Source organism: Podarcis gaigeae (assembly GCF_964106915.1).
Source record: "Podarcis gaigeae genome assembly, chromosome: 14".
Classification (NCBI taxonomy): domain Eukaryota; kingdom Metazoa; phylum Chordata; class Lepidosauria; order Squamata; family Lacertidae; genus Podarcis; species Podarcis gaigeae.
The window spans coordinates 14,245,883-14,312,016 of record NC_139690.1 but is presented as its reverse complement, the minus strand read 5'-3'; the positions used below and the strand labels follow the sequence as shown (position 1 = coordinate 14,312,016).

Genomic DNA, 66,134 nt, shown 5'->3' with positions numbered 1-66,134 from the left:
CTCATTTCAGCAGGGCTCATTCACAAATCCGTTACCCACATGGAAATTTCAACTATGGAGGTATTGTAAATGGCGATAGGAACCAAAGTGTTTCTTTTGGGTCCCAAGGGGGGAAACAGTCTAGAGAGAATCAGAGCATGAAGGTAGAACCCTAAGCAACAGCTGATATGTATGGGCTTATAAATTTAATAATAATAATAATAATAATAATAATAATAATAATAATAATCTAGGCTACAGTGTTTATCCTTTCCCTAGTTCGCAGCAGCAAATGTCATGAACTGATAGCAATAATAATTGAATGAAGAGAGATTAAGAGCATTTCTACTGAACAAAATTTGGATCAGGTGGGCATGGTTTGGGGAAAATGGCTTCACGGGTCAAATTTGGATCCCAAATGGGCCAAGTTTGGCTCGTGGGCTAGAAGTACCCTACCCTTGTGCTACCTGATGCATTTAGCCAGAGATGACAGAATATGAGTCCTTCCTCATGCAGATGATGTGCTCCACTACTGAACAATGACCCCTTTTCAGAAAGGCTCAAATTCAGTGAGTTTAGATCTTCATGGAAATGGATGGTCCAAAGTTTACCGTATTTTTTGCACCATAACACTCACTTTTTTCCTCCTAGAAAGTAAGGGGAAATGTCTGTGCGTGTTATGGAGGGAATGCCTACCGGTGGCATGCCTACGGATTTTCCTCCTCTAAAAACTACTTGCGTGTTATGGTCGGGTGTGTGTTATAGAGTGAAAAATACGGTAATTGGGTGGCGCTGTGGTCTAAATCACTGAGCCTAGGGCTTGCCGATCAGAAGGTTGGTGGTTCAAATCCCCGCAACGGGGTGAGCTCCCGTTGCTCGGTCCCAACTCCTGCCAACCTAGCAGTTCGAAAGCATGTCAAAGTGCAAGTAGATAAATAGGTACCACTCTGGCTGGAAGGTAAATGGCGTTTCCGTGCGCTGCTCTGGTTTCTGGTTTCTGTGCACTGCTCTGGCTTAGTCATGCTGGCCACATGGCCCAGAAAAACTCTGTGGACAAACGCCGGTTCCCTTGGCCAGTAAAGTGAGATGAGCACTGCAACCCCAGAGTCGTTCGCGACTTGACTTGACTGTCACAGGTCCTTTACCTTTACAGAAAGGGGACCCATTTAAATTATTATTATTTGTTTTTTTAATTCTTTTTATTTGGTTTTTCAAATTAGAATTTTACAATCACATATACAACATACAAACAAGGTTCCAAAGAATCTTCTGGACTTCCCTCCTCCCTTTTGTGGATCCTATTGCTAATCATTTCCTTCTGCATCTTTTTATAATAATCCAAATATTTTACATCTCCATTATATCCAAATTCACCATTAAACTACAAATGTTATTCCAATCCTACTAATGGTTTTAACTGTTTGCAATGGTTTTTAAGATAAATTATATATTTCCCCCATTCTTTATTAAAATTTTGTATTCTTCCTGATCTCTGATTCTTCCAGTCATTTTGGCATTTCGGCATAATCCATCTTAATCTGCCATTCTTCTCTAGACAGGACTTTATCATCTTTGCATCTCTGGGCCAATAACATCAGGGCAGCCATGGTCGCATGCATAAATAGCAGTGGCGTAGCGTGGGTTGTCAGCACCCGGGGCAAGGCAAGTAATTTGCGCCCCCTAACCCGTGGATTTGCGCCCCCTAACCCTAACCCGATGCTACGCCCGGTGCGGCTGGGCCCCCCTGCACCCCCCACGCTACGCCACTGATAAATAGTCTTTTATGCTTCATTGGGATTTCAGCACCTAAAGTTCCTAAAAGAAATGCTTCAGTTTTTTTAAAGAAAATTTTATTTTAAACATCCCCCCCCCCAAATTTTAGACCCATTTAAATTAAGGAACCTAATTTAGTTAGTCATGTCCATTAACACCCATGGGTCTATTTTGAGTAGGACTGGCATCTTAAAAAGCAGAGACATCACCGTGCCAACAAAGGTCCGTATAGTTAAAGCTATGGTTTTCCCACTAGTGATGTATGGAAGTGAGAGCTGGACCATAAAGAAGGTTGGTCACCAAAGAATTGATGCTTTTGAATTATGGTGCTGGAGGAGACTCTTGAGAGTCCTGTGGACTGCAAGAAGATCAAACCTATCTATTCTTAAGGAAATCAGCCCTGAGTGCTCATTGGAAGGACAGATCCAGAAGCTGAGGCTCCAATACTTTGGCCACCTCATGAGAAGAGAAGACTCCCTGGAAAAGACCCTGATGTTGGGAAAGATTGAGGGCACAAGGAGAAGGGGATGACAGAGGACGAGATGGTTGGACAGTGTTCTTGAAGCTACCAGCATGAGTTTGACCAAACTGAGGGAGGCAGTAGAAGACAGGAGGGCCTGGTGTGCTCTTGTCCATGGGGTCACGAAGAGTCGAACATGACTAAACGACTAAACAACAAAATCGCTGAATACCACCCAGAACAGGCATAGGCAAACTTGGCCCTCCAGATGTTTTGGGACTACAACTCCCACCACCCCTAGCTAACAGGACCAGTGGTCAGGGATGATAGGGGTTGTAGTCACAAAACATCTGGGGGGCCGAGTTTGCCTATGCCTGACCCAGAATTTCCAAAGCAGGAAGGTCTCCTCACCCCCCGCCCCCAGTTTAAAAAGGCTTCTTCTGCTTTCCCCATTTGGACATTATTGTTTCAAAATTAACTACCAGTGTATTTTCTCCATAGCGAAGAAGAAGAATCTATTATGCATGACTATATCTATAGCCCATCCAATTGTTAATGGAGTTGGGCAGACTTGATTTCTGTTTTTCAAAAGGCCTCTTGATGGAAAAGTACAAATGCAGCAATTAATGGTTCGCATTAGTGCCCTCCCAAGGAGACATATCAGAAGTCCTTTGAAGTTTGCCAAGGAAGCAAGCCTCAACACTTCTAAAAATGGACCCCATCTAATGTCTGGAGACAGTGTAAGATTTATCTGCAAAACTCTGGGCACGGAGCGATTGTGGCTGCAACCCAGTTTTATCCTAGCTAATTGCACCGTCATATCTGCACAAAGAAACAGAGATAGCACAGAGGCAAAAAAAGCTGGTGTTTGGAGTTCTGACAGTCTGCACAACTACCTTCTGCACAACTAAGCCTCCGGGGTGTTAGATCAAGGCTTGAGTCCACCTCCAACAGGAAACGTGTGACTTCCTGAGTGCAACTCTTTGCTGCTTCGAGAGCTACAGTGATGCTGTATGTGCACATGCAAATAGAGAGCAGATTTCACAGACGGGTGCAACCATCCAGCAAACTAGGAAAAATAACAAATGCAGCTTTCCAAGAGTGGGACCTCCCTTCACGATGTGAGCTCTGCTTTGCAACTTGTGTTTTTTATTCATTTATTAATGCTTACCCCCACTTTTCAGCCAAGATTGCCTTCTGCAGCAGTTTAAAGCAATTAAAACCATAAAGATACAGTATTAGACCCTAGGGGACCACATGAGCATGTGTGTGTCTCTTTTGTTCTCTTTTTACCTTTAAATATCTAAAGAGGTAGGGACGCGGGTGGCGCTGTGGGTTAAAGCCTCAGCGCCTAGGGCTTGCCGATCGAAAGGTCGGTGGTTCGAATCCCCGCTGCGGGGTGCGCTCCCGTTGCTCGGTCCCAGCGCCTGCCAACCTAGCAGTTCGAAAGCACCCCCGGGTGCAAGTAGATAAATAGGGACCGCTTACTGGCGGGAAGGTAAACGGCGTTTCCGTGTGCGGCTCTGGCTCGCCAGAGCAGCGATGTCACGCTGGCCACGTGACCCGGAAGTGTCTTCGGACAGCGCTGGCCCCTGGCCTCTTGAGTGAGATGGGCACACAACCCCAGAGTCTGTCAAGACTGGCCCGTACGGGCAGGGGTACCTTTACCTTTACCTTTATCTAAAGAGGTGGGGTTGTGGTTAGACCAGTGGTTCTCAACCCTTTTTTTGGCCATGCCCCACCTAAGTATCTCTAAAATCCCGATGCCCCCTCCCAGTGACATATAATTCTTATTATTCAAAAACGGAGCTCCTATTCATGTGGAGAAAGCCTAAAAGGCCACTCTCTGTTAATAACTCATTCTCGAATTGCCCCCCTTAAAAATCAAATTGCCTCCTGTGGGGCGTGTGCCCCATGTTGGGAACCACGGGGTTAGACTGAATGGGCTTTGGGATCTTTTGCAATCCTATGATTTTATAGCTGTGAAATGGAATTGTGTTGGATAAAGGGGACTTCCAAAACGGTCAAACCAGTTAGTTTGTGAAGGAAGTAACCTCCCTGGGTTTGTGACACATCTGCTTTGTAATGTAAGCTAGGCAAAGTGTTGCCGAAGAAACTGATGATCTTTCTGCAAGGTGAGTGGAAAGGAACATGCCTTCACTTCCCTACCTTCTCTAGGTGGAGGTGATGTCAGAAGACAATAGACCTCACCTGGAGCAAGCCTCATCTTGAACAGGACTGGGAAGAGAAATAGAGGCTATTCTTGCTTTCTTGCTATGGCTTTGCTGCCCCCCCAAAACCCTAAAGGGGGAGCAAAATCTGTTAATGTTTGCACCCTTCCACCTTATGTTCAGCCTGCATAAATGTAAAAATATACCTTATATCATGGAAAGTGCCACCAGTCTCCAGGGACCTCCATGCTAAAGAAACCAAACCCAAGGTATGCATTTGCACCCCGAAACCTCCTAAATAGATAGATCTCCCCACACACTGTCAATTACAAAAAGTTTGTGAGGTTATTTCCGCCCCTGCAGCACGTAGGCAAACGAAACTCTCATGAGTCATTAGGCTAACAGTGTGACAAGGGCACAGTTCCTTTAAGCATGCAGAGGAGGAAATGAAGTCTTGCTGAATTATAGTTGCTTTTAAAGCACATAGACTGCTGTCTTGAACACCTGCCCCATAAAATTGGTGCTGTGCATTCATGTAATTACGTACAAGTGTTCCTGGGAATATTGGCCAAAGGACATTTTGCCCCATGGCCATAGCTGTCAACTTACATTTGAAAATAAGGGACCGGCAGCCTCAAAAATAAGGGATCAATAGCCAAAATAAGGGATTTTAGTCAACCAGCTGAAATATGAAGTTAAAAGGGACCTGATAATTTTGGAGAGCAGCGCCGGTTTTTAGCCCTTCGTTTCCAGAGGGTGCTGCTCAGGACACCAGCTGATGAAACACTGCAATTAAATAACTACAAGCAGCAACCACTTTTCGCGCAAAACGAAGTCCAAGCTACGAAGATGCTGCTGCAGTTCTGTATCTTTTCTCTCGTGCTCCATCTGTAGCTCTCAGTTCCATCAGGCCGGGTGGGAGGAAGGGGGGGGGGGTAAATAGCGCCCGTAGTAAACCCGCAGATCAGACTATGCTAGTCTATCACTACAAATCTATGGGAGAAGCGCTTGCGGTTCTTCCTCCACTTTCCTCCTTTATGGTTAGCCCTTGGAACACCTGCCACCTACCTCTGCCTCCTCCTCCTCTCTCTGAACTGCTTTCTCTATGGTTGCCCTCGCTCTCCTCTCAAGGCTCCTCAGTCCCGGCAGGGAGGGGCCCCTGGGGGCCGAGGCTGGTGAGAGGAGGCCAGAGGGGGGGGTGGTCCGGGCAGCCAAGCAACACAGTTGGAGCCTCCCTCCTCCCTGGCTGACAGGGAGGGAGGGAGAGGAACTGCTTCCTTTGAAACCTGGGAAATTTAAGGGACATCATCAATAAGAGACAGCAGTGGGACACGGCGGAGTTTCCCGCCAAATAAGGGACGGTTGACAGCTATGCCCATGGCTGCGACCAAATAGGGGATGATAAGGTGCTGTCTTTCCTGCCTCCCACATTGATCCTGTTTAATAATCTCGGGAGTGAGACAAACCACAAGCAATATGCTGATCCAAACCATGACTTAGCTCATGGCAACATGGAGGGCTGGAGGGGGGAAGAAGTGCAGCAACTGCTACCTCTTCTCCAGAAACCAGTTTGCTTGTGCATTCGCAGCGAGCCATTGCTTGGCTTAGTGTGACATGCAAAACAGGCCATTGTCTCATATCCATTTATGCCTGTGCAACTTCTGTGACGTTTAGCCAGGTCACCTTTATTTCAGTACAAGGAAGCACCTCCATTTCAGTACAAGGAAGCTTTTCAATCAAATTCTATGCATGGCAACATGAAATTAAGTCTGCATTCAATAGGACTCACGCCCAGGTTGCAGCAACCAGGTTGCAACCTGATATTATTTCCCCCAAAAAGCCTGGAAACAAACCTTTAGACCTTGCAGTGAACGGCTCTTGAATTGCAGTAAGAATACTAAATTTAGCAACAATAAATCCCTTCCCAAACTACTTCTTCAGAAAGTGGTTCACTTTGAGAAACCAATTGATTTCGGACCGAAAGGTCAACCAAGGATAATGGATAGTGTCAAGTCACATAGTTGTGATGCTGAGCTAGCTTTTAACGTTTTTCCTTTTTAAGAAAATGAAGAGTTGGTTCACCTAGCATGCTAGCAATTTAGCAATACCATAAGTCTGTCCACCTGTGAACATAAAATGTAACATATGAGACAAGATCCCATGTATATGTCTTTGCATGTGATATACCAGTGAAGGGCCATTAGAATATTGTTCTCTATATGATCCCAAAAACTGTTTGAGGCATTTTCTTCTCTCTCAAATGTTATCCCCAAACCCCTTCCTTAAAGGGGGGAGGGAGGTTTTTACACCAGCCAGAAGAACAAGGTGTTTTTTTCTTCTTCTTGATTAAATGTTACAGTGAAAATGGGTCTCTCTCTCTCTCTGGAATGTCTGGCTTAGGTGGGTAGAGATAAAAGCAAGGCTGAATGGGTGTTATTGTAACCCCAGACGGGAAGTGGGGAACTGAAAAGGAGGAGGGTAACACAAGAAACAAAGCTACCGTATTTTTTGCTCCATAACACACACTTTTTTCCTCCTAGAAAGGGGAAATGTTTGTGCGTGTTATGGAGCGAATGCCTACGGATGGCGGGGGGATCTGCTGCAGTCGTGAGCAGAGGATCCATGGTTCCCCTTCCTTCCCTCCTCCGTGGCTCACTTTGCTCACTTTGAAACAGCAAAGCGGGAGAAGAGCCACTGAATGGGGAGAAGAGAGGGACAGAGAGCCTGGTTACAAAGCACAGATCCACATGGATCCTCAGGATTTTTGCACTGGGTCACCCCAAATTCACCATCAGATCACATAGCATGTCCATGGCTACAGCTTGCACCAAAAAAATCACACACCCACTGTTGCCTGGGGCCGCAAAAACGTGGTTACAAAGCATGGATCCACATGGATCCTCAGGATTTTTGCATTGGGCTACCCCAAACTCACCGTCAGATCACATGTCTGTGGCCACAGCATGAACCACAAAAATCATACATCCACTGTTTCGTTTAGAATATTTTTTTTCTTGTTTTCCTCCTCTAAAAACTATGTGCGTGTTATGGTCGGGTGCGTGTTATAGAGCGAAAAATACGGTATATCTTATTGCTATTTGTGTAAATCACATGTTTTACATGTGAACACGTGTCTATGCATTCTAAGGGGTATAAAAAGGGGGCGCACCCTGACTGGGGTGTGCAGATTGCAAACTCATTGCTCTGTACCTTTGTTCTGCATATGCATTTCAAATAATTCCTGTTAAATCCTACAAGGTTGGTTGCCACTTTGTGTGAATCTGTGCTCCGAGGACCTAATAGCATATATGGAAAATGTCCAACACCAGGGTATCAACTTGAATAAAATATTGGGGGTGGGTAGAGGTAAGCCCCACCCCACATAACTGATCACATGATCAGCACACACCCTATTTGAATGGCAATGCCCATTAACGGGGGTGGGGCTGGCCCCCTCTAATATTTTATGGTGGGGGCTGAAGACCCCTCGCCCCCTAGGACTTGGCTCCTATGGCACACACTCAATTCCTGCTTTAGGTCTAGTTAGAGATAGGTAGCCGTGTTGGTCTGCCATAGTCAAAACAAAAAAAAATCCTTCCAGTAGCACCTTAAAGACCAACTAAGTTAGTTCTTGGTATGAGCTTTCGTGTGCATGCACACTTCTTCAGATACACAGATACACTGTGTATCTGAAGAAGTGTGCATGCACACGAAAGCTCATACCAAGAACTAAGTTGGTCTTTAAGGTGCTACTGGAAGGATTTTTTTTTGTTTTGCTTTAGGTCTAACTTACATTGCAAGTATAAATTATACGCTGAGTTCCAATCAGATATGAAACCTTGTCCTCCTAGTTGAGGGAGACTCACAAGGTCATCTGGCTTCGATTATTTCCTCCTTAAAACAGTGGTACCTTCAGACGAGGGTCTATTGCAGAAGATCAGACACTTTACAATAGATCTGAGAACACTGATTTGAAGGACTACACACGAGAAAAAGAATTTATATTTATTGAGAACAAAAGTGGTGCTGTGTGTAAAGAAGACATACTGGGCAGCTACGAGAACGGTTTACATCTAGTGAAGATTTTTAGTGAAGAAAAAACGAATGTGGCAGCAGCAGGAAGAGATGGACATATAAGTTTGTAACAGGAATGGGAAACCTAATTACTTTTAAAAATTGTATAAAATGTTAAATAATTTAGAATGATTTGTTAAAATTTGGAAACTAATAAAAACTAAATATATAAGAAAGATTGGACACTGCAGAGCAGTGGCAAACTTTAGGCTCTCAGATTTCAGCCGCACCCCGTGCGACGCTAAAATTCGCCTCCTGCCTCTCGCACTCTCAACAGCACTGTTCTGGCGCCCCTTGCAGCGTGCTGGTGCCCAGTGTGGTGGAACTGGTCGCAATCCTCTAAGACCATCTCTGTCTATGGGCTCCTGCCTGACAGCTTCAGGTCCACAACCCTGAATTTGGTCCATCTCCTGCCTCTGCAGCTTCTGGATTCAGGGGTCATGACACAGCTCCTACCATCCATGACTGATGGAAATTGTAGTACAGCAACATATGGAGGGCACCACGTGGTCCATCACTGTCTTAACATGTTCTAAGGACAGAACTGACCACATTGATGCATTCAGGTAAGTTTAGACTTTTTGTACAGGGCTCAGCTGCATCATACGTTTAAAGCATTATCGTACCACTTTAAAGAGTCACAGCTCCCCCAAAATAATCCTAGGAACTGTGGCTTGTTAAGACGGCTGAGAGTTGTAAGGAGACCCCTTTCTCCCTCACAGAAATATGATTTCCCCCTGGTTCTTGATGTACTTCTTCACTCATCCCTTCCTCCTTGGTGCTAAAAATGTATTGCTGCTTCTCATCTATTTACCTGTACTGAAGCACCATTAGATGAACACACAGAGGCTGGAATCAGGGAACATATTAAGTTGTGGGTGAACATATCAGATGACACAGCGATTCTTCAAACAGCTCTTGTTTATTCACAGGCCCAGAACAGAACTGGGCTGAAGGGTTCAGCCAACCTGCTTATATAGAGCTCAACTACAAAAGCAACAGTAACCACTTTCTGTAACTATCCAATCACTGAACGTCACTTTCAATTCCTTATTTGCATATGTGGACCTGAGTGAAAACTATCTACAGTACCTCGCCTGCTGGCACTGGGTGAGAACTTCAGTACACAACAGAACAGGTGCAATCCCTCTGGACTCTCCAATTTAGTCTTGCAAGAAGTGTGCTTTGAACTGTTCAGGTGATCTATTTTCACTTTAAATAAGCACAGAAGAAGAGCCCTATTGGACCAAGCCAATGGCCTGTGTAGACTAGCTTTGGACCCTCGTACCTACGGGACCACCTCTCCTGGTATGTCCCACAGAGGAACTTACGGTCTTCAAACAAAAACATATTGGAGGTCCCAGGCCACAGAGAGGTTAGGCTGGCCTCAAGCAGAGCCACGGCTTTCTCGGCTGTTGCTCTGATCTGATGGAACGCTCTGTCACAAGAGACTAGGGCCCTGTGGGACTTGACATCTTTCCGCAGGTGCTGCAAGACAGAGCTGTTCCACCAGGCCTTTGGTCAGGGCACAGCCTGACCCCCTCCTTTGGCAATCCTCACAGAACTCTAGCCCAATGGTTGTCATTAATCTGATTTGAATTAATTTTAGAATGAAATGATTTTAGAATGTTTTATCATTTTACTGTTGTTAGCCGCCTGAGCCCGGCTTTGGCTGGGGAGGGCGGGATATAAATAAAATTTATTATTATTATTATTATTATTATTATTATTATTATTATTATTATTATTACTATTATTATCCAGGCACTTCATGGGCTATAATGAAACAGGCAAGCAGGGCCATAGTGCAACAGCTATTTCCCTCCGGCGGTTTCCAGCAATTGAGATTCAAAAGCATACAGTCTCTGGCAGTGGAGGAGGAACATTGCCATTATGGCTAGTAGCCATTCATGGCCTTATCGTGCACCGTGCAGAACTATATGCTGTATTCTGATGGAATATGCTCCGTCAATCCAGCTGCAAGCTGATTGTTACGACCTAATTCCCACGAAGGCGTTATCTTGTGCTGAGCAGCCACCAGGGGACTTTGGGCTAACTGTCCCACTCAAACTGTTTGACTTGCAAACTGACTTTCCAGAAATCAGAATATGAGCCTGGGCTTGTAAACAAACTCATTCAGGATGGTGTGCTATCTACAGCTGTGCAGGGCCTCAATTCTGTTGAGTCATGCTTGCTTGCTTTTTTAAAAAATAAAACGAACCCTAATGTTAATGCTGCAGCTGTAGACGATAAACAGATAACATGTCACCAGCAATGTTTTTCCCCCCTTCCAAATAAAACATTGCAGTGGGGCAGAGGAAGTACCTAAATAGAAGCCTGGAGGGGAAGGGAGCAGCGCTGTCCGTTTGCAATTTTTAGTACAGAAAGTATTGATGTGATTTGTAGAGATCTTTCCTCTTCTACTTAGTTCAAGAGTGTTCTGGAAGGCTTCGTTCTATGTGTAAGAAACAGGCAGGTTTCTGACATTTGGGTTCTTTCGTTCTGGGAATCTGAGTGCAGCTGGTTTAAATTGGTTCTGTTATCCTGAGTCCTTTTTTCCTGGGGGGCGCAGGGATACGCTTACCCCTAAACATTTTGTGAATCTAAGTTTGGCCTCATTGAGGGGCAGTATTTCAATACGAGTAGGAAAATGAGAGTACCACAAACACTTTTTAAAGAAAAAAAGCACTGGTTATCCTTTCTGTCAAGGTCATGCTGATTATAATAGTCAGGTCAGGAGGAGGCTGGGTTTCACTCACTTTCCCTTTCTATCTCTTTGTTCTGGTGTGGTGGTGTCCTGTTCTGTATGCTATACTGTTAAGGTTTAGTCTTATTATACGTTTTCGTTAAGTTTAAGTTAAGTCTGCTGCAACTGGATTTCTTATGGACTATGCCAGTCCTGAATGTATTGGATTTGTGACCATTATGCTCATCCTTCAGTAGCGGGTTAAGCTCTGCTGGATGAAGTACAATTGCCTCTGGTCTATTTTTTAATAATAATAATAATAAAATTTAAACCCTACCCATCTGACTGGGTTTCCCCAGCTACTCTGGGTGGTTCCCAACAGAGTATTAAAAACACAATACAATATCAAACATTAAAAACATCCCTAAACAGGGTTGCCTTCAGATGTCTTCTAAAAGTCAGATAGTTGTTTATTTCCTTGACATCCGATGGGAGGGTGTTCCACAGGGCAGGTGCCACTACCAAGAAGGCCCTCTTCCTGGTTCCCTGTAACCTCTCTTTTCACAGTGAGGGAACCGCCAGAAGGCCCTTGGAGCTGCACCTCAGTGTGCGTGCTGAACGATGGGGGTGGAGACACTGCTTCAGGTATACAGGACCAAGGCCGTTTCGGGCTTTAAAGCACCAACACTTTGAATTGTGCTCGGAAATGTACTGGGAGCCAATGTAGGTCTTTCAGCACTGGTGTTATATGGTCTCGGCAGGAACTTTGCAACATGTTTAAGTTTCTTCCTCCACACACATGACAATAACCTCAGCCAACCAGTCCACGGTTACCTGCCTTCTTACTGCTTGCCAGTCCGGGGAGGGTAGTACTGCATATCGGCTCCTTCCTCCTCAGTATCTGTTGCTCAGCTTGCTGCCCTTCCAGTTCCAATGGGAACCAGTCAACACCGCAAGCCAGAGTTATCTCCACTTCCGAATCAGAACTATTATTTAGTGCCTGCTTTGGCGCTGTGGGTTAAACCACAGAGCCTAGGACTTGCCGATCAGAAGGTCAGCAGTTCGATTCCCTGCGAAGGGGTGAGCTCCCATTTCTTGGTCTCTGCTCCTGCCAACCTAGCAGTTCGAAAGCACGTCAAAGTGCAAGTAGATAAAAAGGTAAACAGCGGGGAGGTAAACAGCATTTCTGTGCACTGCTCTGGTTCGCCAGAAGCAGCTTAGTCATGCTGGCCACATGACCCGGAAACTGTACGCCGGCTCCCTCGGCCAGTAAAGCAAGATGAGTGCCGCAACCCCAGAGTCGGCCACGACTGGACCTAGGTTGGCAGGAGCAGGGACAGAGCAACGGGAGCTCACCCCGTTGCAGGGAATCGAACCGCTGACGTTCTGATCAGCAAGTCCTAGGCTCTGTGGTTTAACCCACAGCACCACCCGCGGCCCATTTAATGCCCATTTAAGATGCAATAAAAAGTGGGAGGGTCACACAACATGGAAAGTGGGTGGTGATTGGTCACATTATTCTAAAAATCATGTACATGCATGTGCAGCTTCACAGCTCTGCAGACAGTTAAGGCATTACCATTACTATGCATTAACTGCCTGCAGGCAGCCATCTCACCATTAACTTTCATAGGCACTTATTTCCACTTATGGTGGGAATGTCAATCAGCGGCAGAATTTTAAAAGAAGCCGTTCCTAGAAATTACCATATTTTCCCATGTATAAGACACGCCTATGTATAAGACAACCCCTATTTTTTTTAACCCCAAATTAAGAAAACAATATTTTAAACATCAAACATGGCGGTGGGTGGGGGCAGGAGATCGATTTTTGACTAATTATTTAAGCCAAAAAACATTGTCTTATACACGGGAAAAATAAGGTAATTTAATAACAGAACAAGAAATTATACCAATCATTTCATTAGCGTTAAAGCCTGTATTTAATGTTACCTACCTACCTACCAGGATGGTTATCACAAGAAAACAGAAATATCCACAGGGATGAAAAAAAATATTATGGTATATAATTGTTTTAACTAAAAAATTTTAGGTGTACCATGGTTTGCTGCTCTTGGGGCATACTGTATGTAACACAATGCTGTACTGTATCTCCTTTGTTTATAATGTCATTCTGTGCTAAATGCCTGTATGAGGTGCAGTAAAAAGTGGGAAGGTCACAAAACACGGTGAGTGGTCACATTATTTTAAAATTCATGCACAGTGGTACCTCGGGTTAAGTACTTAATTCGTTTCAGAGGTCCGTTCTTAACCTGAAACTGTACTTAACCTGAAGCACCACTTTAGCTGATGGGGCCTCCCGCTGCTGCCACGCTGCCGGAGCACGATTTCTGTTCTCATCCGGAAGCAAAGTTCTTAACCCGAAGCACTATTTCTGGGTTAGAGGAGTCTGTAACCTGAAGCGTCTGTAACCCAAGGTACCACTGTCATAGCTGTCAAGCGTACCTTATTTGGTGGGACAGTCCCTTATCCCAGCGCCATGTCCTGCTGCTGTCCCTTATTGATGATGTCCCTTAAATAAGCTACTGAAGGTAAGGGGGCCTTTCTATGTCCAGCTGTCCTTTGTCAACAACAAATTGTTGTTTTTTTGTGTTGAAGATATGCTATATGGTAATTTATGGACCTAATAGGTATCTAAAGCCATTTGCACGCAACAAAATATGTATTTTATCAAAGTAATTGTTGATCCCTTATTTTGGCTGCTGATCCCTTATTTTCGAGGCTGCTGGTCCCCTATTTTCAAATCTGTAAGTTGACAGCTATGACCACTGTACAGCTTCCCACCTGTGCCAACAGTTAATGCACATTAATGGAAAGGGCAAACTCTCTGCTGACTTTCATAGGTGGAGGAATAATGAAGGTCGCAAGAAATGCCTGGGAGAGGAGAAATTTCACCCTGCTTGCAAGAACTCTGTTAGCCCAAGGGACTTTGTTCATGTGCATGTGTGACATTTGCCTCCCATTGTTTTTCCTAGAGATACAGTCTTCCCCTTCCCATGCAGGTTAATGAAGGGATCGCTTTCTTCCAATGAAAATTCATCGAAGGAGTTAGAAGAGACTGGATCCAGAGAAATGGCTGTCCCAAAACTCCTGCGGTAAAGAGGTCCTTGCTCAGGGGTCAGCAAACTTTTTCAGCAGGGGGCCGGTCCACTGTCCCTCAGACCTTGTGGGGGGCCGGACTATATTTTGAAAAAAATATATGAATGAATTCGTATGCCTCACAAATAACCCAGATATGCATTTGAAATAAAAGGACACATTCTACTCATGTAAAAACACGCTGAAATCCAGACCGTCTGCAGGCAGGATTTAGAAGGCGATTGGGCTGGATCCGGGCCCCGGGCCTTAGTTTGCCTACCCATGTCCTTGCTGGAGGAGAGATTTTTCTCCAGCAATTTCTGGAGTCCCACCACAAGAGCATTCCTAGCATTGCTGCTCTGATCAAATGGGGGCGTTCCCTCTGTTTGCTTTGAAGCAAAACCAACTTGTTAGGAGATAAGGAGCATAGATCTCCCGCACATAACCTGTCTGCTTTGTACTGAGTTGAATAGGATTCAGATTGCAGCAGTCTGATTGGTCCTAGAACAATAGGATTCAGAATGCAGCAGTCTGATTGGTCCTAGAACAATAGGATTCAGAATGCAGCAGCCTGATTGGTCCTAGAACAATAGGATTCAGAATGCAGCAGCTTGATTGGTCCTAGAACAATAGGGTCCAGAATGCAGCAGTCTCATTGGTCCACAGGAGCCACCCAATCCAGCTCCAGGTGGAAGTGAATCCGCAACCTGATTGGCCTACAGGAGAATCCCAGAATTAGCCAATCACGTGGGGCCCATTGTGTAAATAATGTATATAAAGCAGACATTTTGGGGGAACTTCCATTCCTCCTCACCACTATGAGCTGAATAAAGAGCATGAAATCCACTCTCGACTCTGAGTATATTTCACTGTCGTTTGTCTCCCAGACGTGTGACTATCCCACTAACATGCTATGAACTGGATTTAAAATAAGTGAACACAAACAGAACAGAGAAGAATGAGAAATATACCGGGGAGAGTACCACCGAAAAAGAATAACATAAAATAAAAATCAGATTTGAAACTATACCATGAAGCGTCTTGTCTCTGTTGGTTAAGGGATTGGATAAAATTAAAAAACAATAAGTTATTAGACTTGGAAGGCTTTGATAACAGATTTGGATGGCACGCCTATTTATGGTTGGAGAAGAAGAAAAGTCATAAAGGCTTTGAGAATCATATTTTCAGGAGCTCCTTATTAGAAATTTGGGACAGGTATAAAAACATATTGGAACCTAAAGTCCCACACTGGTTGTCTCCATTAGAGGTAATGAGTGTAAAGAAAATCAATATGAGAGGAAATTGGACTACTTATGGAGACTTGGTAACTAAAGGGGGGGGGGGAATGGACAATGAAGCCATATGAGCAAGTAAAAGGCTATGTGTTTGATTGGTTGCACTATTTTCAGCTAAACGAAATGCTTAAAAAGGATTTAAAAGAGAGGGGATATACAGAAAAAGAATCGAAATTTCATTCAGAGATAATAAATAATGACATTAAGATAATGTCAAAAATGTATAAAATTTTACTGGAATGGCAGACGAAGGACGAGGAGGTTAAATCGGTTATGATACACTGGGCCAGGGATTTTGGTTATAATATACAATTGACTGATTGGGGAAAAGTATGGAATGAAAATATGAAATTTACTGCATGTTCGGCGATAAAGGAAAATATCATGAAAATGGTATATAGATGGTACAGTACACCGGTTAAGTTAGCAAAAATGTATAAGACATGTAATAAGTGTTGGAAATGTAAAGAAAAAGAAGGATCATTCTTTCATATGTGGTGGGAATGTAAGAAGGTTAAGGGTTTCTGGGAAATGATATACAATGAACTGAAAAAGATGTTTAAATATACATTTGTAAAGAAACCAGAAGCCTTTTTGCTAGGAATAACAGGAAGAGAGATTAACAGAAGGGACTATAAACTTTTTCAATATGCAGTAACAGCGGCAAGAATCCTAATGGCCCAAAAATGGAAACAAGAGGATTTACCGACACTGGAAGAGTGGAGAATGAAACTTATGGATTACGCAGAATTGGACAAAATGACTGGGAAAATTAGATATCAAAAAGGCCACAAATTCATCGAGGACTGGGGAAAGTTTACGGATTATCTGGAAAACAGATGTGATGTACAGACAACGTTAGTCGGTTTCAAAGAGGCTTTGTGACTGTTAAAGATGTATTGTAAAAAAAACAGAAGTGATAAGTTACTATTAACTGGCAATGCAAGTTATGAAAAATGCGTAATGAATAGAAAATATGGATGAATGGTGGAGGAGCTGGTGGAAGTTCAAAAAATTAGAAATATGAGAACAAGATTGTGTTGTTTAATTTGTAAAAGAAAATTTAATAAAAAATTATATAAACAAAATAAAATAAAATAAAAATCAGGTGTCAATAATTACACCATTCAAAATGCTGGGTATTATTGGTGCAATCAAAATATTATTATTTATTAAATTTGTACACTGCCCTTCATCCAAAGATCGCAGGATGTTTCATAACATAAAAATTAAAAATGAGAACACAAAATGCATAATAAAACAAAAACAAAACAACCTCACTCCTACATTTAAAAAGCCATAGACTGTTAAACAGCCCAATGCCTGGTTGAAGAGAAATGTTTTCGCCTGGCGCCTAATGTAAGGAAGGTGGGAGAGAGCATTTCACAAATGGGGAGCCAACACAGAAAAGGCCTGTTATCGTGTTGCCAGTTTCCAAACCTCTCATGAAGGAGTTCCTCTTGAAGGGCTTCAGATGATGATCGCAGGGAATGATTTTTTTGGGGGGCACAGGGGTACGCATACCCCAAACATTTTGAGAATCTTTGTACTTTCGTCCATTTACTGTATTTATTTTCCCCGATTTGAACAATAAAATTGTGATTTTCTAGAGTCGAAATGAGAGTACCTCTAAACATTTTTTTAAGGAAAAAAAAGCACTGATTGCAAGGTCCTGGTTGGTTCAAATGCAGAGAGGCAGTCTTTGAGTACAGCAGTTCCAAATATGAAGTCAAAATATGAAGAAAACATTTGTGTTGGAACTTGTGCTTTTATTCCTTAAAAATTTTTTTAGGGGTACTCTCATTTTGACCCAAGAAAATCACCATTTTATAGTTCAAATCAGGGAAAATAAATACAGTAAATGGACAAAAGTACAATGATTCACTAAATGTTTAGTATGCGTACCCCCAGAAAAAAGCACTGGTTGGAACACATTTCTGGGTAAGTGTGCTTAGCTTCCTAGCTCTGGGCTGTGTTTGCATGCCAATGGAAACAGTGTAAGAGCTACCAGACCAAATCCTGAACTATCCTGAGCATATTATGGTATGTTTGCTCGAGGTGAAAGCTGTGTATACCCCCTATAAACCGAAAAGGAAATTCTGTTTACTAACTTCAAATATCGATTCCAGGTTTATTGAAAATATATATTACAGCATTATTTCGGTGAAAAATAAGACAACTCTTTTCAAAGTTCACAAGGGGATAGCATATAGGTCGCCAGACACCGTGCTTCAAAGCAAACGTGGCTGTCGCAAGTGTGAGCCAACCTCTATTTTGGGACTGTGTGGCTGTATGCACAGTAACTTACTAAGGCCAACAGTAAAAGTCCTTAATCCAGAGTCCAAAAAATTGGAGGGAGACCCTAAAAATGTAGCAGAAGCATTTCCGCACACTGGTTTCGATAATCTAGTTTGTGCAGAAATGATTCCACTAGATTCATAGAGTGTCGTTTGGAGGGGGTGACACCTCATCGCTTCGTCATTTCTCGAACCGTCTCCAGTTCTTCTATGGGCTTCCATTGCTGATTGATTGTTAGATGCTACCAGGCATTTTAAGACAAAAATGGGAAAAAAGAGCAAAGTGTTAAAACAAGCCCAACCCAAACTCAAAGCTTATCACGTAGCAATTTCTCCCCCAATACTGGTTATGTCGTACATTCATGATTTTCATTACACGGGCAGCTAACCGTAGAAGCAAGCCATCACCCTTCTTGTCGTATTATTCAGATAAGCAGTTTGCATAGTACTCCTTTAAAAATCTGGATGTTAATTTATTTTACCTGTTTCTATTTTATCTTGTTGCTAAGTCACTTTGAGACTAGTTTTATTAAGGGACAAATAAATGCACTTAATCATCATCGTATAAACTATATATTTAGTAGATGCAAAGCGTTTTTTCAGCCATTGCCATTATAAGAGAGCAAGGGAGGTGTTCATGGTGAGTTCCGGCACTTGTTTTTTTCTAGAAAAACAGCACTGGAATGTAAATCTTTGTCATAATTATGAGCATGATTTATCACACTTTTAAACTGCCCTTCATCCAGAACGATCACATTGCAGTTCACAAACATTAAACGCGGCATTGGGTCCAGATCGTTATTATTTAGCCCAAAGCCACCAATTGTACAAAATAAAAGAATAAATTGCTCAGAGCATGATAAAAACAAAAGAGTTTATTTGGCTGAAGGGTGATTTCCACCTAGGTCATACTCACAAGTAGATTCACTGACATAAATGAATCTGTTCTGAGGAGCATTAATGTTAGAGAGCATTCTTACAGTGCAATTCTATCCTTGTCTATGCAGAAATATGTCTTCTTGCATTTTAATGAGGTTTATTCTCATGTAAGAAGGATTAGAATTGCAGCTTTATTAAAATAAAAGAATGAGAAAGAGCAAAGTACATGCTATACTGTGCTTATTTTTTCCTGAATTGTGTCCTCTATTTTAAAGGAAGAAGGAGCAGGCACCCTGGTCATTTTCTTAATGGAGAAGTGACTCAAAATTTTTGGAAGCTGATAGAATACTAAATTATATTACAAAAAAAAATACCATGTTGCCAGAGCAGTTTAAATTTATGAGAAATTTTTAATAAAAGCAACAAAAAAACAATTCCAATCAATTTTAATGTTCTTCTTTTGTTTTTGGCAGGTGCAAGATTCCTTTGCTCAAACACGGCTTATGGGAAAATTATTATGAGGCTAGTAATTTTACCAATTAGTTTACGCTTTCCATAACCAAAATTTCCACTCGAAATAAGTTGCAGAATTTTGAAACGCAGGTGCAAATAGTGCCTAAATTAATACTTTAACTCAGTGCTCCTCTATATACTACCATTCTGTTGACACATTAGCAATTCTTTAAAAAAAATCAACCACACACCCGGCTAATAGTTCGGTATAAAACCCCACCATTTACTTAGGGACTAAATACCCTATAATAATTCATTTCTTGGTCAAGTATTTTCATTACCTTTTGGGGTTTGGTAGGATCCACATATTGCCACGGTTCTGGGTCAGACTTGCTTAAACTAAAAATGAAATGTCATGATCAGAAATGACATCCTGTAATTAATTGTATTTTCAAAGGTTTCTTTAAATAAAAAATTAGAGGATTTCTACGAAACAGGATCTTATAGCCCCGTTTAAAACACATCTACTTGGAAATAAAACTCCCGAATTCAAAGTTCAGCTAAGCTGAAGGAAGAATGAGCTTACATCAAATCGGGTTTTCTCAGCGCGTTCCAGCCGGCGAAGGTGGCTCCGAATCCAGCAAAACTCACAAACCCGATCAGAGGAATAAGCTGGAAGACAGAAGCAAGTCAGGGGTGTTTCCCCACCCCCCCAAAAAAAATTTAGTAAGGTCTGGGCGATGCATAAGCAAATCCTTAAAAGTTAAGCTCCGTCTCTGCTCTCCAAAGATGCGCTTGGAAAAGATGGCGAGGGAGGAGGGGCAGATGCTTAGCCAAAAGCCTCTTTTCCCAGCGCCTCCTCGCAAGGAGAAGGACTTCTCCGTCCATCCCAAAGATGCTCCCGCTTCTCCTTGGCCAGACTCCATCCGTCTGGCACCACCATCCCTGCATCTGCTGCTCTCAAACTTACTTCCTTCTTCTTCATCAGCAGCTGGAAGAATCCCTTGTTCGCCATGGTGAGAAGCAGGCGCACACCTGGGAGAAAAAGCAAGGTCCATCAGCATCAGCCAGCATCCTGGGTACCACTCAGGGCGAGAGGGTCCCGCATCCCTTGGCACTCCCCCTTCCCAATTTAATACGTCCGATCAGGTGCAACAAATACAAACCAGCAATGATAACCTGGCTGGCTGGATCCGCACTGAAGTTCAGCAGGACGTAGCTTCCCCTTTATATAGTCCGCTAACGCCCAAAGGGCTGGATGTGGCCCAAGTCACGTAGTCCGGACGAGACACCCAGCGCAGGAACCGCACCAGGATCCTGCCAATGGGGTGCGCGTTGCGCAGGGGTGGGGCGCCCCCTGCTGGATTCGCGCAGCTGCGCCACTTCAGGAGGGAGGCTGATTTTCACCCCGGTAATCGGAGGGAGATGAAGTGCCCCTTGTTGCAGGAAGCGATGGGGCCCCTCCGTTAAATTAATAGGCACGTTGGTTTTGGTTTTGTTGATATTGTGATTTGACATTTGTGAACCGGCCTGAGATCTAGGGATGTAAAATAATCATAATAATAAATGTGCATTACTTCCGCCCCTAAGTCTTGCAACACTGGCACCACTCACATTATAAGGGATGCGGGTGGCGCTGTGGTCTAAACCACTGAGCCTCTTGGGCTTGCTGATCAGAAGGTTGGTGGTTCGAATCCCCGCAACGGGGTGAGCTCCTGTTGCTCTGTCCCAGCTCCTGCCAACCTAGCAGTTCGAAAGCACGTCAAAGTGCAAGTAGATAAAGAGGTACCACTCCGGCAGGAAGGTAAAAGGTGTTTCTGCGCACTCTGGTTTCCATCACAGTGTCCTGTTGCGCCAGAAGTGGTTTAGCCCTGCTGGCCACATGACCTGAAAAGCTGTTTGTGGACAAACAACGGCTCCCTCGGCCTGAAAGCGAGATGAGCGCCACAACCCCATAGTCACAAGCATAATTCCCAGGTTTCTTTGGAGGAAGCCCTGTGCTTTGAAATGCACGATGTGTATGACGCCCAAGTCTCAAAAGCAATTATCTTCCCCCTGGCAAGGTTTATAAGCCAGTTTTTTAAAAATTGACTAATAGTCTGGAAAGAGCTATGCTGAAACTTACTGGAAGAAATGGCAAAACTTGCCAGATAACAAACTTTTAATAAAAGAATGGAAATGGTTTATTGAACATTTACAGATCAATTATAAACAGATAAGAACATTGGCAGGATTATTAATAACCTGCCGTTTCTTAAGCGTATATATTAAATAAAGTAGATGAAAAACTGAGCAAATTAAGTTAATTTGGATATGCAGAAGATATTAAAAATAAATTTAAGGAACTGCAAAAAGAGGGGGAAGGAGGTCAAGTTTTGAAATGTTAAAGTAATTGTAAAATTAGTGAAAGCTATAAACCTGAAAAGCATAAATAAAATTTTTTAAAGTATGGAAAGAGTTTTGCCTAGTTGGAGAAATTGCCTGGAGATCATTAGATTGCTTGGAGATATTTTATTTTAACATCTTCATTGAAAGCTCAAAAACATAGTTATATGTGCACTAAACATTGTGAGACGTAAATAAAAGAGAGAAAAAGAAAAAGAGAAATAGAACCCGTGTAGAAGGGAAAATATAAAGGGGGGGACCCAGAGACCCCCTTGTTATAGCAGTTGTAACAGTTTCCCACTGAGCACACAAACAGGATTTGAATGACAGTTATCTCGCCTCCTGCAGTTTTCAGCAATTGTTGTTCAGCGGCTTCCTTCCTCCGAGTATGTAGGCAGAGCACAGCCACCAGGGAAAGATAGCCTTGCCCTCTATGAATCTGTGCTGTGCAAAAGGGCCCATTGTCTCATGATACCCATTTTGGGCTGTGTGCCTGCATGCCGGAGTTTCCCCTACTTCAGAGGTATAACTTTATTATTCAGTGCTTGTTTTGCTTGTGCTTCAGACATTCCTCATAAAGCGTGACACAATCGAAGGATGAATCCTTATTTATTTATTTTAGGTCTCTTAGTGCAGGCACGTCCAACAGGTAGATCGTGATCTACCAGAAGATCACTGGAGGGTTGTGGTTAAATCACCGGTAGATCACTGGCTCCCCCCAAAGAAGCTCAACAACTTTGACCTGAACCCCCCAAAATGGGGTAGATCACTGCCAGGTTTTAACCCTGTGAGTAGATCTCAGTCTCTTGGGAGTTGGCCACCCCTGTCTTAGTGACAGTCATTCTGTCCTGGCGCTTAGGTAATGGCTCTGCCAGATTTCCCCAATCTACACTGATGTCCTTTTCTGTTGCAAGGCTGTACTCTACTGGCATTTTCAACAAACACAATAGCTGCTCTTGGGGCATACTGTACAGAATACAGAATACGCAGATGGTGCTGTGGTCTAAACCACTGAGCCTTTCGGGCTTGCTGATCGGAATGTTGGTGGTTTGAAACCCCACAACAGAGTGAGCTCCCGTTGCTCTGTCCCAGCTCCTGCCAACCTAGCAGTTCAAAAGCACACCAGTGCAAGTAGATAAATAGGTACAGCTGCGCTGGGAAGCTAAACGGCATTTTTGTGTGCTCCGTTTTCCGACACGGTGTTCCGTTGCACCAGAAGCGGTTTAGTCATGCTGGCCACATGACCCAGAAAGCTGTCTATGGACAAACGCTGGCTCCCTCAGCCTGAAGAGCGAGATGAGTGCCCTAACCCCATAGTCGCCTTTGACTGGACTTAACCATCCAGGGGTCCATTACTTTTTACTTACAGAATACAATGCTGTATCTCCTTTGTTTATAATGCCATTCTGTACGAAATGCCCCTGCAAGGTGCAGTAAAAGGTGGGTGGGGTCACACAAAATGGAAAGTGGGTGGTGCGTGAGAGGTTACGTTATTTTCTAAGATCATGTATGTCATGGGTAGGCAAACTAAGGCCCAGGGGCTGGATGCGGCCCAATCGCCTTCTGGAATCATAGAATCATAGAGTTGGAAGAGACCACAAGGGCCTTCGAGTCCAACCCCCTGCCAAGCAGGAAACACCATCAGAGCACTCCTGACATATGGTTGTCAAGCCTCTGCTTAAAGACCTCCAAAGAAGGAGACTCCACCACACTCCTTGGCAGCAAATTCCACTGTCAAACAGCTCTTACTGTCAGGAAGTTCTTCCTAATGTTTAGGTGGAATCTTCTTTCTTGTAGTTTGGAACCATTGCTCCGTGTCCGCTTCTCTGGAGCAGCAGAAAACAGCCTTCTAAATCCGGCCTGTGGACGGTCCAGGAATCAGTGTGTTTTTACATGAGTAGAATGTGTCCTTTTATTTAAAATACATCTCTGGGTTATTTGTGGGGCATAGGAATTCGTTCATTTTCCCCCTCCAAAATATAGTCCAGCCCCCCACAAGGTCTGAGGGACAGTGGACCGGCCCCCTGCTGAAAAAGTTTCCTGACCCCTGTATAATTTGAATGTGAAGCTCCACACCTGTACACAGCTAATGTACATTAATGGAGAGAGCACATTTTCACAGGTGGAGAGAGAATGAAGGCACCCAGAAATGGCCAGGCGGGGAAAATCTCACCTTGACAGAAAGGACGAGAAAAGACCCCATCCCCAGACTCGTGTTGTTAAGTTGTGGATGAACATATCAGACGACACAGCGATTCTTCAAACAGCTCTTGTTTATTCACAGGCCAGAACAGAACTGAACTGAAGGGTTCAGCCAGCCTGTTTATATAGAGCTCCAGTACAACGTAACTGTAATAACTTTCTGTAACTATGCAATCACTGAACGTCACTTTCAATCCCTTATTTGCATATGTGGACCTGAGTGAAAACTATCTACAGTATCCCCCTGCTGGCCCAGGGTGAGAACTTCAGTACATAACACTTGTGGTCAAGCAGTTGTTGCTGGGGGGGGGGGGGAGGAGATTCCTCCCTTCTCCGATCAAATGTTGATGCCCTGTATATTTTATCTGAAGTAAATATCAACTTGTCAGGAGAATAGATCTCCCACACATAACATGTCGTTCGGTTCTCAAGCCTGTGCCTATCCCGCTAAAATGCTCCGAACTGCATAAAAAAATACATGAGAATAAAAAAAGAGTGCAGAAAAATGAGCAATATATTGGGGAAACTACCACCTAGAAAGAAGGCAGCAAACCCCCCCCCCAAAAAAAAACCAATCCAGGTGCCAAGAATTCTTGGATTCAAAATGTACAAATGCTGAATTTGCAGAATATTTTCTGTATGTTTGGATTACTGGTAGGTTTTTTTCTCAGCACTGACTTGATGTTGCTGTTGAGTATGAGCTCTGAGCCACAAGGACATTTTCGTTTCTAATCTCAGTTCAGCTATGTGCTCAATAAATAGGCTTAGGATCCAATTAAACCAAATACCAGTAGCGGTGGCAAGGCAATTTTGGTCAAAGCAGTAATCAAGATTGGGCAGTGTGGCTGTAGTTAGGATGTTGGACAAGGACCTGTCAGGCCAGGGTGTGAATCCCCATGCAGAGCTCATCCAGACTTCAGCTTTCCCCATCAAATTTAATCCATTCTTTACGCTGAATTGGAGCAAATGTCAACTGCATTTTCCACGGATTGATGTTCGCTCCGATTCAGCACTAAAGAGCAGGTTTTCCTGTGGAATGTGGTGGGGCAAACAGAAAACCATGGGAGAAGCAGCAAATCGCTTGGACTTATTTATTATTATTATTATTATTTGAATTTATATACCACCCTATACCCAGAGGTCTCAGGCCGGTTCACAGAATAAAATCAAAATATAAAACAAACCAATAACACCCCCCCCAAAACATTTAAAAAGGGCATAGGATGTCAAATCAAATCAACCAAATGCAGCGGTGTAGCGTGGGATGTCAGCACCCGGGCCAAGACAAGTAATTTGCGCCCAACCCGGGGCAAGGCAAGTAATTTGCACCCCTAACTCCTAACCTGCCACCGCTGCCAGCTTCTTCTTGCTGCTGCCTGGGCTGGGGTATTTACGGTAAGGTAGCCACGGCAGCGGACGCAGGTGGCGCTGTGGGTTAAAGCCTCAGCGCCTAGGACTTGCCGATCGAAAGGTCGGCGGTTCGAATCCCTGCGGCGGGGTGCGCTCCCGCTGCTCGGTCCCAGCGCCTGCCAACCTAGCAGTTCGAAAGCACCTCCGGGTGCAAGTAGATAAATAGGGACCGCTTACCGGCGGGAAGGTAAACGGCGTTTCCGTGTGCGGCTCTGGCTCGCCAGAGCAGCGATGTCACGCTGGCCACGTGACCCGGAAGTGTCTCCGGACAGCGCTGGCCCCTGGCCTCTTGAGTGAGATGGGCGCACAACCCCAGAGTCTGGCAAGACTGGCCCATACGGGCAGGGGTACCTTTACCTTTACCTTAGCCACGGCAGCGGCAGCGGGTCCGTGTCAGGTGATCTGAGGCGAGTTGCCGCTGGTGCTGCCGCCCAAACGACACCACTTTCCCAGAAGAGGAGGAGGGCAGAGAGGCGAGGAAAATGCAACATGGTCCAGCAGCTGCAGCGGCGGCGGGGCTGTGAGGAGGGGCTGCCTGGCACGCCCTCTGCGGCTCTGACGCGCGGGGACCGCGGTGAGCGCTGAGAGCCTTCAGCCCAGACGCGCGCACAGCTCGTCGGTTCCGCGAGACATAGGGCTCTGCTACAGCCTGCGCCCGAGGCTCTTCGGCGACTCCGGAGGCGGCGAGCGCGCCCCCCCCCAGATGTTGTGCCCGGTGCGGCCGGCCCCCCCTGCACCCCCCACGCTACGCCACTGACCAAATGCCTGGTTAAAAACGAACGTTTTTGCCTGGCGGTTCTAAATGTGCTTCTGATGCATTTTGATTATTGTCTGAAACTAGCTTTTTAAAAATTACTTTGTATGATGCTTTAAACACTGGGAGCTGCCTTGAATCCCAATTTGGGGAGAAGAAGGGATATAAAATTATAGAGTTGGAAGGGACTTCAGGGGTCATATAGCCCAACCTCTTGCTATGAAGAAATCTCAATACGTGGTTCCCCATCCAATCTGAAACCATACCAGACCCTGCCTAGCTTTGCTAAATAAATGAACTGCACTTAGGACTTACAAGAAAGGGAGCAGCAACTGAACTAATCCTTTTCTGCCTATGCATCACATTTCTTTGGGTTGCTTTAATAGCTTCTGCAAGGAGGACTGGGCCAGTTTTTCTTATTAATCAGAAGCAGGTGCTTAAGGACTCCTGAAAGGCTGATTTTCCAGCTGGTTATGTGGTTTGCTTTCAAGGCATGGAACAAGTGGAATTGGGCATGAGCCATCAGCCGGACATCATCTTGGGTTGGTTGTGGTGTCTCAGTGTTGTTGTGTGGATAAAATGTGGAGAGGGAGAATTCTGTGCACCACTAAGCAACTAAGAGGAAAAGCAGGCTATGAAAGCAACGCCTTTCCTCCGCTCTTGCAGTCCTGACAAAAATTGTCCCCATCTCTCGTGGCTGTTATTAAACTCCTCAAGGAAACGTTCCGTGGGTTGAAATAGAAAGCTGCTTCCAGGGACTAGAAACAGTTTTGGGGTAAATCAATTTTTGTGCATTTTGTGATTGTGCATTTTCTTCTCTCACGTGGAAAAAAACTGGGAGAATGAAATTTGTTCTTTTTAAGTATTTTCCAAAAAGGAAAGTGTATCAACACAAAGGCAGGTAGAAAGAAACCCAGATATGTCTCCAAAGAAAAGATTAAAGAGGCTCAATCAGCTGAAGTTAAAGAACTAATTTAAGAGCCCCTGCTCCACAGAATAATAATAATAATAATAATAATAATAATAATAATAATAATAATAATAGATTGCAACCATGGTAGGATTGATCTTTGCCCCTGTTAACCAAAAAAGAAATTCTGTTTGCTGACCTAACTTTAAACTGAAACTCCAAGTTTATTGAAAAGGTAAATTACAGTGTTCTTTCAGAGAAAAATAAGCCAACTCTTTTTAAAGTTCACAAATGGATAGAATACAGTTCACTGAGCTCCATGCTTCAAAGCAATGACATCTCATCCCTTTGTTAGTTTTCTTACTTTCTCCAGCTCTTCGATGGGCTTCCATTGCTGGTTTAATGTTATATGCTACCAGGCATTTCAAGACAAAGAGACAAAAGAGCAACACATTAAAAAATGTAAACACCCCCCCCCCAATTATCCAGTAGCAATTTCCCCCCAAATATTGGGTAATTTGTACATTCATGATGTTCATTACACAGGAAGCTATATATGGAGTAAGCCATTGCTCTTCATACTGTATTGATGGTTGAGCAATTTAGGAATTTTGTAATGTATAGTTCATTTTTTAAAAAAATAAATGAATTTGGCTTTTAATACAGTACATTTTTCCTGTTTGCATTTTACCTTCTTATTACGTCACATGGAGACGTTTTTATATAGATATAATGACCAACAAATGCAGTAATTAAAACATTATAAACTAGATCTTTACTACGTAAACCATTCAAATAATATTGGCCATGAGATAGCCAAAGTCAAGCCCTTCTTCACTTTATCACACAAAAACCATCCTTCGTCAAGAGAGATCGCACTGTAGTTTACAAACATGAAAGGTGGCATTGTGTTCAAATCTCTATTATTTAGCAAAAGTTCACCAGTTGTACAGCCACACTATTAACACATCAGCCTACATGAAAAATCGCTAATATTTCTGAATGAAAACCCACAATATACTTAGGAACTATAACAATTCGTTTCTTGGTCAAGCATTTTCATTACCTTCTGGGGCTTGGTAAAATCCACATCTTGCCATGGTTCTTGGTTGCCAGACTTATTAAAACTAAAAATGAAATGTATTGATGAACAGATATACTGAAAAGGCATCTTGTACTTAACTCTATTATTACAGGGTGTCCCCCCCCCTTTAATCACTTTTACAAAACTGGTCCTTATAGCCCAATTTAAAATACACCTACCTGGAAATAAGCTCCCAACCCCACATTAAAAAAATCCTGTAGAGACTCTCCTCCCTGAAAGAGAGGGGAGTGGTTGTGGGCGGGAGCCCGAACACCGCTCCTACCAGGGGGTGTTGCCCCCTGCCTCCAGCTCACCTGGCTGGCGCTCACGCCCCCCCCCCGTGGCCGTCCAACCAGGTGCCATGGGGGGGCGTGTCCAGCAGCCTTGATGCTGCAGTGCCAGCCTCTCTCCGGCCTCATTTCTCTTCGTCGTTTGTGGCCTTTTCTAGCCCATTAACCTTATATCACGTGTCCTTGTGTCTTCATTTCACTTCGCGGGGTTCGGGTCCTCGAACCACAACTGATTTAAGATGAACGAAGGGCTGTGTTGCTTACACTACATCAGGTTTTCTCAGAGAGTGCCAGCTGGAATAGATTGCGAAGCATCCAGCAGATCCCACAAATCCAATCAGAGGAATCAGCTGGAAGACAGAAGGAAGAGAGGGATTTCTCTTAGCAACATCAAGGTGACGTATGGGTCTTACTTAAATTAAGAGCCATCCCTCCTCTAAAGATGAGTTTGAAAGGATGACAAGTGAGGAGAAAATGACTCTCAGAAAATCTCTCTCCCCAGTGCTTCCGTTCTCTTTGCTTGGCTCAATGAAGAACCTTATACAGTGGTACCTTGGTTCCCAAACTTAATCTGTTCCGGACGTCCGTTCCAAAACCAAAGCATTCCAAAACCAAGGCGCGCTTTCCCATAGAAAGTAATGCAAAATGGGTTAATCCGGCCCATACTTTTAAAAACAACCCCCAAAACAGCAATTTAACATGAATTTTACTATCTAATGGGACCATTGATCCATAAAATGAAAGCAATAATCAATGTACTGTACTATAAAATAAATAAGACAGTATTGTAGATGATAAAAATTAAAATTATTATTTTTTCTTACCTGCACTGATGATAGTCATTGTTTGGTTGGGGGACTTTTATCCATTTCCACAGTCACACAATCAATCAATTAATCAATAGTTGAACTCGGTTCCACACAGTCACAAAAACAAATGAACCAAAAAAGCCTCAAAGACAAAAACGCAAAATAAATATGGTGCAGACGCTCCAGAAAAAATAGTCGACAGCCGGATGTGACATTCAGCTTCTGAAAAATGTTCGCAAACCAGAACACTTACTTTTCGGTTTTCGCATTTTGGGAACCGAGGTGCCACTGTATGCATATATGCTTATATGCAGAGGAACGGATGATAACCCAGACTCAGGCATCAGTCCTGCACCTGCTCTAAAACTTACCTCCTTCTTCTTCATCAGCAGTTCGAAGAATCCCATATTCGCCATGGTAACAAGCAGGGGCAGACCTGGAGGGGGAAACCAAATTCCAGAGATACCTTCAGTAAGCATCTTTGGGTACCACCAAGGGAAGAGGGATGCACCGCTTGACCCTTTAGCTTTTTTATATACACTTCTCTATTTAATAAGTCAGTTCTAGTGCTTCCCCCACAAGGACAAACTGGCTGTTTGGATCCACTCCGAAATTCAGCAGGAGGCAGTTTCTGCTTTATATAGCCTGCTTAGGGATGACAAACCTAGACAGCATCATAAAAAGCAGAGACATCACCTTGCCGACAAAGGTCCGTATAGTTAAAGCTAAGGTTTTCCCAGTAGTGATGTATGGAAGTGAGAGCTGGACCATCAAGAAGGCTGATCACAGAAGAATTGATGCTTTTGAATTATGGTGCTGGAGGAGACTCTTGAGAGTCCCATGGACTGCAAGAAAATCAAACCTATCAATTCTGAAGGAAATCAGCCCTGGGTGCTCACTGGAAGGACAGATCCTGAAGCTGAGGCTCCAATACTTTGGCCACCTCATGAGAAGAGAAGACTCCCTGGAAAAGACCCTGATGTTGGGAAAGATGGAGGGCACAAGGAGAAGGGGACGACAGAGGACGAGATGGTTGGACAGTGTTCTTGAAGCTACCAGCATGAGTTTCACCAAACTGCGGGAGGCAGTGGAAGACAGGAGTGCCTGGTGTGCTCTGGTCCAGGGGGCCACGAAGAGTCGGACACGACTAAACGACTAAACAACAACAACACCCGACAGCTGGGTGTGTCCCAAGTCGCATAGCCTGGAGGAGACACGCAGTAGAGCAGGGGTAGGCAACCTCAGATTCAGGGGTCGGATGCGGCCCAAATCGCCTTCTCAATCCGGCCCACGGACGGTCTGGGAATCAGTGTGTTTTTACATGAGTAGAATGTGTGCTTTTATTTAAAATGCATCTCTGGGTTATTTGTGGGGCATAGGAATTCGTTCATTTTTAATTTTTTTCAAAATATAGTTGGGCCCATCACATGGTCTGAGAGACGGTGGACTGGCCCACAGCTGAAAAAGGTTGCTGACCCCTGCAGTAGAGGAACTCCACCCCGAACCTGACAATATATATATTTATACTCCGAACCTGCCAGTATATATATTTATACCCTACCCATCTGACTGGGTTGCCCCCAGCCACTCTGGGCGGCTTCCAAAATATATAAAAGCATAATAAAACATTGAACATTAAAAAGCTTCCCTATACACTTTCCCTGATCTCCTTGGCTCAGGGGTCACATAATTGCATACCCTCCAACATCTCTCCCATGAAAATAAGGACGTCCTAAGGAAAAACGGGACATTTGGGGATCAAATCAGAAACTGACATGGCTTCTGTAAATCCGGGACTGTCCTTGGAAAATAGGGACACTTGGAGGGTCTGGACGGGCCCAGATCCAGCAGTGCTCTTCTTATGTCCAAGGCAATTAATCCAAAACAATATCAGGCCTTTTCTGCAGCGGCTCCCCGTCTGTGGAATCCTCTCCCCAGGGAAGTTCACCTGACACTTTCATTATACACCTTTTAATTTTTATTTTATATATTGCGGTTTTTATGTTGATCTTTTCTGTGAACCGTCCTGAGACCTCTGGGTATAGGGTGATATAATAATAATAATAATAATAATAATAATAATAATAATAATAATAATATCATCATCATCAACGGGTCTAAAATCCTCTCTTCACACAATGAAGGAGAAAATACACACCCTTAAATCTCAACACCCCCCCCTTTCTTCAACAAAGGTTTCTTGGCATAAAAACAGACCCCCCAAAAGATCTGGGAGGGCAGAGCAACTACACAGCCAGACTCCCAACCTAGTGCCATCCCAGCGACACCTGTAGTTCCCAACCTTTTTTTTGGCTGTGCCCCACCTAAGCATCTCTAAAATCCTGACCCCCCCCCCCCCGCTATCTAAATCTTATTATTCAAAAAGTGAACTCCTATTCACCTGGAGGAAGCCTAAAAGGCCCTTCACTTGGTCTAACTCGTTCTCGAATTGCCCCCCTTAAAAATCAAATCTCCCCCCCCCCCCGGATGGTAGGCCCAAAGCAGCCTGGAAATAACCGACGCCTGGTGTCTCTTTGCTTCTTTAGCTCCACTTGGATTATGGCATGCCAGGCTTTTGAACCCAGATGTGTGGCGGGCCGTTGAATAGGACTAGGCCAGGAGCCCCTAAACACACGGCTGTTGTTGGCGCTTAACAGATGCTGCCATGTTTTATTCCCGTCTCCATCCTCCCATTTTGCAGCCGCCATCTACACTCTGTGCCCCCAGCGGATTAGGCCTGCCAGGCTCAATTTCAGGCTCAATTCTGCCCCCCGTTCTCTTCACTTCTCTCACCGGAACCGGTGGTTTATTTTTAAGACCCTTGACAGCTAGGAGTGGTGGAAAGCGATGGAGTGGAATGGTCCGTCTCTTTTCTGCCTGCAATGCAAAGAGCAATACACCAAGGTGGGCAAGGCTGCTTGTCCCAAGGTGATGTTGCAAGCGAGAATTGCAGAGGCAGCGTTCCATAGGCTGAAAGGAAGCCAACCCGTTGCTGCAGGGGGAGGATAATATTTTAAGAGATGGGGGCTGCAGAGTATGGGGTGACCGTTTTCGAGTGGCTTTGAAAGATCACAAAGTGTTCTGGGGCTTAATTTACAAGTTGAAAAAAATGTTTGGAATAACTTTTTTAAAAAGACCAGTGGCATTTCTGTTAAGCATTGTTGGCAAGGACATCCCGAAGGCCTTTAGGGAGGTATTCTTATTTGCAACGGCCGCAGCTCGGACTTTGGTGACGAAGGGGTGGAAGGAACAAGAAGCCCCGACAAGAATGGACTGGCATTACAAGCTACAAGAGTTTGAAATGGCGCAGCTAACAAATACCTTGAGAGGCAATTCAAAACAAAAATTTATGGAAAAGTGGGATAGATATAAAACATATTTTCAAAAATACAATAAAGGTTCGCTATCTATGCTAACATTTGATTGACGTTGGAGTGAGACTGAGTTGAGAAATAAGACTAAGAGCACATATTGATATAGGAATGTATTAGATAATATGTAAAGAAAAATACAACAATAAGAGTACATTCATTTGTAAAAAAGGAATATACAACGGGAAAGACAGGAGGTCTAGTGTGTTGGTATGTATATGATTTTGGGGGGGGGGGAATTGTTTTTGTTTTTTATCTGTTTTTGTTTCATTTTCTTTCTAGATATATAAAATTTGTATATAATTTTTGTACACATGTTGGAAATTATATTATAGTAAGTCCTGTAATGTAATATGACAACGTTTACCGATGTAATATAAGAATGTTAACAAATAAATAAAATGCAAATTCAAAAAAAAGAAAAAAGAAAAGGAAAAAAGAAAAAGCCAGATTTTTTTCTAATTTCATCATCATCATCATCGTTCCACTTCCCGTCCAAAAGCAATTTACAGTATAATTATTGTTATTATTATATTATTGTTATACATTATTGTTATACAGTAATATTAACAAAAACAACAACAACAAACTTTTATTTGTATCCCGCCCTCCCCGGCCAAAACCGCGCTCAGGGTGGCTAACATCAAATATATAACATTGGTATAAAATCAAACAAGTATTAAATCACCTCCTAAAAACAAGTCAGGATCAAATTAAAATGAGAGCAGTTTTATATACAAATCAGTTACACATACAAAAACATTTTGGCATATATCAGGACACGATTTACATCTGCATATAAACATATACATGCACTACCACCACAAAAAAATAAAAACGGTTTTAAACAGCAGCAGACCATACATAAAACTAATTGTGGCCTCCCTGTGGAATGCCCTCCCATCAGATGTCAAGGAAATTAACAACTATCTGACTTTTAGAAGACATCTGAAGGCAGCCCTGTTTAGGGGAAGTTTTTAATGTTTGATGTTTTTATCGCTTTATTATTATTCTGTTGGGATACCCGGAGTGGCTGAGGAAACCCAGGGAAGATGGGCAGGGCATAAATAATCAATTGTTGTTAATAATAGCAACAACAACAATATTACTATTATTATTATTATTCAGATCAGTACAGATGCCAGCTGAGAAAAATATATCAGTTTATATACGGTAGGTTTGTCTTTAGTGGGCCCAGAAAATACAAGAGAGAATGTCTGATATGTAATGGAAGGGAGTTCCACAGGGTATGCGCCACCACAATAAAGTCCCAATTCTGACCTTACTCAGGATGGCTATCTGCAAGATGCCTTCTGATGCAGGATGCAGTAATCAGTTGGGTACATAGCAAGACAATCCTTCTGGTATTCTGGTCCCAAGCAGTATAGGGCTTTGTATCCCAGCACCAGCGCTTTGCAATTCACTTTGGCCTTGGTAAAATTCCATACGCATAATGCACCAATTTTAATATTGTAACCCAATATTTGTACCATTATATACTTTTTATTCCCAACCTGCAAATCTCTGTTAGTAAAAATAATATTTTTTTTATTTATACCCCGCCCATCTGGCTGGGTTTCGCCAACCACGCTGAGCAGCTTACAGCATATATAAAAAATTGTAAATCATCAGACATTAAAAATTTCCCGATACATACCTAATGAAACCAAACCCAAAACCTCCCTTTCCAGCAAAAGGAATTATAATTATTGTTTCCTTTGTTCAAGATAAATGGAGTAAATGAAGAACGCCCCCAGAAATCCACCCCAAACTGATAAAGTCCTATTTTTCCTATGTGCTAAGTGCACCTTATCATATACCGGTACTGTACTCCTTTACACAAAACTCCAATATAATCTTATAGATCTTCAACAGTTATCAGAGACAAGGGGAAATTATATCAGGTTAATTCATGGTTGTTTTTTCCAAGTTTTTATTTATACTTTTCAAATTTATACATTTCATTAATTTTACAATCATTTTAATAATAATAATAATAAATTTTACTTATATCCCGCCCTCCACAGCCGAAGCCGGGCTCAGGGCGGCTAACAACAATAAAATAGTACAACATTCTAAAATCATTTCATTATGAAATTAATTCAACTCAAATTGATGGCAAAGTTCTGTGAAGACTGCCAAAGGAGGGAGTCAGGCTGTGCCCTTGCCAAAGGCCTGGTGGAACAGCTCTGTCTTGCAGGCCCTGCGGAAAGATGTCAAGTCCAGCCTAATCTCCCTGTGGCCTGGGACCTAATTATTTTTTTTTATTATTATTATTATTATTATTATTATTATTATTATTATTATTATTTTATTTATTTATACCCCGTCCATCTGGCTGGGCTTCCCCAGCCACTCTGGGCAGCTTCCAACAAACCCTCAGGCTCATTCCTAGGCATATCCAGGTAGGGTTAGGTAGGACAACCCCCAGAAACCCTGGAGAGAGGCTGCCAGTAAGTGCGCCATAGACCACACTGAGCTAGCATTTCAAAGTTTGACTTCCTTCCCCCTCTTTCTGCAGTTCCTTAAATTTTTTTTTTTAATATCTTCTGCATCTCCAAATTCATTTACGTAATTTGCTCATTTAATTATCTACTTTAAATGTAAACTCTTATGAAACTGCAGGTTATTAAAATGATCCTGCCAGTGTTTTTATCTGTTTGCAATTTATCTGTAAATATTCAATAAACCATTTCCATTCTTTTATAAGAATATTCTCTTGATTTCTTATTCTTCCGGTGAGTTTCACCATTTCTGCATATTCCGTAAGTTTCGTATCCATTCTTCCTTTGCTGGGACAGGCTAATTAATGGTTTAAGATAGGGGACCGTATCAGAGTGGCAAAGCCAATAAGCAATGAAAGAATGAAAAAAGGAAATATCCAGACTTCATTACAAAATTGGATACTGTCAGGGTTTCAGGGACAGAGAGCGAGGGGGAGGGGTCCCAGGGCGACGAGGAAGAGGACGACGACCCGAGGTTGTCAGTGAGTCCGTCAAGTGAATCCGAGGATTCCCAAAAGGGAGCCCCCCTGGTCAGGCCAAGGGGCAGTAGAGAGGGAAGCAGTCAGAAGCAGGGGAACGAAGAGGGAATCCCCAGTGGGGGTTGGAGATCGGGACCGGCCTCTCCGTCGGAACGGAGTGAAGGGGGTGGAGTTGCCAGTGTGTCAGAAAGAGCAGAACAGGAAGCAGAGAGGGGAAGGAGTTCGGAGCAGAACGTCCTGCCGGAAGGGGAGGAGTGTAGTACCGAGAGTAGCGTAACGGTCGAAAGGAAGGTCAGAGGCAACGTACGCGCGCCAAGTTCAAATGTGGAGGCGCGCGGAAATGAGGAGAGCCCTGAGGAGGAGCCTGGTCCCAAAGCACGAAGGAGGGGGGAGCAGGCGTCAGAAGACTCAGCCTCGGGGGAGTCCCGGAGGGAGGGAGCACAGGGGGGCAGGAAGACCCTGCGGAAAAGGAAGGAGAGGAAAAGGTGGAGCAGTACAAGCCTCTTAAGCTGGTGCAGGGGCGGGACTGACTCAGAGGGGACTTCTAACATCTAAGGGTAACAGATGCTGAGCCACGAAGCTTGGATGTAACGACAACAATGTTCTTCAATAAAACCTTTTGTATATAACTTGGACTGGATTTTGGTCTCTTGTGAGCTGGGACCTCGGGTGGCTCTGACAGATACCTTTATTGAATATTATGATACAAATCATCTATATTCAGTTCTAAAAACACATTTTACCTTATTATGAGATAATTAAATTATTTATGTAAAAAAAAAAGAGCAGAAACGTGACTGTAATTGACTCTTGGAAGAATTTTCCATTTTATAAATATGAAGAATTTAACAGCACTGTGGTAAATATTTCAGAGCAGTTTGACAGCACTTCAAATTCTGGGCACAACTCAGCGTTAAGTCACTCAGTGTAAAGCCAAGATCCATGGCGACAGTCTTTATTGGAACTGGAAAAGCTGATCGACTAGGGGACTTCCGGGTCGGCGCCATCGCCGAATGGCGGGCTCCCTCCGAGCTCCGGAGGGAGCCGGCTTGGCAGGGGCTGGGTCCTACCGCACCGGCGATGCGGGGACCCTTAAAAACCACGGCCAGATTGAGGCCGTGGACATGGAGACTCGGCTGGCACCGTTAGCGCCCTCCCGACTCGTGAAGGAGCCTTTTTAAAGGCTACGGATCGGGTGCCGGGGAGAAGCGTGGTGCTTTGAGTTCTCTGCTATCCCTGCCGAGCGCAGCCGCATGCCATCCGGCGGAGAGCGCTGACTTCTTCTATTGAAAATTCGGCTCTAAAGAAGAACCCGTGAGTAATTGGAATATGGACTAAAAAAAAAGGGGATAAATTTTTAAAATTCGGAGCGAACGGGGGAGGTGGAAAAAAGGAAGTCAGCCTACCCCTAAATTGTAGAAGAGCCAAAACAAAGGACTGGACAACTAAGATCGAGTGTAACCTTATCTTGCCGAATCAGCAACTTCGCGAGGGAAAATTATAAGATTGAGCTGGAGGAGAAAAGTGGAATTGTTTTAAAAAAAAGCAACCCCCCCGGAATCCCTGGAGCGATTCGTGAAACTGCCTGGAGAAAAGTGATGGAGGTTTTGACAGCTGTCAAAGAGCTGTCAAAAAGGAAGATTAAAATAGAGACTTTGTTATGAGGACTTTGCCGGTTATATTTGTTACAAATTGAATACAAACTGTTTTAAATATCGGTCAACAAGCTACTTGGTTTGGTGGATGTGATTCTGGAAGGGAACTTTGTTACTGCAATCCACCTAGAGGAGCCGAGGGACATTGCATGTGTTTTTCACAGGAAATGTGAACAGTTGAATGGAACTTTCAATCTCCTGGGAAACTGCAGGAATGGAACACTATTTTGTCTACAGAGGTCTACACACTACAGGAAACAATGGAACTATTTGTTGGAAAATGAAAGGAACATGATGTAATGCTTTGCTTCAAGAATAACAAACCTCTGCAGAGACACTAGAAACTTTTGGAAAAAGAACATTTCTGTGGGAGAACAGAGAAATAAAAAGGAGGAGAATGATTGATAAGAACAAGGAAACAACAAGAACTGGACAGAACTGGGGGAACATTTGGGATATTCAGGTTTGACAAGCTTATGGATACAAAATTGGAGTTTTTACTCCTGGATATAAAAACCTGGATAGAAGAAATGGGCCCTTATTTGATAGACTCCTTCTACGATTGGACATCCGTAATTAAAGACTGGCAAAGAATCGGAGGGATATAGTGTAATGTGGGAACTCCAGGAAGATATTAGAAGTGGAGGGATAGGTGAAACGCAAAGGGGAAAGAGGGGAGGGAAAATTGGAATCCAAAAGCTGTAAAATTATTATTTACATTTATCTTATTTTCATCTGTACTATGTTTGAAAGGGGGAAACCCGTGGAAGGGTATAGATCGATCTTAGGGGACGAGAATTTGGATAAATTGGGTTATTGACGAAGAGTGTAATTTGGGGATAAGAATTTGTTGAATTTAATTGCTTATTTGGAAGATTTGGAACACAAGAGGGGGTAGGGAGGGGAAGTCCTAGTTATTGGCAATAGATTGGATTTAATTTGTTTTGATTTGTTCTAATTTGGAAAACCTTAATAAAAATTATTATAAAAAAAGAAAAAAAAAGAAAAGCTGATCGACTAGGCATAAGGTAGGCACATAAAAAACCCACAATCTTGGGTCCACTCTGAAAATATACTCACAGCATTTTCTTTATACGCACAAGAGGAAACTGGTCCCACCAGTTTGCTTGGCTGCTGTCCATAATGTCACCAAGAAACCTCTCCCCACAGCATAGGATATAAACATTTTTTAATTCAGTTTCACAATTAAAATTATGACTTAAATGTGAATGTGAATGTAAATGTTAAGTATATAGGATTCCCTAAAATCACGGACTTCCCTCCATGGGTTCCATTATTAATCTGTTTTGCCCTGCATCTCATATTATCCTCCATTTTTCCTTAAAATCCTCATTATACCCTAGTTTTTACTAAATCCAGTCCAGCCAAGGTTTTTAATTCTTTGCAGTGTTCTCCTAAGTAGCTTATAAATTTTCCCCACTCTGTATTAAAGCTTTTGTCTTGGTTTCTAATTCTCCCGGTCCATCATCTTTATCAGCCAGTCTTCTCTGGTAGGGACTTCTATCCATAGGATCTAAATTTCACTGTAATCCCAAGAGAAACCTCTGTGATGTATATGAGCTGCCTTGAAAAAGTTTGAAGAGGTGATGGAGAAATTTACATTCTAAGTAAATGAATAAACAACCACATCCCCTCTGTTGTCTTTACAGATGTGTTCGATTCATTGCCAAGAGTTGTTGGTTATGTCACTGTGGATAATAGTCCCTGCCCTACTGTTTTCACAAGAATCATTCTCGATTTCTAAACATTTTTTCATAAAATTCCAGCTCTTCGTTGGTTAGCGACGGTTTGACGATCTCCAAGGATTTTTCAAAATGTTTCTGCTTCACAGGTGTTGCTTCAACTTTGTTCTCTTGCAATGCCAATAAAGCAGCCTAAGGGGTAGGGGAGGAGAAACCGACATGAATGAAGCTTAGTTAATGAACACGACTAAGTAAGGGCCAATCATTTCTATACGCCGACTCTGAGCATAAAACTTAACTGACTACCATCCATGATTTCTATTCCAGGTGTGGGATACCCTCTAGCTCATGGACCTACTTAGGGTTTCAATTTGGTCCATAGGCTGTTTTCCCCAAACCAGACACACCTCCCATGCACCTGATGCTATGGGTGAAATCAGACGTGGGAGAGACAAACCTGGGGTTGCTAATAATAATAATAATAATAATAATAATAATAATAATAATAATAATATATTTATACCCCTGCCACTCTGTGTGGTTCCCAACAGAATATTAAAAACACAATAAAACATCAAACATTAAAAATTTCCCTAAACAGGGCTGCCTTCAGATGTCTTCTAAGCGTCAGATCGTTGTTTATTTCCTTGACATCTGATGGGAGGCCGTTCCACAGGGCGGGCACCACTACCAAGAAGGCCCTCTGCCTGGTTCCCTGTAACCTCACTTTTCACAGGGAGGAAACCACCAGAAGGCCCTCAGAGCTGGACCTCAGTGTCCGGGCTGAATGATGGGGGTGGAGACACTCCTTCAGGTATACTGGGCCAAGGCTTTAAAGCACCAACACTTTGAATTGTGCTCGGAAACGTACTGGGAACCAGTGTAAGTCTTTCAGGACTGGTGTTATACGGTCTCCCCGGCCACTCGCAGTCACCAGTCTAGCTGCCGCATTCTGGATTAATTGCAGTTTCTGAGTCACCTTCAAAGGTAGCCCCACGTAGAGCGCATTGCAGTAGTCCAAGCGGGAGATAACTAGAGCATGCACCACTCCGGCGAGACAGTCTACGGGCAGGTAGGGTCTCAGCCTGCGTACCAGGTGGAGCTGGTAGACAGCTGCCCTGGACACAGAATTGACCTGTGCCTCCACGGACAGCTGTGAGTCCATAATGACTCCCAGGCTGCACACCTGGTCCTTCAGGGGCACAGTTACCCAGCTCATGGTCCTTCTTAGGCCCATGAGGCTGTTTTCCCCAAACCACACCCACCTGCCCTGCACCTGATGCCATCGGTGAAATCAGACATGGGAGAGACAAGCCTACGGTTGCCAATGCACAACCTTGGGAGCCTTAAAATGTGCTTCTGATTGTGCATTGGCAAAGGACTCTTGCTTTCCTCATGGATCAGCTGAGTCGCAGTCAGAGCAAGCCTGCTGGGATCAGCCAGGATACTGAGTTCACAGGGAACTCAGTAGTGTAAATGACCTCTGTCTAAAGCAGGACATGGAGAAGTCCAGCAGGTTTGAAATTACTGCCTATCAGCCGATAGGTGATGACTCCAAGCTTGCTGGATTGGCAGTGTGACCTATTTGCCTGAGGGAATATCCCTCTGGTTAGGTAGTAACTCCAGGCCTTGCTTGACTTTTCTCTTTTTGCCATGCTGCAAAGGGGAAAATGGTATCCTGATGTCAATAAGATAGGTGGCAAAGTGGGGGATCCATTTACCCACTCCTGTCCTATGTAATCTTACCATCTGGTGACTGGGGGCAGCCGAGACCACATAACACAAGTCTTGAAAGACCTACATTGGCTCCCAGTACGTTTCCGAGCACAATTCAAAGTGCTGGTGTTGACCTTTAAAGCCCTAAACGGCCTTGGCCCAGTATACCTGAAGGAGCGTCTCCACCCCCATCATTCTGCCCGGGCGCTGAGGTCCAGCGCCGAGGGCCTTCTGGCAGTTCCCTCATTGCGAGAAGCAAAGCTACAGGGAACCAGGCAGAGGGCCTTTTCGGTAGTGGCGCCTGCCCTGTGGAACGCCCTCCCATCAGATGTCAAAGCGATAAATAACTACCTGACATTCTGAAGACATCTAAAGGCAGCCCTGTTCAGGGACGTTTTTAATCTGTGCTATTTTAATGTATTTTTGGTTTTTATGGAAGCCGCCCAGAGTGGCTGGGGAAACCACTCTGGGCGGGGTACAAATAATAAATTATTATTATTATTATTATTATTATTATTATTATTATTATTATTATTATTATTAATCGGGGGCTGTGACAACCATTGACATGATCCTGTAAGATCTTCTTAGATTAGGAATGGAACACTAGCACGATCTGGGAGCCATTCAATATACATTGCCCGTGTATATCCTCATGGAAAGCAGTGACTCTCATGCTATTCACAATGCCATGAAATGCCAAAACTGCCCAACCTCCACAAGGTTGTTGTGAGAATAAAGTGTGTGTTGGGGAAGGAGACCCATGAGGTACACTGAAGTTCTTGCTGGAAGAACACAATCAAAATGTAGACGAGTCCAACACAACGGGTCTACTCCAAATACAATCCAGTTGGATTTCACCACTATATCTGCCTCTTTTGAGTTTGCTGACATACTGTTTTCTTAATTAAGAATCCATTTGCATAACCCAGTTGAGATCTTCCAAGGCAAAAACAGTCAAATCACTATAAGATCTAATTATTTGCAGTGCTAGATTTTGTCTCTTCCTTACAAACACAAACTTCACTTCAGGTTGAGATTTTACTTCTCTCTCAAGCTTACATGAAGCCTTCCCCCCTTAATTAGGAAAAATTACAACATTTCAGAAAACTCTCCCAAGACTAATTAGGACTACTTAGGAAAATTAAAAGCCTTACCTCCTTGCAAAGGTTTTCAAGGTCAGCTCCAGAGAACAGATTAGCACGAGCTGCTATATCCTCTAGAGAAACATCAGGATCAACCGGAATTTTTTCAGTGCAGATTTTCAAAATAGAAAGCTTTCCCTAATACAAAACAGAAAAGAAAGGGTCAGAGTTACATATTTGTAAGTTAGAAGGGAGCCAGCTGGGGAGGCTAGCTGAGAGCGGAATGATGTTTTCCTTAATGGATCACTACACATCAGATTTCAGGAACGGCATAAAATAAATACAGCCTCCCAAAGCGGATAAAGTATTTGCCCATTTTAGACAGCCTCCCAAATTCCCTTATAGTGGCAAAAAGAGCAATAGCAAGCAAACTACCTATAAGGGACATTTATTCCCTGTTACTGATCTTTTCACCATGAAACCTCTGAAAAGTTTCTAAGGAACCCCAGACCTCCCTGGAACACAGTTTGAAAGCCAGTATTCTGCAGCATTGAATTACAAGTCCAGTCTACTCTGAAATAGGTTTAACACTTTTTTTAAAAAAAGAACAATTATGATATACACTTCTGCATTCAGATACAGCACCGAACCATGGACTGGCATTATGTCTAAACCTAGGTCAACTTACTATGGTTTGCAAAAGGCTGTCCAACTGGGAACTCACAGCTACTATTTTATTATTTATTTCACAAAATTTATTCACCACTTAATTGTGTGTTGTTTTTTTAACAAAGTAGCATGCTAACTGCTGTTCTGTGTCTCAAAAGGCAGATGCATCTTTGGAATGGCACAAACTTAGGAAGCCGAGTTCTAAGAGGATGGAATATCAAAGCAGACAATCAGCTCTAAACCCTGAGCTTGCCTGCTAAATATCTGGAAGTTTAAACCCAAGTCTCAACAGGCTTCATATACCTTTCTTTGGGAAAAACAGAATGCTCGTAATTACCTGTCCCTGCGGTTTAAAATTCACCTCTGGATTTGTGCCCTACCTTCCGATCTGGAGGTGGAATATAGATGATCTTGTCAAACCGTCCAGGACGCAACAAGGCATCATCCAGCATGTCTGGTCTGTTGGTTGCAGCGATGACGACGACATCTTTGTTAAAAACCTCCTGAAATTCCAGCTAGAAAGTTGGCAAAAATTAAACGCTTGAAGAAAAAGCATTTGCACATTAACTGTCTGTCTGTCTGTCTGTCTGTCTATCTAATAATAATAATAATAATAATAATAATAATAATAATAATAATTGTTGACTTAAGAACCTACTACTGATGGCGTTCACTGGGGAAATGGACTGATTATTAAACCACTCTGGGAATGGTATCTCTGTGAGAGGATTAAGCATCTCCTAACAACTCTCAGGTGGACGTGGGTGGCGCTGTGGGTTAAACCACAGAGACTAGGACTTGCTGATCAGGTTGGCGGTTCGAATACCTGTGACGGGGTGAGCTCCCGTTGTTCGGTCCCTGCTCCTACCAACCTAGCAGTTCGAAAGCACATCAAAGTGCAAGTAGATAAATAGGTACTGCTCCGGCAGGAAGGTAAATGGCATTTCCGTGTGCTGCTCTGGTTCGCCAGAAGCGGCTTAGTCATGCTGGCCACATGATCCAGAAGCTGTATGCTGGCTCCCTCGGCCAATAAAGCGAGATGAGCGCCACAACCCCAGAGTCGGCCATGACTGGACCTAATGGTCAGGGGTCCATTTACCTTTACCAACTCTCAGGACCCTTAACAAACTACAGTTCCCAGAATTCCTTGCAGGAAGCCATGACTGTTTAAAGTGGTATAAAACTGCTTAAATTGTAGAGTGCATAAAGGGCCTGTATCCGTTGTTGCAACCTAGGTTTCTGCGTTTATGCCATAACAGATTCAGCAGATAGAAATGAGCTCATCTACAAAAGCAAAAGGATGGAAAACATCTCGTTATGAGAATTAGATACCGCTCTATCATTTTCTGTTTGTTCTCGACTGTCGTTTTCCAGCTCGGCTCTATTTCCTCTTCTCTCCGTTAACTTCAGCCCAACGCCATCCAATTCATTAAGGAGGACAGAAAGAACTCTCTCCTGGACGCCACACCCTGTTTTATTGACTGACCGAGATCCCAGGATAGAGTCGATCTCATCAAGGAACACAATTGCAGGCGCATTGGCTCTTGCTTGATGAAATACCTTGAATAAGTAAAATTAAGTGGGGGATGGGGGAGATAGGTAGAAATCATATATCTGTGCAGAACGTATAATTTAAGTCAAATGGGGGGGGGAGACATGCATTTTCCCCCTATGTTCAAATGAAGTATAAATTCTTCTTTGTACAGTGGTATCTTGGTTCTCAAATGCCTTAGTACTCAAACAACATGGAACCCAAAAACTGCAAACCCGGAAGTGTTCTGGTGTGCAAACTTTTTTCGGAAGCCAAATATACTCTGTTTTGAGTGTTACGCTTCCGATTTGAGTGCCACGCTTCCGTTTTGAGTGTTACACTGAGGTCTGTCTGTTTTTGCTATTTATTTTGCAATTTTGTGGCTTTTTTTGTTGTGTTTTCATGACTGTGTGGAACCTAGTTCAGCTACTGATTGATTGTGTGACTGCAGTACATTGTTTATTGCTTTCGTTTTATGGCTCAATGGTCTCGTTAGATAGTAAAATTCATGTTAAATTTCTGTTTTAGGGGTTGTTTTTATAAGTCTGGAACGGATCAATCCATTTTGCATTACTTTCTATGGGAAAGTGCACCTTGGTTTTGGAACGCTTTGGTTTTGGAACGGACTTCCAGAACGGATTAGGTTTGAGAACCAAGATAGCACTATACTTGCTGAAGCCAACTATATACCCAGCAGATCACTCTGATTTGTAGAAGAGCAGATCACTCTGATTTGTAGAAGATCTCAGAAGCTTGCTCTGCAGTAACTCAAAGCAGGGCTTTTGCTGTGGCTGTCTCTGTTCTGTGTTTCTGTTGACCTTCAACAGGCAACCACAACCTGCACTTTCACGAAACAACTGAAGAATTTATATTTCTGACAGGCTTTCCCTGCTGGATAAATAGGTATTTACCATGCGTGTCTATTTTGTTATGTAGCACCTTAAAGACCAACTAAGTTAGTTCTAGGTATGAGCTTTCGTGTGCATGCACACTTCTTCAGGTGCTACTTTAAGATGCTACTGGAAGGAATTTTTTGTTTTGACTATGGCAGACCAACACGGCTACCTATCTGTAACTATTTTGTTAAGGTTTTATTTATTTACTTAGCTTTTTATTTATTCTTTTCAAATTTATACATTTCATTAGTTTTACAATCAATTTCACGTTCAAAATTCGACTTCCTTCCCCCTCTTTCTGTGGGTCCTTAAATTTATTTTTTAATATCTTCTGCATATCCAAATTCATTTGACTTGCTCATTTAATCACCTACTGTAAATATATACTCTTAAAAGACTGCAGGTTATTACAACAATCCTGCTAATGTGTTTATCTGATTATGTTTAACTGTTTTTATTAATAAACTACCACCAACAATTTTTAAAGGCATAAAAGGTCAGCCCTGCCACGCCGAGAGATAAATAGAAATCCGTGAAAAAGGCTCAATACAAAAATTTAGCATCAAGTTGAAAGGTACTTCAATTAGCATGGCTTGTCTGAAGTTACAATGTATACAGAGTGAGACGGTAGCCCTTAATAATGAAAGTGTAGACATAAAATAATAATAATAATAATAATAATAATAATAATAATAATAATAATAATTTATTATATATACCCCACCCACCCAGCTGGGTTTCCCAAGTCATTCTGGGTGGCTCCCAACAGATCATTATTAATAATAAAAGTGAGAAAAGATAAAACATTTAAAACTTCCCTAAACAGGGCTGCCTTCAGGTATCTTCTAAAATTCAGACAGTTGTTTATTTCCTTGAAATCTGATGGCAGGGCGTTCCACATGGTGGGCGCCACTACCGAGAAGGCCCTCTGCCTGGTTTTTATGTTTAACTGTTTTTTATTATCTTAAATTATCTTATTCTGTGGCGATACTCAGATGCAATAAAGTCAACATAATAAAATGAGTTTTGTGCCTGCATGCTCTTTCCTCCCTTCTCTAGCACACTGTAACAGAAAACTTAAACCATTTCTGAAACCACCATTTCTTCTTGTAACCAAACCAGGAAACCAAAGTTTAATCTCAGTCTATCAGCCACAATCTAAAACTAGAATCAAGCTATGGGTTATTAAAGCAGGGTGGCTACGTCTGAACCAGCCAACTATTTAACATGGTCTATTTTCACTCAAGGACTGCAGACCACGAGGAGAATAAAAAACAAACCTGAGACAAAATCTTCTCCGAATCTCCAACGTAAGGCGAGAAAAGGTCGGCGCCGCTCACAGACAGAAAGGAACAGTGACAGCTTGTGGCTGCTGCTTTGACAAGCGTAGTTTTGGCGCAACCTGACGGTCCGTACAAAAGGATGCCCTTCGGGCGGGCAAGCCCCATTCTCACAAAAGCCTCTGGGAATTTTATAGGCCATTCAATGCTCTGCAAATACAAAAAAGCCGCAGAAACTTCCATTAATTCCTTACAACATTAGATCATACAAGGCAACACTGAAAGGGGCAACTGTGCCCCTGAAGGACCAGGTGTGCAGCCTGGGAGTCATTTTGGACTCACAGCTGTCCATGGAGGCGCAGGTTAATTCTGTGTCCAGGGCGACTGTATACCAGCTCCACCTGGTATGCAGGCTGAGACACAGACTGTCTCGCCAGAGCTCTGGCTATCTCCCGCTTGGACTACTGCAGTGCACTCTATGTGGGGCTATCTCTGAAGGTGACCCAGAAACTGCAATTAATCCAGAATGTGGCAGCTAGACTTGGTGACTGGGAGTGGCCGCCAAGACAGTAAAACACCAATCCTGAAAGACCTATACTGGCTCCCAGTACGTTTCCAAGCACAATTCAAAGTGTGGTGCTGACCTTTAAGGCCCTAAACGGCCTCGGCCCAGTTTAGATGGGAAGCCCAGCCAGATAGGTGGGGTAGAAATAATATATTATTATTACACCTGAAGGAGTGTCTCCACCCCCTTCGACACTGAGGTCCAGCTCCGAGGGCCTTCTCGTGGTTCCCTTCCTGCGAGAAGTGAGGTTACAGGGAACCAGGCAGAGGGCCTTCTTGGTAGTGGCACCTGCCGTGTGGAATGCCCTCCCATCAGATGTCAAGGAAATAAACAACGATCTGACTTTTAGAAGACATCTGAAGGCAGCCCTGTTTTGGGAAGTTTTTAATATTTGATGTTTTATTGTGTTTTTAATATTCTGTTGGGAGCTGCCCAGAGTGGCTGGAGAACCCAGTCAGATGGGAGCGGTATAAATAATAATAATTTATTATTATTATTACAACTTCAGATCAATGTACTTGTCATCCCACTGTGCTACACTGATAACAGAGATGGACCCACAATCCAGAGAGAAATAGCTTTCTGCTAAACAAACATCATTCCTGGTTTTGAGTTTTCTTTAAGACTTTGAGCTGATAACTTTCTCTGCATTCTGCACTCAACTGCACTGAGCGTAGGGGCCTTCTCTGCAGTGGCTCCCCGTCGGTGGAATTCTCTCCCCAGGGAAGTTCACCTGGTGCCTTCATTATACACCTTTAAGCGCCAGGTAAAAACGTTCCTCTTTAACCAGGCCTTTGGCTGATTGATATCCGATATTTTAAAATGTGTTGAGGGGTGTTAATTGGGTTGTTTTAGTTTTTATTATGTGTGGTCCTCTGGATACTGGTGGATTCAAACTCCCACCAGCCCCTACCAGCATCAACAATGGTCAGGATCTAGCAACCTCTTGGAGGGCCACCATTTCCTGATTCCTGGTTTAAGAAGTCATCTAAATCTGGCTACAATCTTACATGTTACAGTGGTGCCCAGCAAGACGAATGCCTCGCAAGACGAAAAACTCGCTAGACGAAAGAGTTTTCCCTTTTTTGAGGTGCTTCGCAAGACGAATTTCCCTATGGGCTTGCTTCGCAAGACGAAACGTCTTGCGAGTTCTTTCCCTTTTTCTTAAAGCCGCTAAGCCGTTAATAGCCGCTAAGCTGCTAATAGGGTTGCTTCGCAAGATGAAAAAACCGCAAGACGAAGAGACTCGCGGAACGAATTAATTTCGTCTTGCGAGGCACCACTGTATTTTGTCTCCACATCAGTAGTGCTATAAACATCTCCCCAAGCTCCATACAGGAAGAGAGCTGAAAATATGATAAATAAAGTAATAATTGCAGAATCCAAGACCTGTGAAAGTACAGTCGCCCCTGAAATCCGTCTCTGTAACGCTACCTGTTTTAACTTGAGTTTCACATCTTCAAGGCCACCAATCTGATCCCAGGCGACGGGTCTGAAGTCTGCAAGCCCAACTCCACTTCGAACAGAGGACGGCCGAATCTTTTTCAATGCTTCACGGAAGTCCGACATGTGCACTGTGTCAATTGAATCCTGAAGAAATGTATGTACAAGCAGAGGAAAAAAAGGTCTGTTTGTTTTAATGCTCCAAACCCTGAAGTCACTCACTCATGAGAAGTCTTAGCAGCCCTGCCAATGAACAATCAGTCCGTATATCTGGGTCCACAACTTATATTTATATACTGCTTTCTGACATGGCACCCAGAGCAGCTTACAGTGGCAAAATACTAAAGCAAATAAATGATATAAATGGTAGGTGTAAAGGTAAAGGACCCCTGAAAGGTTAAGTCCAGTCAAATGTGACTATGGGGTTGCAGCGCTCAACTCACTTTCAGGCCAAGGGAGCCGGCGTTTGTCCACAGACAGCTTTTTGGGTCATGTGGCCAGCAGGACTAAACCACTTCTGGCGCAACGGAACACCATGACAGAAACCGGAGCACACGGAAATGCTGCTTGCCTTCCCACTGCAGTGGTACCTATTTATCTACTAGAACTGGCGTGCTTTCGAACTGCTAGGTTGGCAGGAGCTGGGACAGAGCAACGGGAGCTCACCCTGTCGCGGGGATTCAAACTGCCGACCTTCTGATCAGCAAGCCCAAAAGGCTCAGTGGTTTAGACCACAGTGCCACCTGTGTCCCCACTACTAATTGTACAGTTGGGCAGGGAGGGGACAGTTTGACTGGAGCTGTCTCTAATATTGTCTTTGCCTGTTTGCCTCATTTCCCCCGTCTTTCCCACAGGGCAGATAGTGTCTGTTACAACATTCAAGTTATAATGTTTTACAACACTCTGATTCTACAGAGACGTTCAACTCTGCTATGCTATCCAGGAGCTTGTGATAACATAGCTACAGAGGCCTCCAAGGGGAAGCAACTGTGGCTATGTGATATTAATAATTACTAGCAACCTAGCAGCCCAAAAACATACCAGTGCAAGTAGCTAAACAAGTAAGCAGATAGATAAATAGGTACTACTGCGGTGTGACGATCACACAGGGTCTCCAGATGTTTCACCATCTATTGATCCCTGTGCCACCACTTTATTTCTTGCTGCCGCCACCCAGGCCCTACCTGGAAAAAATACTGAGTCCAGTCAGGGTTAAACTGAAAGATAAACTTATGTTTATTTATTGCAGTTTAATAAGTGTGTGGTTTCATAAACGGTATCGGTCAATTACAATCATGGGGTGCCTATCCAGACCTATAACTTCCGCTACCTGCTCTCACTCACTAAACCACCTCTCAGATATTTACTTGTCTTCCTAGCTCCTAACTGTTCCTGACTCAGCTTATTTCGCTACACTCAACCTCCCCACAAACTCTATCCCAATTCCCTCCTACCCCAACCAACCACCCAACCAACTCTCCCCTTTGCCCCTCCCAGAGCTGGTTTTATAGTCCCTCTCACACCACCCCCCTGGGTTCTGATTGGGTAACCTGTTTAACTATTTCACCTTCAGCACTCTCATATGTTAACGTCACATGCAGCGGAAAGGTAAACAGCGTTTCCGTGCACTCTGGTTTCCGTCACGGTGTTTCATTGCACCAGAAGCGGTTTAGTCCTTCTGGCCACATGACCCGGAAAGCTGCCTGTGGACAAACACCGGCTCCCTCGGCCTGAAAGCGAGATGAGCGCCGCAATCCCAGTTGCCTTTGTTAGGACTTAACCATCCAGGGGTCCTTTACCTTACGAGCAAAAATACCCATTGTTGAGTGGGGGAACTGAGAAAGGTCCTGTGAACTGTAGAATCTGGGTCTGTTCAATGGGATTGGCCAGGAAGGCCATCTCTCCCTGACACCCAGCTCAAATGGTCTCTCTGACACTGTAACCCTGTGTTTATAGACATGGCTGGAGCAAAGCAGACACCTATAACCATATACAGTGGTACCTCGGTTCTTGACCATCTCCGTTGACAAATGTTTCGGAACCGGAACATCAAAAACCTGGAAGTAAATGCTTCCTTTTTCTAATGCGCCTCGGAAGTCAAACGGTTTCTGCTGCGTGTTTTTCAATTTTCTCAATTGAATTTGCAGACAGTTCTTTGTGCCTCAGTTTTCAAATGTTTTAGAACTCAAACTGTCTTCCGGAACGGATTACGTTTGATAACCGAGGTATCACTGCATTGCTAATCTCAATGTAGCAAGCATTCCTCAATCCCTGATAACAGCTCATTCTACTTTGTGCTCTAGAATGTAATGGGGATCACTGAGAAATGAGCTTGACTGTAAATGTCTCGGCCTAGGTTGCATTCCTTGGCTATATTACAGGGTGTGAAAGGCACAGATTCCAGAAATAGGCACATATATGATATACCACTGCACACAGAGTGGATCTGCAACAAAACATTGCAGTGGAGAGTATTGCTTCTCATGATCCCAGTTGCTCCCTTATCTGCCACCTCGAACAGTCAGTTGGTATTCCATGGCCATTGTGCAAAAGCTGGAGGGTCCCCTTCTTAGGGTTTTCCTCGCCAGATATCTTGTACTTTTGCAAAGCTCAACAAAAAAAAGAGCTCATCAACTTTCGGTGTGTGCTGGTTATTACTTTTTGAAATATGGCAACCCCAGTTATAACCCCTTCCTGAGTTTGGGTGGTGTCAGTTAGTGGTACCCACTGCCTGAACATCAGAAATAGAGGGAATGGTACATATCAGGCATGCAGAGTTCAACCACTGTTGCCGACTCTGTGATGGGCAAACAAGTTATTTCCAGTGTTATCATCTCAGTCTCTTCTGCATCCCAGGTGTGTGAATCATTGATATCTAGTAAATATGGGTTACACAGACACTCAATTGCACCTGTAGAACTGACACAAGTCCCCCAAGCTGGTTCCCCACCCCACCCTAGATGTTGTGAGGGCCCAGCAACTCAAAACAGGCAGCCCTGTTTAAGGAAGTTTTAATATTTAATGCTATATTGTTTTTAACACTTGATTGGAAGCCGCCCAGAGTGGCTGGGGAAACTCAGCCAGATGGGCGGGGTATAAATAATAAATTATTATTATTAATTATTATTATTATTAAACCAAGCTATGTCTATTTGCAGCCACAATGTTACACAGGATAAAGCTGCTGAGCATTTAACACAAAGCGGGGGCAGGGGGAAGAGTGCATGGGGGAGACCCACCCCCCAGGGCACAAAAATATTCTGGGCTTACATCTGAAATAATTCCTTACCGAAGAGGCACGAAACACAGCCTGCATTGCAGCCTCTCTGCAGAGCGCCGTAAGGTCAGCTCCAACATAACCAGCGGTTATTTCTGCGAGTTCAAGCAAATTAACATCGTTCGACACAGGCATGCCAGCAGTAATCAGCTGTAAAATAGACCTCCGTTGCTTCACGGTTGGCGTCCCAATTATAACCTAAGAAAAGAGCAAATGTAAAGAAATGTGTTGCTACCTTGGTGTTTCCTGGCAATTCACAAATGACTGTATTAACCGTAGGCAACGCAGGGCTTATCCGAAGCAAATCTCAGGCCAATTTTGAGTGCAAAGGTTTCAATCAGGAATGGGCAATCTCTAGCCTGACAGGTGCTGTGGGACTCCAACTCCCTCCTCACTGCACAGACTGACAGGGGCAGATGGGAATTGTAGTCCGGCAAAAATATGGAGGACTGACGGTTCTGCAACCCTGCACTAGATGGGCTGAACTAAACCCCAGTCCTGAGTTTCTTCATAATGTTCTTCTTCAACCAACTCAGATGGCTTTAAAAGATGAACAAATTCTACAAAGTAACCCCAATGTGTAAGCGTCACCATAAAATTATTTACCATCCCGTTTTCCATCATTCCAACTATGGGGCAGGACTAGAACTGCCCATTTCTAAATATTACCACTTGGAACAAAAGAAGTCTGCGAAATGTACTTCTGAAAATGGGCCAGATGATAAAAGAGTTCTCTCACAGGAACTACAATTCTACAGTCCTTTGAGGAAAGCCATGACACCCCAAGGTCATTGAGAAGGCTCCCCCTTCCTTTTCTTTCCATAATTTTTATCAAATTTTCTGTTTTACATTTTAGAATACAGTGGTACCTTGGTTTTTGAGCATCTCAGAAGCCGAACGTTTGGGTTTTTGAACGCCTAAAACCTGGAAGTCAATGCTTCTATTTTCGAACATGCCTCAGAAGTCAAACGGCTTCTGCTGAGGTTTTTTTCCAATTTTCTCCACTGAATTTGCAGACCGCCCTTTGCGCCTCGGTTTTCAAACATTTCAGAAGTCGAACGGTCTTCTGGAACGGATTACGTTTGAAAACCGAGGTACCACTGTATTCATTTAAACAACCTTAAAATATCAATGACTTCCCTTCCTCTCTTTCCATGGTTCATTTTGCCTAATATAAATCCCTGCATATTTTACATAAACCAAACCATTCAGTATTCCATTATTACATCCATCAAAACTTATTTTCACTGCTGAATTTATCCTAATGCTGCCAACATTTTCAAGTGTACACAATTTCTCCCCATATAATCAATAAACGTTTTCCAATCTTCTTTAAAAGTGTGTTCTTCTTGTTCTCTTATTCTATATGTTAGGTCCAGAAGCTGTGCATATTCCATTGGTTTAAGTTGCCATTCTTCTTTAGTTGGGACCTCACTCATTTTTCATTTTTGGGCTAAGAAAACACGGGTTGCAGTAGTAGCAAAAAATAAAAAATAAAAAGGGCCCCCCCTTCCTAAACGAAGCAGTAAGCAGCAATCAGAAGTAACAATAAGATATAATTGACAATCACCTCTCGGTCCAGTCTGCCTGGCCTCCTAAGTGCAGGGTCCAGGGCATCGGGTCTATTTGTCGCCGCCACAATCACTACGTCATTTTCTCCCCCGATGCCATCTAGAAGAGTTAGCAATTGAGCCACCAGACGATTTTCCGCGGCATTACTTGAACTTCCCCGTTTAGGACACAATGAGTCAATCTCGTCAATAAAAAGAACAACCGGTCCGTCTTCGGACAATTCTCTTGCTTGTTCAAAAACTCGCCGCAAGTTCTCCTCGCTTTCGCCAGGCCTCGAACCATAGATTATAGGGCCATCAATGCAAAGCAAGCTGGCACCAATTCCCCTGGCGACCGATTTCACCAGAAGCGTTTTGCCCACTCCTGGAGGCCCTACCAAAAGCACTCCTCTAGGGACAGAAAGGCCCAGCTTCTGGAAGGTTTTCGGAAAGCGCAAGGGCAAGTCGATCATCTCTTTTAAGGAGGTGCTGGCATCGTTCATGCCCGCCACTAGGATTTTGGCACCATCCTCCGTCGAACTGTTGTGCCAATCTAGTGTGACTGCCTCTTTAACAGTTACACCAGTTTTGAGGGTGACCAAACCGGCTTCTTCTGCGGTAGCAGGCTCCATGGACAATATTTCAACACATGCCAATGGATTGCCCGGAATTGGCGCAAAGGTAACAACGTGATGGGGAGAAACGTAGGCCTTTCTCAGAAGTTCCTTGACCATGTCCTGCACCATGGTTTTCGGAGTGGATTTTTTCAAGGCACGGTTCTTAAAGATGACTTTGACTGTCACTCTCCTGAGCTTGCAAGAAGGCAGGAGCTTCAATTGGTCCATGCTCACGGTGAGATTTTGGGGCTGGCACTCCTTTAAGCCCAAAGTTCTGCACTTGAGATCGACCTGCAAATAGCCATCGGACAAATCGTGCCTTGGCCAGGCGGTACAGAAACAGCTGCCAGTAGGGAGGGTGATCTTCACTGGGGAGCCCAGTGTGGCACCCAGGGCAGAGAATACAGCAGGCCCCAGCCTGCACCTTTGGGTGCCTTCATCTTCAGGAACCTGCGGCAACAGCTTTAACAAAGCCATCTTCACAGCGAGCCGCTGGGTTGCAAATCCTACACGCAGATGTTTCTCTGAACAGTTTAGAATGAAGAGGAAAAAAGAAAATAAAATTAGCTGATTTTATTTAACAATAGTGTGTACAGGTTTTAGGAAGGGGAAAAATAGATTTCAGGGAGAGGTGCAAGTTTTATAGAAAGTTTCAAAGTTCTTGGATGCATTCAAGAATAAATTACAAGACAGGCGTACATCTGAAGAGCCTTTCTGTTATCATTCCATACATAAAATTTGCCTGAAAAAGAAATACTTTTCTGAATCACAGAATGTGAAGGGGTCTGCCTTCCCTGAATAGTTTATCTAAGACATGGATGGAGAAACTCAAAGTAACAGGACCAACATGGCCCTCCAAGCCTCTTTATACAGCCTTTCTCCTGGGTCTAGCCCCAGTCCTTCTCTCCAGTTTCTTTACATCCTCCCCAAGTTCTTTTCCCTGGCTAGAATGTGCCCTTGACTCCGATTATACTTTTTGCTTGCCTAGACCCAGGAGAAAGAGGGATCTAAGAATGTATGTAGAAACAGGCCTACTGTAATAATAATAATATTTTAATTTATATTCCGCCCATCTGGCTGGGTCTCCCCAGCCACTCTGGGTGGCTTGCAACATATAAAACGCAAAACATCAAACATTAACAAACAAGGTATCCTATACAAGCAACATGCAAACCAATAAAAACCAACAAGAAGTTTACAGTTATACCCAAATTAAAGTAACTGCCAATCCCAACTAAACATTTAACCAACACCAACCTGACAAAAATGAAACAGAGGAACCAAAATTACCTTTTACAAAGGTAAAAAATTACTGTTCCACCCACTTTTGCTTCTGGGCATGTATCCCCTGGGAGGTTGCCTATTAGGAAATATAGCCCTTATAAGTATACACACACACACACACACAAACACACACACTTGGTAAAATAAGATGCTTATGCGATCTTCATGCATGTAATGTTGCCTATTTATATATACTGCACTTTCCCTCTACCAACATAACCAACGTAGAGGCAGCAGCGCTCGCTGTGAATCTGTCCTCTGCCCTGAAACCCTTTTAAACTACCAATTCACAAACAAGAAAAGCTGGCCCTTGGATACATGCAGAAGACCTTCCCTTCGTTGTTATGGACAGCCAGCTGCCACAATATGGGGGGGGGGGCAATATGGGGCACAATTTCTAGGTAGCCTTGAGCATCAGCAGGCCTTTTGTTGACTAGCCAGTAGTTATAGGAAGCCCGTAAAGCCCATTGCTAGAGCCTAGGCTTTTCATACAGAAGGTTACAAGTTCAATCCCAACTAAAAGCATCAAGTAGCTGGAGAAGCATCAGGTGAAGCTGCTGCCAGTCCGAGTAGGCAATGCTGGCCTAGATGGAGCAATAGCCTGACAATGGCTTAAGCGGCTTCCTATACCCTATCTTTCAACACACAAACTCAATTCTGAAAGCAAAATGCTCAAGGATAGGTACGCAATTATTTCATCAAATTTATATCCTCCTTTATTGCTTTTTTTAAAACCCAGTAAACACAAAGGAATAAACACAAAGGAACCCATTCACAGAGACCGGCATCCCAAGCCATACATGAAATACAGCCACAATAAGCAACATTTCCCAGTTTAATTTCTAAAAGCATGAGTGTCTGCAACATTTTTCCTCAGGTGCGAGATCCACCCACCCCGTAACTGAACTAAGACTTTCTAAAAAAAGATATTATGCATTTTATATTCTCATTTTGTTTTGTTTTGTTTCTGTCGTGAGCTGCCCTGGGCTATTCGGTTGAAGGGCAGTATACAAATTTAATACCTAATTAAGATACGGCCATTGCTCTAGCCGGCATTTTAGGGCAGCATTGGGATTAATGATAATTATTTTCCATTGTCTTGCTGCCCCATTTATCTGGTGGGATTTATGGATGCGGCTGAGAAATGTGATTAAGCATTATTTTAGAAGGAATAAAATAAAGATGAAAGACATGCAAGTTTCTGATGAAACAAAGGAGAAAAGCGCCTGCATATCTCAGGTAGACAGGTATAATAAGACAGCAGCCTAAACACTCACCAACCACCAGCGACTTAAAGGCATTTTCTCCTTTGCAAGCAAGCAAAGGGAAAGGGGGAAGGAAATGGTACAGTGCAGCCGCTAATTGGCTAACAGGCCTGTCAATCAATTCTCCCCGCAAAAGAAGGCAATCAGACGAACCCTTGGAGCGAGTCGCTTTTCCTCCAGTCCCGTCGAAAGCGGATGTGGAGTGGAAGGTTCCAATCAGAGAACGGGGGTGGTGGTAGTAGTGGGTGGGACAAAGGAAAGAGGAACAGGCTTCTGGTTGGACGGTGGGTGGCGCATAGTTGCAAAAAGGGAGGTCTCTATTTTATTGAGAGAGGCTTGGGGCAGTTGTGTTAGGTTTATTTTTTGGGGGGGGGGACTTAATTTTTGCAACTTTATTCAGTGAAAATATGTTTTTGGGTGCTATTATTTTTCAGATTGCATAGCATTCACTTTGGTAAACCTAGGTCATATTAAAAAGCACATAACTGTTCTCTGATAAACCAAATAATTTAAATTTTACCTTTTGAAAATGTCAGGTAATGCTTAATAATAATAATATATGCTCTTATGAAAGTGCAGGTTATTGCAATAATCCTGTCAATGTTCGTACCTGTTTATAATTTATCTGTAAATATTAAATCATTTCTACTCTTTTTTTTAAAAAAATGTTAGCTTGATTTCTTATACGTCCGGTAATTTTTGCCATTTCTGCATATTCCACAAGTTTTTGTATCCATTCTTCTTTTGCTGGGACTTCTGCTTCTTTCCATTTTTGGGCTAGTGACATTCTTGCCGCTGTATAGTATATAAGAGTTTATATTTAAAGTAGATGAAAAAATGAGCAAATTAAATTAATTTGGATATGCAGAAGGTATTAAAAATAAAATTAAGGAACCGCAGAAAGAGTGCGAAGGAAGTCAAGTTTTGAGAAGTCAAGTTTTTTGTTAAAATGATTGTAAAATCAGTGAAATGTATAAACCTGAAATGTAGAATAATAATAATATAAAAAACTGCAAGTATTTGGCAATCATTTTTAATGACTTCTATGCAATTTTGCACAGATTTTACATGCTAAGCAAAATAAATTACATAAGTTGCACCCAAATATCTTTTGAATTCCCAAGTCACGTTAAAACGTTTAAGTACCTGTGATGGGATAATGAGCTGCTTGTGCGTAAAAGCTTGATCCCTCTGGGGTTTGGCTGGTCATCCAAACCGAGGCACTAACGGAGCCCCCAAAGCATGGCTCCGTCAGTCGCTGGTAGAATCTGACAGTGGGCGTCTACGGAACTTACGCCAACATAAAAGCTGTTTGACGGACATGCGCCTTCGTGACTCTCTGCGTGACAGTTTCCAGCGAAGGGTGGGAGTTCCTAAGGGGGGTCTTGTTCCCTCTTCACTATTCTCACTAGAAGTATCCCAGAGCCTCCCCTCCGCTGTAACTCCTGCACTCCCCCTGCTGGTTCCTTCTTCTGCTGCAGAGTCTCTCCTATTCTCCTGGAGCCTGTCCACCACCTGTCCTTCCGATGGCAGTTCCCTGACATCCACCTCCCCCCCAGGCCCCCTTCACCCCCCCGCCTCCTCTCCCACTGGCGGTGAGGGCGGAAAGCCCCTGAAGGAGCTCTCCTCGTCGTCCGAGGATTCAAACACTTCTAGCCACGGCGTACCGTCTCCCTCCCCGTCTTCCTCTTCTTCGTCGGAGACGGCTTCCTCACCCACCCCTGACTCTGGGAACCCTTCAAACTCTCCTTCCTCATCGGTGGTCCCAAAGTGTTCCCTTCTAAATCGTGCCACGGGTTGCGGTTTTTTTGGGAAACGCTGATGAAATGTTTATATTAAAACCTCGTCATTGACTACCTCTGCTGGTACCCAAGTGTTTTCCGACTCTACTTCCCCCTCCCATTCTACCAGATATTCCACCTGATTCCCCTTCCACCTGGAATCAATGATTCCTGCCACGTTCATGTCGCGTTCTCTCTCTTCTATCACGGGCGTTTGGGTGGCCTCTCTCTCACGCTCCCCCCACTCACGTCCCTCTCGGTACGGCGACAGTAATGACCTGTGAAATACTGGGTGTAATTTCATGTGACTGGGCAGTCTGAGTTTGAATGCTACTGGGTTGACCTGCTGTATGACCTCAAAGGGTCCCAATCTTTTGGGTCTCAATTTCTTACTCCCGCCCTTGAACGGTAGTCCTTGGGTGGACAACCACACCCGGTCTCCCACCCTTATAGTTTCACCTTCCCTCCTATTTCTGTCTGCTTGCTTCTTATATTCTTCCTTGGCTTTCTCTAAGTTAAGTTGAAGCTGACGGTGGATCGCTTCCATCTCTTCAAAAAAATGTTCCGCCGCCGGCACGCTCCACCTCTCCCCTCCCTCTCCTGGGAATGCCCGGGGATGACACCCATAATTTGCCAGAAAAGGACTCATCCCTGTGGACATGTTCTCCGCGTTGTTGTAGGCAAATTCTGCTAGAGGTAACTTATCTACCCAATCATTTTCTCTGTCTTTTACATAACACCTCAGGTATTGTTGTAAAATCCCGTTTGCCCTTTCCGCTTGCCCATTTGTTTCTGGGTGCCGGGCAGTAGAGAAATTGAGTTCTACGTGCAGTAAGCTCATAAGTTTCCTCCAGAACCTGGAAGTAAATTGTTTCCCTCTGTCGCTGACCACCCTCAAGGGGGCGCCATGCAACCTGAAAATATGTTCTACAAACAACTCGGCGGTTTCCTCCGCTGTGACCGCATGTGAACAAGCTATAAAATGACACATCTTGGTTAATAGATCTACCACCACCATGACAGCTGTTTTGCCTTTGGATTTTGGCAGGTCCGTCATAAAATCTATGGATACTGCCTCCCATGGCCTTTCTGGCGTGGGTAAGGGTTGTAATAGCCCCGCTGGCGCCACCCTCTCTCCTTTCGCTCGCTGGCACCTGTCGCAACCCCTGACATATTCCCGTACGTCCTCCCTCACCTTGGGCCACCAAAACTCCCTGGTAACCAACCACATGGTTTTGTGCTGTCCAAAATGTCCCGCTGTGGGGCTGTCATGCAACTGCTTGAGTACTCTGCCCCTCAGTTCCCCATCGGGTATGTACAGTGCCCCTTTGTAATACAACGCCCCGTTCTTTTCTTCAAACCCCCCTGTGTTCTCCTCTGTCCTCCTGAGTTCTCTGAGTTTCTCTTGGGCGTATTCATCGTTCTCAGTACCCTCTATCAGTTCCCTCTGCCCCACCAATGCCGCCCCACACACCCAGCGGTCTTCAGGGATTACATGCCTTGCCTCAGGCGCTCCCTCCCCCTCTAAGTACTCAGGTTTCCTGGAAAGAGCGTCTGCCCTCACGTTCTCGGAGCCTGGCACGTAACGAATCTCAAAGTGGAACTTGGAGAACTCCTGGGCCCATCGCACTTGTCTCTGGTTCAGCACTCGGGCTGTTCTCCAGTATTCCAGATTTTTGTGGTCAGTTCGGACTTGAACCTTGTGCTGCGTCCCAATCAGCAAGTGCCGCCATTTCCGGAATGCTTCATGAATGGCGAGCAGTTCTCGGTCGTATACTGTGTAGTTCCTCTCGGATTTGTTCAACTTCCGCGAGAAGAATGCACACGGTCTCCATTCAGACGTATCTTTTCCCGGCTGGAGAAGCACGGCCCCCACCGCTCGGTCTGACGCGTCAGTCTCCACTCTCATTGGTTGTTGTAGATCCATCTGCAGAAGTTGCTCTTCCGACGCAAACGCCTGCTTTAGGCGTTCGAATGCCCGCTGCGCTTCTTCCGTCCAAACAAATTTCTTTTTGCTACTAAGACAATCCGTGATGGGCGCTGTTAAATGGGCAAAGTTTTTGATGAACTTCCTATAGAAGTTTCCGAAGCCCAGGAACCTTTGCACGTCCTTCTTGGTCTTTGGTGTTTTCCATTCCAGTACCGCTTGAACCTTGCTGGGATCCATGGCCAATCCCTTGTCAGACAACCGGTACCCCAGGAATTCCACCTCCCTGGTATGAAACTGACACTTCTCCAGTTTCACCCACAGCCGGTTTTCTCGCAGTTTGCTCAGTACCTCTCTTACATCTCGCACATGCTGCTCCTCATTCTCTGAGTACACCAGGACGTCATCTAAGAACGCTACGCAGTTCTTGTAGAGCAATGGCCCCAGGACGTGATTCATGAATGATTGAAAACAGGCGGAGCCCGCTTGTAATCCGAAAGGCATAACCAGGTACTCAAAAGCCCCCAAGGGGGTGAACATAGTGGTCTTCCACTCATCCCCCTTTCTCACACGTATCAAGTTATATGCCCCCCTAAGGTCCAGCTTGGTAAAAATTTTCATTTTTCTCACCCGTGTCAGAATGTCATCAATTCTAGGCATAGGGAAAGTCACTGGTTCTGACACTGCATTTAGGGCCCTGAAATCACATACAAGCCTGGGTTTACCCGTGTTTTTTTTGTCCACAAAGAACACTGGGCTGCCCCCCACCGCTCGTGACTCTCTGATGAAACCTCGCTTGAGATTCTTGTCAATGAACTCCCTTAACTCCTGCATCTCACTGTCTGACATTGCATACAGCTTGCCCACTGGCAATTGTGCTCCTGGGAGTAAGGTAATTTGACAGTCAAAGGGTCTGTGCGGGGGCAGTTTATCTGCTTCTTTTTCGCTGAATACGTCAATCAAGTCAGCGTATTGTGGTGGCACCTTCCCCTTGTCCATCACTTCCATCCCTGCTAGAGTGGCCCTGGTGCCTGCCTGACCCTCTCCCTCCTTGCAGTGTTCTAGGCAATGTGCTGATCCAAAGGAAACCACTCTCTGATGCCAGCCTACTAGCGGATCGTGTAGTGCCAGCCAGCTCATTCCCAAGATAATAGGAGCTCCTCCCAAGGTGGCTACGTTAAACGCTATCAGTTCTGTGTGTCGTGCCACCCTCATTATCATTGGTACAGTCTGTTGGCTCACTTCTCCTCCCAACAGCTCCCTCCCATCAATCGTGGTAACCTGCAAAGGCTTACTTAATGGGATAGTCTGTATCTGGTGTTCAGCTGCAAACTCCTTACTCATGAAATTACATGAGCTACCTGAATCCAATAGCGCTTTTATCTTTAGTGGGTGTCCGTTTGCCAGTTCCAGCAACACCTCTATCACAAGCGCTGGTTTTGGAGGTTCCGGCGTGGGCACGTTCACTACTCCCTGGCCTGGCTGCTGTGCCCTGATGTTGGCAGCCAGGCGTTGGCTTTTACTTGCTCCTTGATTTCTTCCTCCTCCTTCCCCCCAACAGTTCCCGCCATCCCTTGCCATTCCTTCCTTTGCGGACAGACTCTGGCAAAGTGACCTGGCTGTTGGCAGAGATAACATCTCTTGCCGCTCTTTCCCTCCTTCTTCCGCCCTTCACTGGTGTTTGAAACTGCGCGTGCGCGCGCTGTTCCAAGTTCCATCGGCTCTGCTGGCGGGAAAGGCTGCTCCGGAATCTCTGGAATGCGGAAGTCCTTCCAACGTTCCCCCTTTCCTTCCCGCTTTTCCATAGCTCTAGCTTCCTGGCGTGCTCCTATGGACAGCGCTGATTTAGTCAGATGGTCCATAGACTCCGCCCTAGGCGCCCGGGAAAGTTCATCTTTCACTGCCGGAGAGAGACCTTCTTCAAACAGCATTTGAATAGGTTCACTAGCAAGGTCCCACCCCAGTCTATGAATCAGCATGGTGAACTCAGTCCAGTACTCACGTACAGATCGGCTGCCCTGTTTACACGCCATTAACTGCCTGCGCACCACCCCCTGCTCAATCTCGCTGGAAAACATCAAGTCCATGGCGCGAAAAAACTTCATTGTGTCCTTTAAGATTTCATTATTGGCTGCCATCAGGGGCCGAACCCAGTCCTTCGCCCCTCCCTCTAGATGGCCAATCACGTACGCCACTCTAGAGTTCTCATCGGGGAAGTCATCAAACAGTAGATTGAGAGCATATTGCATCTCTGTCCTAAAGGCTTGATAGTTCCTGGGATCCCCCCCAAATTTCTGCACCAATCCAGGCACCCTTCTGGCAAGTGGGGTGGTTTTCCCCTTATCCGCATCTTGAGCCCTCCTCTCCTCGAGCCTCGCCGTTTGCAGCGCGAGCTGGACCTCCAACGCCCTGTACCTTTCTTCCAGGCTTGGACCTGCTCCCGCTCCAGCTGCTCCGGTTCCTGCTGGTTCACTCATGATGCCCTCTGCTTGCACAAGCTGCTTTCAGAGACTGTCAGATTGCTGTGATGGGATAATGAGCTGCTTGTGCGTAAAAGCTTGATCCCTCTGGGGTTTGGCTGGTCATCCAAACCGAGGCACTAACGGAGCCCCCAAAGCATGGCTCCGTCAGTCGCTGGTAGAATCTGACAGTGGGCGTCTACGGAACTTACGCCAACATAAAAGCTGTTTGACGGACATGCGCCTTCGTGACTCTCTGCGTGACAGTTTCCAGCGAAGGGTGGGAGTTCCTAAGGGGGGTCTTGTTCCCTCTTCACTATTCTCACTAGAAGTATCCCAGAGCCTCCCCTCCGCTGTAACTCCTGCACTCCCCCTGCTGGTTCCTTCTTCTGCTGCAGAGTCTCTTCTATTCTCCTGGAGCCTGTCCACCACCTGTCCTTCCGATGGCAGTTCCCTGACAGTACCCCTCATTTTTGGCATTTGAAAAATTCAACACGCCCCATCGAGGGAGCAAGTCTTGTTGGTCTCAGTAGGACTTCTAAATAAATGTCATTAGGATTTTTATACACACAAGTTAATTTCTTTTACAGTGCAATGCTAACCTTACCTGTTCAGAAGTGAGTAAATTCACTGGGGGTTTACTCCAGGTATGCTCTGGTTAGGATCTTGGCTTTATAAATAGAAAATACTCACCTTTTCCTCCAAGGAGCTCAAGGTGACATACATAGTTCTCTTCCTTCTCATTTAATCCCCACAAAAATCCTGAGGTATTTTAGGGTGAAAGGCAGTAACTGCCCCAAGGTCACCCAGTGATTTGAACCCCAAACTCCCAGGTCCTTATCTTAACATTCTAACCACTACACCACAGAGGTGCTCCTAATAATATTTCCTCTCATCTGTCTCTTAGATTATAAAGTGAAGTTATACTGATTTATTATTATCACAGAATACAATGGAAGGGACTGAGAGGGACATCTCGTTCAACCCTCTGCAATGCAGGAATCTTTTGTCTTGAACCCACAACCATGAGATTAAGAGCCTCACGCTCTACCGATTGAACAATCCCAGCTACTCGCAAAGACCCAAAGACCGAAATTTAATAAAGAATGGGAAAAAAATTACAATTTACTTGAGAGACCAGTGTAAGCAGATGAAAACATTAGCAGGATTGCAATAACATTGGTAATGTAATAATAATAATAATAATAGTAATAATAAATGTTTATTTATATCCCGCCCTCCCCAGCCGAAGCCAGGCTCAGGGCGGCTAACAACAATAAAATAATACAACATTCTAAAATCATTTAATTATAAAATTAATTCAAATCTATTGTAGAAACTGCTATGGACCAAATGGAGAGACTTAAAACTTGTTGGATGATGAAATAATATTCAGTTGAAAAGGTTGATAATAGGGCCCGTGGAGGGGAAGGTAGGAAGTCTAGAGATTCAGAGAAATCTCTAAATATGGATAATGTATTTGGTATTGTTATAATCTTACACTTGTGAAATCAAATAAAAATTATTTCCCCAAAAAAAGGGGGGGGGGAAAGAGCAATCCCAGCTACAATACTTTTATTATTAAGGATGGAGAGGCATAGCAAAGTGACTGTTGGCCTCAGTGCTTTTCTGGTAGTGGTTTTGAGGCACACCTTGCTCTCGCACTCATGCAGAATAAAATGACAGGGCTAGATCCGTGAGGAACAGTACAGGAAAAGAGAGCACAGAGGGTTTTGGTTTTTTTTTGTTCTGCTTAAGACACTTCTAGGGTTCTGACCAGAGAGGAATGGCAAACTAAGCGGATGGACTATGCCGAAATGTCAAAACTGACCGGAAAGCTCAGGAACCAAGAAGAAAAAAAACTTAAGAAAGAATGGGGAAAAATTATAGTATACAGTGGTACCTTGGAAGTCAGACAGAATCTGTTCCAGAAGTCCGTTCGACTACCAAAATGTTTGGGAACCAAGGCGTGGTTTCTATTTGGCTGCAGGAAGCTCCTGCAGCCAGTCGGAAGCCGCGTCGAACATTTGAGTTCCAAAGAACATTAGAAAAACGGAACACTCACTTCTGGTGTTCGATTGTTCAGGAGCTAAAAGGTTTGACTCCCAAGTCATTTGAAAACCAAGGTACTTAGGAGACCACTGTAAGCAGATGAAAACATCAGCAAGATTTTAATAACACTTGTAACAATTAGAGTCAAACCTTGGTTCCCAAATGCCTCCGTTTTGGAATGTTTCGGTTCCTGAACGCTGAAAACCCGGAAGTAAGTGTTCCGGTTTTTGAACGTTTTTTGGAAGCCAAATGTCCGTCATGGTTTCTGCTTGAGTGCAGCCAATTGGAAACCGCACCTAGGTTGTTGAACATTTCGGAAGCCGAATGGGCTTCTGGAATGGATTACGTTGGACAAGTGAGGTTTGACTACAATATGGACAGATGCAAAACATAGATCACAAAACAATATTCAGTTGAAAATGTTTGCAATAAGACCCAAGGAGGGGATGGGTGGGGGGGGGAGTCAGGAGATTAAGAGAAATTTCACTGTGTGGACCTTTATTTGGTATTGTTATAACTTTACGCTTGTAAAACCAAATAACAATTGTTTTCTAAAAGAAAAAGAAAAGACACTTCTAGGAGCCGCAGCTTGTGCTGCAGTTGGGAAATGTGAGAATAACTTCTGGCTTTGGCTGCCAGAGGGCAGGCATGAGCTGGCTTCATATTCCAAATGTAGAGGTCTGGCTGCAGACAGTCTCTGCAGCGATCTTTCCGTTGAGCTGAGCTTCAGTAACATGGCACATATTTGCATGCACAAGGTGTGGCTTTCACTTAAAAGGATTTCAAGGAGCAAACCTTGGAAAGACCTCACTGTGAGGCCTTGGAGTGCCGCTGTTAGACGGACCAGACAACATGAGGCAAAATGGGCCAATAGCCTCAGTGTAAAGCTTTATATATTTATAGAATATGAATCTAGTCCAACTTCCTGCAATGCAGGAATCTTTTGCCGAATGTGAAGCTCGAACCCAAGACTCTGAGCTTAAGAGTCTCATGCATGTGCAGAGTGCATGGCACAGCCAGGCCTTTGCACATATGTACCGCTATTTAGAGGGACGCGGGTGGCGCTGTGGGTAAAACCTCAGCGCCTAGGGCTTGCCGATCGCATGGTCGGTGGTTCGAATCCCCGCGTGAGCTCCCGTCTTTCGGTCCCAGCTCCTGCCCACCTAGCAGTTCGAAAGCATAGGACACTTAACTATTGGCTTCGCCTAAACTCAAATCCCCCCCCCCCCGTCTAATATCCCTAGTGTTGCAAGATTGTCACAAGAGCCCCTGGACTAAAACTGTCTCTCAGAAACTTCACTCTTGTGGTTTATCACAACAGCTACTCACTTTGGGTTTTAGTAAAGCAAACAGTCTAATTTGTCAGCGCCTAAATGATATCAAGCGTCAGAACAACTTGGCCACAATAAGGAAACTTTGCCCATGGTATGACTATTTTCCACCTTCCCATTTCGACTCTCTGGCACCCTATCTGCATAACCTAGTAATTCTAAAATATAGACACGCTTTTACTCTCACAAGATTGAATGTATTGCCCTTGAGGGACGATTCCAACAGATTCCACACGAAAAATGCTTATCTCCCTGTGGAGATAACAGTACAGAATCGGTGGCGTATGCCCTTCCGGCTTGCACTCTCTATAAAGACTTGAGGGATGAGGTTATCACCCCTCTTTTATTGTCTATTCTGGGTCGCTCATCCACTGCCAAGGTGTCCTTTCTCTTGGCAGATCAAGATGAGCAGGTGACAGCAAAGGTTGCAAAGTTTTTAGCTGGGGCAGTTAGAATAAGATCCACTATTTGACTATTGAATCAAAACCCTAAAATGTATTTGTCAGGACTGCCGCTAGGTCCCAGCTCACAGAGGACCAACGCCCAGTGGATATTATATACAAAAGTCTTTATTGAAGTTTAGTTTCCATTTCCAAGCTCTGGGCGCGCAGGCCCACGTCTTAACGCTAGACCGGCTAAGTCCCCTCTGACTCACTGCTCCACCCACACCAGTTTAAGATTCTAG

The 66,134-nt window shown here is 44.0% G+C and overlaps 3 protein-coding genes across 5 annotated transcripts; all 3 read right to left on the bottom strand.

Moving 5' to 3' along the window:
- Nucleotides 1–17,647: 17,647 nt before the first annotated feature.
- Nucleotides 17,648–20,415, bottom strand: LOC310831456 (normal mucosa of esophagus-specific gene 1 protein-like). The gene is made up of 5 exons (XM_083712002.1): nucleotides 20,332–20,415; nucleotides 20,136–20,200; nucleotides 19,752–19,837; nucleotides 19,507–19,564; nucleotides 17,648–18,075 (listed from the first exon to the last, which is right to left on the bottom strand). Exons 2-5 carry the CDS (start codon nucleotides 20,178–20,180, stop codon nucleotides 18,004–18,006), a joined length of 261 nt encoding a protein of 86 aa, XP_083568128.1. The 5' UTR covers nucleotides 20,181–20,200; nucleotides 20,332–20,415; the 3' UTR covers nucleotides 17,648–18,003.
- Nucleotides 20,416–27,030: 6,615 nt separating this feature from the next.
- On the bottom strand, nucleotides 27,031–31,954 carry LOC310831786 (normal mucosa of esophagus-specific gene 1 protein). 2 transcript variants are annotated; one of them, XM_083712974.1, is made up of 5 exons: nucleotides 31,803–31,954; nucleotides 29,381–29,445; nucleotides 28,465–28,550; nucleotides 27,893–27,953; nucleotides 27,031–27,238 (listed from the first exon to the last, which is right to left on the bottom strand). In XM_083712974.1, exons 2-5 carry the CDS (start codon nucleotides 29,423–29,425, stop codon nucleotides 27,167–27,169), a joined length of 264 nt encoding a protein of 87 aa, XP_083569100.1. In that variant the 5' UTR covers nucleotides 29,426–29,445; nucleotides 31,803–31,954; the 3' UTR covers nucleotides 27,031–27,166. The 2 variants fall into 2 exon arrangements, with proteins under 2 accessions (XP_083569100.1, XP_083569101.1); XM_083712975.1 differs by lacking the exon at nucleotides 31,803–31,954 and adding an exon at nucleotides 31,411–31,735.
- Nucleotides 31,955–38,046: 6,092 nt separating this feature from the next.
- AFG2B (AFG2 AAA ATPase homolog B) lies at nucleotides 38,047–56,060 on the bottom strand. 2 transcript variants are annotated; one of them, XR_014557925.1, is made up of 10 exons: nucleotides 55,912–56,060; nucleotides 52,754–53,874; nucleotides 51,196–51,381; nucleotides 47,898–48,053; nucleotides 45,899–46,108; nucleotides 43,524–43,751; nucleotides 42,572–42,706; nucleotides 41,595–41,720; nucleotides 38,291–38,913; nucleotides 38,047–38,082 (listed from the first exon to the last, which is right to left on the bottom strand). XR_014557925.1 is itself a non-coding variant. In XM_083712587.1 (9 exons), exons 2-9 carry the CDS (start codon nucleotides 53,825–53,827, stop codon nucleotides 38,767–38,769), a joined length of 2,262 nt encoding a protein of 753 aa, XP_083568713.1. In that variant the 5' UTR covers nucleotides 53,828–53,874; nucleotides 55,912–56,060; the 3' UTR covers nucleotides 38,191–38,766. The 2 variants fall into 2 exon arrangements, 1 of the variants encoding a protein (XP_083568713.1); XM_083712587.1 differs by lacking the exon at nucleotides 38,047–38,082 and having other exon boundaries at nucleotides 38,191–38,913.
- Between the last annotated feature and the right edge of the window lie 10,074 nt (nucleotides 56,061–66,134).

What these genes read in the sequence shown, in the direction of transcription:
- LOC310831456 (XM_083712002.1), bottom strand. Translation starts at nt 20,180, where the DNA reads ATGGCGAACAAGGGATTCTTCCAGCTGCTGATGAAGAAGAAGGAA. An exon ending in CTGAGAAAACCCGATTTGAT is followed by an intron (nt 19,565 to 19,751) that starts GTAAGCTCATTC and finishes TTTCATTTTTAG; the next exon opens with TTTAAGCAAGTCTGACCCAG. An exon ending in ATCCTACCAAACCCCAAAAG is followed by an intron (nt 18,076 to 19,506) that starts GTAATGAAAATA and finishes AATGCCTGGTAG; the next exon opens with CATCTAACAATCAATCAGCA.
- AFG2B (XM_083712587.1), bottom strand. Translation starts at nt 53,827, where the DNA reads ATGGCTTTGTTAAAGCTGTTGCCGCAGGTTCCTGAAGATGAAGGCACC. An exon ending in TGAAACTCAAGTTAAAACAG is followed by an intron (nt 46,109 to 47,897) that starts GTAGCGTTACAG and finishes TTGTATTTGCAG; the next exon opens with AGCATTGAATGGCCTATAAA. An exon ending in AAACAGAAAATGATAGAGCG is followed by an intron (nt 42,707 to 43,523) that starts GTATCTAATTCT and finishes CCAACTTTCTAG; the next exon opens with CTGGAATTTCAGGAGGTTTT.
- LOC310831786 (XM_083712974.1), bottom strand. Translation starts at nt 29,425, where the DNA reads ATGGCGAATATGGGATTCTTCGAACTGCTGATGAAGAAGAAGGAG. An exon ending in TGCTGATGAAGAAGAAGGAG is followed by an intron (nt 28,551 to 29,380) that starts GTAAGTTTTAGA and finishes TCTGTCTTCCAG; the next exon opens with CTGATTCCTCTGATTGGATT. An exon ending in CTGAGAAAACCTGATGTAGT is followed by an intron (nt 27,954 to 28,464) that starts GTAAGCAACACA and finishes TTTCATTTTTAG; the next exon opens with TTTTAATAAGTCTGGCAACC.